Source organism: Eublepharis macularius, chromosome 1 (genome assembly GCF_028583425.1).
Source record: "Eublepharis macularius isolate TG4126 chromosome 1, MPM_Emac_v1.0, whole genome shotgun sequence".
Classification (NCBI taxonomy): domain Eukaryota; kingdom Metazoa; phylum Chordata; class Lepidosauria; order Squamata; family Eublepharidae; genus Eublepharis; species Eublepharis macularius.
The window spans coordinates 51,535,467-51,607,555 of NC_072790.1; the positions used below are offsets into that span (position 1 = coordinate 51,535,467).

The 72,089-nt window shown below is 42.0% G+C and overlaps 1 protein-coding gene across 1 annotated transcript; it reads left to right on the forward strand.

Annotated features, from left to right (window-relative positions):
* Window positions 1-39,271: 39,271 nt before the first annotated feature.
* LOC129324130 (myb/SANT-like DNA-binding domain-containing protein 7) lies at window positions 39,272-41,710 on the forward strand. Its single transcript, XM_054971147.1, has 4 exons — window positions 39,272-39,848; window positions 39,942-40,016; window positions 40,604-40,687; window positions 41,256-41,710. Exons 1-4 carry the CDS (start codon window positions 39,368-39,370, stop codon window positions 41,708-41,710), a joined length of 1,095 nt encoding a protein of 364 aa, XP_054827122.1. The 5' UTR covers window positions 39,272-39,367.
* Window positions 41,711-72,089: the final 30,379 nt, after the last annotated feature.

Below are 72,089 nucleotides of genomic sequence, written 5' to 3' on the forward strand. Positions count from 1 at the left end.
CAGCCCCTTGTCAATTGAGCATGCTCAGTGCAGCCTTCAGCTGCAAAATCTGAAAAATGGCTTTTTGTTTCCAAGATAGCCCATAGTTGTCTATTCTACCATTTAATTAACAGAGAAGATGGGTGGTGGGGCTGGGAAGACAGCATTCTTCCTATGTGGTAGGTTGCTAGTTATATGATACTTTCATACACAGAAAGAGAATGCAGATACTAATGACTTGCTCAAAGCCATTAGGGAGTCTGTGGCCAAATTTGTATTTGCATAACCCTTACAATGCTGTCCTAGGCAAAATTACAACCTTCTTAGTGCATTGACCTCAATGGACTCAGAAGAGTGTAATGGTGCTTAGAATGACATGATTAGGTATTCAGTGGTGCACTTTACTAGCATGAAATACAGGCATAGACAAAAAAAATTGTACTATTTTCCCCCTTAGTAACATGGGTAGTGAAAGTTGTCTTCCAAAAATGGTCCTTGTCTCCCAAACTTCCTCCATGTTTTCTAGTATTATCCCAAGTTTCTGCAAAGGCAGAAAAATGGGCCTTTTAAAAAAGTCCTAAAATGTAAAAATCTGTACTTCCTTTTATTCCACCATAAAGTGTTCCTTTTAAGGAGGGGTAAAAACTGCAAGCAGGCTGTTTATTTGTTAGCATTCCAATCTGCCAATATGTGCAGCAGAAGAAAATCAAGCTTCTGACAGGTGCAGACAAACTCATGATTCTCTTGGGTGTTTCTAAGGTTTTCCTTCTGCCAGATTCAAAATAAATTTCTATCTCAGTGTCCAAGGAAATAAGCAAGGTGCCTTCGTTGCCAGTGCTTGGGGCTAATTTTTTTTATTAAAATGTTTGAAGTTCGCACTATTTTTGAGCAAAGCATCCTGATCAAGCACACACTATTTAGTAAAGATTTATATAGATATTTGCTGTTAGATTTTTTAAATTATACTTCGTTCATATTACCTTGTCCCCCCTGTAGTCTTTTACCTCTTTTCCAGTTTCTCACACACTCTCTATGCTTTTTTCAACTCTATACTGGAAATGTCTTGCGTAAGCTCTGGAAAAAAAATTACACCCCCAAATCCCTTTCCAAATCTTTCTCTGTCCATTTTGATGTTAAATATTTTTTGGATATTTTCAGAATATTTAATATCTGTACATGACTTTACGATTGTATTTCAATATTTGATATTTAGCTTTATATATCTCACAGTATTTTATGGGAGACACATAGCATCCGTATGAAACCACTGGAAGAAGCTATCCAGAGGTTTGGAGTGAGATTTCTTCATCAAGTGGATGACACTCAGCTCTGCTTCTTTGCAGAGCAAAACAATGCAAGTGAATGCCGGAGACAGAGTCTTTTCAGTTGTGGCACCAAAACTTTGGAGTGCCTTCCTCACAGAGGCATCAAATGCTGTACCTTTTAGATGCCAGGCAAAGATTTTTATGAACCTCATTATTGTTACTTGGATGGAATTTTAATAGGTTACTCTTATTCCCTTTCTGTTGAAGAATGTATAGGTTTTATTCTGGGCTGCTGATAGGTTTGTTTTAGAAGACATGATAACACAAACAACAACAACAATTACAGTGTGCTTATATACCACTCCTTGGGACAGATTAGTGCCATATTCAGGGTGGTGAACAAAGTCAGTGTTTTTATTATCCACACAATCCAGCTGGGGAGCTTGACTGAGATGAGTAGCTTAACTAAGGCCACTTGCAGAGTTCATGGTAGTAGTAGGAGTCGATCTCCCATTTTAGAATTAAAATCTAAACTATTTAAATGCAAAATATGACACTAGGCTTTGTTAAATGGCTGATCTGCAGCTACAAAATTCCACTTTAGGTGTGGGTTGCAGCTCATAGGCAACCCACAGGCTACTAGGATTTCTACACAACTCTGCCATGGCTCCAAACTTGGCCAATGTTACCATTGGCTTGGTTTATCCTAGCCTGAACATGAACTGTGCAGAGAGGAACCAAGCCTCTTCTCCTTCCTCCAACTTGCTAGTCAATCAATGAAGGGTTTTGTTGACAGCCCAGTGATGGGCTGTCATGGGCGTGGCCTTAGATGCCTCATGGTGCTCAACAATTTATGTTGTAGCAATGTGCACTATTCTTGCCATCTGTAGCTATGGCTTAACAATAATATTGTCTGGGCCTATTTCTATCACCACAATCCAGGAACAACATAAATCAGGCAAAAAAGATCCAGTTTAAGAGCCAATTTGAAAGCGATTCCAAAAATTCCTGCTTGGCCCCAGTAGCAACCAGTGAATGCCACATTATTTATAACTAGAGGGTAGACTAGGCAACAACAAGCACTAATACCTGTGTCAGGAAGGTGGAGCAATCTAACATACCTAAGGGATAGGGGTTTGCCTAGGTCAGGGTGCAAGGAAAAGAGTGAGAATCTCCTAGAAGTAAGGGGTAAGAGATTTCTGCTGCCTCCAGGTGTCCAATGCTATTTCAAGCAGCTACACCTATCAATTTGTTCAGGACCCTGGACAGAGCTGAGGGGAGGAAAGGGAAAGTATAAGGCAGCTTGAGACCCAAAATTAACCCCTCCCTTGCTTTTCTTCAGTAGCTGTTGAGGCTTCTGCAGGGCATGTGTAGAGATCTCTGAAAGAAAATGTAGCAACAATTTATGGCAAGTGAAAACAAAGATACATATTGATTTCAGAAAGAAAAAAAGATAATATAAGATTTGTGAAGGGAACACTAGAACCAGCTGGATGAGGTTTAGTATCTCCTTCCACTCTTTAGACAGGTAATTTTAACACTGGGCTGGTCCAAAGGTACAAGTCTTTGATGTGAACCAAAAGGCTCCTGGCCTTGACTCTCAGCCTGAGACTCATATCCTGCCATCTTGTATGGCCTGTGCTGACAGAAACACCATCAGCTCAGAACAAGTTTACATCCCACCATCTTCTGGAAGACTGTCTGGAGTACCTATATGTATATCTCTGTTTACAGTCAGGAACAGACCAAAAGGCAATGGATTTGCAGTTCCCTTTCACTGATTAGTTGAACCCCCACTGTTTTAATTCCAGTGGGATCTTTCCCCTCACCTGGACATGTTGGGGGTGGGTGGGTTCAGGGGCCAGTTTAAAGGTGTGGGAGAAACCTTTTGTAGATTCCGAGTTATGTCTCCAAATATTTTACAGGAATGAATAAATTCTCCTAGCTGGGTAGACTGGAAACTGTCTTTCTTGACATCTGCCTCTCCGTGGAACCTTCCTGCCCTGGAGGTTTGGCAACACAGTGTCCTGCCCTCTGCAGGCTAGCCTGATTTGGACTCCTCTGGAGTAGGTCCACCAGCTTGGCTGGTTAGACTCAGAGAGGAGGAGCCACTTGGTGCTGGGCTATGGACTCTTGGAGCTCAGAGCTGGAGCACAGGGCTTGCACCCAGTGGACCAGTTGATCCAGCAATGCAGCCTTCTCAAGCCTCAGCCTAAATAGGCTGGGCAATGATCTGGCTAGCTGCCTCTGCTGGCAAGTGTTGAGGCTCTTGGCTAGGATCCACAGAGGAATTAACATTCTCAGTGTTCTGCTCTGAATCTACAGGGAAGTGGCGTGCTTCCAGTCTAGCACTTTGCCTTCTCTGTGCCACCTCAGCCTGGGTCCTACATCACCACCATTCCTGCAGAGTGCGTCCTGGCTAACGGTTATCTCATGGGCTGCTGGTGGGGGGGGGGTTCACTTGCAGGCTCTGTCTGGTGGTCTTTGCTGTTGCTGGAGGATGGCCAGCTGGTGCTTCTGCAGCACCAGGCTCTCCCTAACCCGCTGATCTTCCTGGTCCGCCAGCCCTGATTCCACAGGCTCTTCTTCTAAACTCAGAGTCACTGGCCTGGTCCCAGGGCTGGTCAGAGGGGTCATAACACACAAGAAGAGAGGAAAAGAGAATGGGGAGTAGTTGGCCTGTCACAATAGCTTTAAACTTCTCTATCATGTTTACACTCAGGAATAGGCCAAAGGGCGATAGATTTGCAGTTCCCTTTCCTTGATTAGTTGAAACCCCACTGTTTTAATTCCAATGAGATCTTGTCCCATGTCACATTTGAAAGAGAGGAGTGAGGACAATGGCATGCCTGGCTCAAGCAGAGGCACGAATGAATTTATCTGGTGCTGCTGGGTTCTCTTATAGTCGCTGTTCTGTGACTTAAACCCTTTTAATGCTTTTATCTGCAGTGCTTTTTATTGTTTAGAGAGTTGTTTTATTGAATTTGGTGTTAAACTGCTTTGTATAAGTTTTGCAAAGAATGGCAAAGTACAAATATTTTAAATGCTAATATCACTGTTTAGCTTTTTAAGTGTATTTGAAAGCGGACATAAAATGGTGTCCCACAGTTCTTGGCCACTGGTATTCAAGGGTAGATCACATGTAATAATGTTTGACGGTATGAAATGGTATTCAGACTTTGCAGTCATTGACAGTTTTGAGATTTCCTGGTTGATTCCTGCCAAAATCAAAAACAGACCAGAGATGTCAACACATCTGAAACACTCCCAATTTCAATTTTTGAGGTAAAATTTCAAAATAGTTTTCATTTCAGCTCTTGATTCTCTAGTTTCTTCTAAGTACAAAGAAGGGAGTTTTTAAAAAAAATAAATTAATTAATATGTCACAAAATATTATCCTAAATGAAAGGACAATGCAGATTTTCTTTCTACAGAGATAGCACCATTAAGCACAGAATTAAAAAGTCAGGTGCTAAGCCAGTAAGAATAAATACTTAATTTGCACGGGAGAACCCTGTAATTGTGCAGCTGTTCCCAAAACAAATTCTAGGTGTGATCCACCCAAAGTTTTCAATCCTATTTGTTTGAAGAGGAGATGAAACAATTGCTTAAAACTCTCTCATTAAAATCACTGAGATGTTTGTTTTAGGGCATTGTTGCAGTTTTTTTGCTGCAAAATTAAATCACAATGACTTTTCAGCGGGAAAGGTTTAAATGCATGCATGTTCTCTTCTTAATATCAATGGGACTGGTTTCTGTATCTATATTAGTCTGCTTGGAGCATCTAATCAATAATATCCCCTTAAGACACTGGCATGTCACCATCTTAACCCCTTGGTGGTGGTGGAAATTCCTACAGCCTATGGAGCCTTCTGTCAACTTAAGTGGCTCCTCCACTGGAGGACAGCAGAACTTGGAGGAACATAGGTTGGAAGGAGGCTCTTCAGGCTAGAGGAAGGCTCAGGCCCTGCTCAGTGGAGTGGGAGAACACAGGCCACTGGATATGGTTAGCCCCCTCCCCAATCTGAAACCAGCTAAGTGCTAATTTTGGCTTGGTCCTGGTCAGAGACTGAAGTAGTGTTTTTCCTCTACTTTAGCAGCTGGATAATGCCTTCGTTGTGTTCTGTCTTCCTTCTCCCATGGAGGAACTAATCAATATGGATCAAATATATTATCTTTTCCTCAGCCATTCTTATGCAGAATGATTCAGGTTGCCTTCTGCTTATCTATAGCTGTGCATCTGCCCTTTGTGGCAAGTCGTGTAGCCCACAATTCCTGTAAAAAGCTGCTTAAAATAGGTATTCCTGATTCCATCACAGTGTCTCATAAATTAAATTGAAATCAGTCACATTTATGACTGGCTGTTAAAAAGCTGTAAGTGTTATGAATTTATGACGCTGGGTTCGCATTCAGCTGTTCCCTGCTTCTGCCTCTCTCTTTCTCTCCTTTTTTCTTCCCTCTCTTATGTGGAATAAAATGCATATTTGTGGGTGAGATCATTATAAATCCTTTTATGTATCACAAGTGCAATTTTAAATGTTTTCAGGCATGGAGTACTGTGCCCATGAGATACCAACTGTATTTTGTGGGTTATTGCTTCTGAGAACTGTGTTTTGCAAATTATGCATACTTGCACACATTTTAAAAAGTTGTTAAATTGTAAGGGTGGCAGTGGGGTTGGTGGGAAAAGGAAGGAAGGTTACACTGATGTCATTCTATGACTTTTTTGCATCAAAAACATCTTTGTAAGAGACATCTCCTGTCCATTTTATACAGGGTGACAGATTAAAATGGAACATACTCCTTTAGAGTACTTTTGGCACTCTCTTCTACCTAGATTGTGATCTCCCCTCTGCCATAGAAGCTCACTGGTTGACCTGGGGCCAGTCACACACACTCGGTCTAACCTACCTCACAGGGTTGTTGTTGTGAGGATAAAGTGAAGGAGGGGAGAATGATGTGATAAGCCACTTTGGGATCTTGATTAGGGAGAAAAGCAGGATACAAGCACTTAAATATTTAGAAAATGAGTAATAAGAAACTGGCATGGTTGTCATCATATTCCTAATTGATTTATCATCATCATCATCATCATCATTCATCATCATCATCATCATCATCATCATTGCTGTTGTTGTTCCACCTTTCTCAATGAGATGCAAGGCAGATTACACAGTGCAAGCTAAATACAACATAATCAACAGCTAGGATTGCAACAGCTATTGTACTGAGCAAAGTACAATAATGAACAACAGTAGTATATTCAGTTAAACAGATACAATAGGGTATGGTCGTAGAGAACTAGCATGAAGCTGAACACAGAGGTGAAAACTTTTTGAACAAAGCTCACTAATTTCCATGGCATATTTAGCAATGTGGAAACCCCCTAGTAGGTGCATTTCTACATTTTCAGACAGTATCCAGTAGTGTAACATATAGTCCTTGTCCCTACCAAGGCATCTCTCTGAGTTATGTCTTATAACACTGGGTAGAAAGCCATCCTGAATAATTCAGCTTTGTATAGTTTGCGGAAAGCAAGGAGAGTGGGAACTTTCCTGACCGCCTCTCAGAGGCCATTCCATAAGGTGTGGACTACCACAGAAAAACGTATGTGGGCAGCTGTTAAATTTACCCAGCTACAGGGTGGAATCTGCAGAAGGTTCTGTTCAGATGAGTGAAGCTACCATGGGGGAACATAGGAGGAGAGCCATTTGCACAGATATAAGGGGCCAAGGCCATGAAGGGCTTTGAATGTGCTAGTCATGGCCTTGAATTGAGCCCAGTAACTGATGGGAAGTCAATGAAGTGACTGCAAAATGGGAGTGATATACATGCTCCATCTCGTTCCTGAGAGTAAATGAGTGACAGCATTCTGCTGGAGAAACAGTGGCTCCATCAGTATGCAGAAGAAAAGAAGAACCAGGTGCAAGGCAAAAAAAAAAAATATCAAGTTTTGTAGATCTCTACACCAGCTTAAGTCACTGGTATTGCAATGTGGATTTTGTGATGAACTTCTTGATGGACATTGGCTGAGCTTCACAGGATGTTCACAGACATTCCAACTACTTACAGTCTATGTGTGTTGGAGTTTCTTACATTTTATTATCTTACTTGCATGTAGAAATTAACCAGGTGATATTTTCAAAAGCATATTACTGCAGTTTTCCTGAAGGAAGTCCTTAAAGATGGTGGGACCCTTGCAGGATCAGGAACAAGAAAACCCGAGGGCAGCAAGAGATATGGAGTGGTAGTGGTGGTAAATCAACTGAATCCATAGTGGGCAGAAGTGAGGGTGTGCCAAACTCTAGAACAGTGTATAGTGGAATACCAATTTATGGGGGAGTCACAGATCTAGTCTTCATACTCACTGGTCGCTTCCACGTGTTCCTTTTTTTCCCGGGCTTTCTCTGTCCCGAACCCATCTTCCCAACCCACGTTCATAACTCACCTTCCATACACAGCGTCCTCATGCATTTCTTGTGTGTGTTCATAGCGGAAGGGGAAAAAGTCCCAAAACAGAAAGCGCATTCTTTCTGCACCTTGTCACAAATTATGTTGGTGTAGTCCTGTGCAACTGTCCTCTTTTTTTTTTCTTGAGCGCATATGTGATTGCTCTATATCTTTGTCCTGTCTTTCCATTTCTGTAGAAACTGGGCATGCATAGTACTCTGTTCTCTACCATTGATTTTCCAAAGTTTTAAATGCAAAAGTGTTTAATATATATGTGAACAGTAGAGTAGTGCAATTGCATGATTTTATATCCTCCCACTATATAAAAGGCAAACCATGTTCCCTAGCACTCACTCCTTATCTCCACGGAGGTGCAGTATGCAGGGATAAGAAGCAAGTGAGGGGCAAAACAATAGCTCAGCACAAGCTACAGGAAGGCTCAGTGCGGTGGCGAGGCCCTCCCAACATCCCACAGCAGTGGGGGTGGTGCTCCCCGCCACTTCCATGGGGTCTTGGGAGGGCCAGGCACAAGCCAAGCAGTGGCTGAGGGATCAGAGGAGGAGGGAGCCCCTGCTTTCTTCCCCATCCCCCTCTTGACTGATGCCACGGGGAGAGGTGTGGGGGTGGGAGGAAGCGCTGCCAGGAGCTGTTATATTTTTCAAAACAACAGGCTTTAATGCAAGTATGAAATAATATCAGAAATGGCATTCTGTTTCCAATGTTGTTCCTAAACTGATAGTCTGACTGCTGAGTAGGGTTGCCAGCCTCCAGGAGCTTTCCGGCGTCGCTTCCGGGTGTTGCCAAAGGTGCAAGAAAAAGTAGAAACTTGGATGGTGAGTTAGGCTGTTGCCCCCGAGGAAGTCTTCTGAGAGCAGAACTACAAGTGACAAAAGGCACAGGTTGGACACTTGTCAGCTTTCCTCAAGTTTTGATGGGAAATGTAGGCATCCTAGTCTTGCAGCTTGGCTCTCTGACTGTTGTCCAATGGACTTTTCAACTGTCACTTGTCCAACATTCTGCCAAGCTGCCTACATTTCCCATCAAAACTTGAGGGAAGCTGACAAGTGTCCAACCTGTGCCTTTTGTCACTTGTAGTTCCACTTTCAGACGAAAAGCTGTGGAGAATTCTGTCGACCTCAGCTCTGGGCACGTTTTGGACCTGTGCCTTCTCTACCTACATCGAAGTTAACAGCGTAAAGCCATCATTATAAACTGGTCACATGATTTACATGAATTGTATGAACATTTTTGGACTTACCTTGCACTCCTGAGGTCTCCTTGTGTGGGACTTGTATGTTACAGCTGTAATTGTGGCACTCAATATTATGTATGAGAAGCAGTTTTCTAGTAACTGAATGTTTTGCATATATGTATTTAGAAGCAATAAGAAAAACAACTGTGTTATTGTATTTACAAGGGTAGTAGTTTATTGTTGAATTTTTGTAGTCCTGGGTGTCTAGCGCCTCTGTTTTGCTTCAGCTTTCGGGACTAGCCATTTGTTGTTAATCTAGCCTCCAGGTAGTGGCTGGAGATCTCCCAGAATTACAACTGGTCGCCAGGCCACAGAGATCAGTTCACCTGGAGAAAATGGCTACTTTTGGTGGTGGATTTTATGGAATTATGCCATGCCAAGGTCCTTTTCCATCCCAAATCCCTCTTTCTCCAGGTTTCACCCTCCAGATCTCCAGGAATTTCCCAACTTGGAGCTGGTAACCCTACTGCTGAATGATCCAGTGTAGCAAGCACTGCATCATAATACCGCAAGGACTGTTTTGAAAAGTTTTTTAAAAAAAGGAAGGAGGACTTATACAATCGTGCATGTGAGCCAGACACTTGTGTGGAAAGGGTAATGGCAAGAGGAGGGGTTGGAAATTTGTGGGAGGGCACTTCAAAAGCATAAAAAAGCCTCCAGATGCATTGATACATTAGATAATTGCGCGAAAAAAGCGGCATCAAAAATGAAAACGGAACAAAACAAGTTTCACAAAAAGCGCCCAAAACCTGGGATCATGATGATCTGCTTGCACATGAGAAACAATGATGTATGTAATGAGTGAGATAACCCGCCAAAGTTCTGTTAGCAGGCTGTCTCATTAAGGACGTGTGGAAGCGACGACTGTTCTACAGTGGAAGGAATTTTGCCTTCTGAAGGACTCTTTCATATTGGTGTTTTAGAAGGTTTCATAACAAGCGTAATATATCTGGACTGTGTGATGAAAGAGAAAGAGTCTCTTTTTTGTGAGCTTTCTTGAGAAATCTTGACCAAAACAGGAACCTTGATGTAATCATAATTTACTGCTACCTGCTTCCCGCCTGCTTCATCCATTGCTTTGCTTTCCTTCTCTCTCTGGCTGAGAACATATGGCATTGGGTATCTGCTCATGGAACCCCTGATGTGGTTTCGTTTAAAAAAACATCCACCAAAGAGACATGGGTCAGAGTCCTGGTGCTGCAGAAAGAATGGGGAAAGGGGTTAACTTGCATCATTTTCCTGATTGAAACAAGTATCTTCCTTAGTTATTTTAATTCCCTGTAGGGAAAAGAAAGACAAGCACAATACTGGTGTATATGTCTTTCCCTACTGGGGCTTAAAGCAGCCTTCTAGGTGGCAGGGGTGGCAGTCTGGAATTGATTGAGGAAATGCCACAGAGTTTTTTTCCTAGCATTGATCCATGTTTCTCCCAGCTCCTTTTTGAACATAAACTAAGCGTTGGGGGATCCCCACTGTCATGCATAGGTTGGCCCTGAGTCTAATCTCGTTGGTTTTATCATTCCTCGCTGCATCAAAAGGCATAATTCTAACCTTGCCTTCAAAATATCTAATTAAAGGTTACTTGCACAATAGCAGGTAAAAAGAGAAAGAAGTCTCTGCAGAATATTTATTTGGGTTTTTTTTTTGTCCTCCCAAGATAGTGATCTACTGCAGAAAATCAAGATATTGACAAGGGAAATATTGAGCTCTTGTTCTTAAAAAGCCTCATGAGTATTTCAAAGGTTTCTCACTTCACAGATGTCACATCAACTACAACACTGAGGAAAAACAAGACAAGCGATGTGTGTGAAGTACATCGCAAGCTGTAAGCTCAGAAGAAAGCGAGCGTGTCTGTCTGAGGGAAAGATGGAGAGATAAAAAAGCATGTTCTCTGTGTTTTGGACATCTGGGGGAATTTATTCCTAATCTCTGTGTTCGAGATGACCTTCAACGGTCACCAGATGTCTCTCCTACTGTAAGCAGCCATGTCAAAAATACTTACTTAAAATAGCCACTGCCTTCCTTCTAATGCATAATCTAAGCATTTGTGTGAGTGGCTTTTGTGAGCATGTCATTCTGTTCTTGCTTTATCTTAGCAATACAGTCGCGTTTATAAACCGAGTGTTTTGTGTCACTGCTGACTGTTCCTAAAAATACTTCATTGTTAAAATATTGAAAGCCCAGCAAAGGAAATGTGTCTGAAATTGAAAGATAGATTTGACTGTATATATGTGGTTATATCAATTGAGATGTGGGCATATTTAACCAGGAAATAAAAAAATTTCCACATAATTTTAGATGGGTAGTCAGGTTGGTTTGCAGTAGACAGCAGGATTTCTGAAGAAGGGTATCTGAAGAAGGGAGCTCTGACTCTTGAAAGCTCATACCTTGAAAATCTTGTTGGTCTCTAAGGTGCCACTGGATTCAAATCCTACTAATTTCATACATAACTCTGACAGGTATGCTGGGATTCAGCCTGTCTCTTGGTATCTTTTGCTAACCATTCCTTTGATTACCTTTAAGTTGCAATCATCGTCCTAAAATAGTTTTTCTTTTCAGCTGCCCTTCATTTTGAAACATCAGGTTATAGTGAGAGTACCACAGAGGCAGAAAAGGGAGTACAGAAGCAATGCTCTTGTCTTAAACATTGTTTTCTCCGTTTCTGGTCCCAGCTGCCCTCCACCTGCAAAAAAAAAAGTCTGAAATTACCAAAGATAATGTAGCTCCTTGAAGTCTGCTGTTCCTGAGGATTACAGCAATTGCTAACAAAAATGAATTTTAAATCTAAAGCCAAACATAGAAAAATACAGATCTAGGTAAACATGCATATAAAATTGTAAATATCTGTCTCCTGTAACCTTAAAAATGATTTCAAGGCATGTTTGACCTAACAAGAAACAATGAGATCAGCATAGAATGATAGTCACATAGAATTTTTGTCTGTTTCAAGTGGAATAAATTAGCTGAGAGCTTTGGTTAATGTTTACTCTGAATTGGGGCCAGTACAGCAGGGATTCTCAGAACTGTTTGAGCTGCACTTTCAAGTTCTGATGATCCTTCTAAATTGCATTTAATGGACGGAAGATAGAAGTACCATAAATTTCAAGGGCTTGTTATAAAACTGCATATACAATTTAATCCACACTTTCACCTGTTCTTTGCTGTTCATGAAAGCTTCTGGACTTTGAATTTGAAGGGTGGGAAGACCCAGGGAATGGAAATATATTTTAGGGGGATCACCATAAACAGTTTTTGGGCTGAAGTTTGAACCACGTCCATTACTGTGGCTATTATTACTTCTTGAGGTTTCTAAACATGCTTCAGCTCATGTTGGTGGACATCACAATGATTTCAAGAAGCCACGTGGCACAGTAACTCCCTTCCCCTTTAACCATTATTGACCTAGCTTAGGTCAGTGATAATTGTGCAATGCATAGTTCCTTGACAATGCACTGTCTTCTAGTTCTAGCTATGGAGGAGGAAACCATTATGGTTAGAGAATGGATGAAGCTTGGATGGAGAGACCCAGATTCAGATCCCCGAGTGACCTTGAGCAGGTTCACCTGTCTCACCTTGGACAGGTTCCTTGAGTGACCTTGGGCAGGTTCACCTGTCTCACAGGTGAACCTGCCCAATGGAGGAGGGGAGAACCATGCACAGTGTCCTGAGCTCTTTGTAGGAAGGGAGGAGTATACATTTTATAAACAGATAAATAAATAAACTTTTCTCCCTTTTCTGTCTTAACTAGCGCACATTTTGCTGCTGGGAACATTTCAAAAGCCCTTAGCGAATTAATAAAACACCCCACACCTTCACTAATGCTTCCTGCTGCTGTTATGGTAGAGGAAATGTCATTCTTCCTTAGCTATAGCTGCCTTGTTTCTCACCCTTTCCCATTTTGGGGCTTCTATATGATTTGCTGATTTGGGAGGGAGAAGTAGTTTGGGTTTTTCCATCCAAAATAGATTGTATAGATTATAGTTGTCATAGCACACTCCATATTTCAGTTTTTTAAATCTTGAAACTGGCAAGCCTTTACCCTTTCACCTCTTCAGCATCTCACTACAGTCTCAAGGCAACCTCCTTTCAGAGTATTTTGCCCTCAAACTATGATGAGACCCACCAGATGTTCATCTCCAGGTATTCCACAGCGGAGGGAAGGCATTGCACAACAGGTAGATTCTTTAATAAGTTTAGTAATGATGGAGTAGAGATTTGGTGGTATACTATCATTATATCTCCAAACCAACTGTGGTAACAGACTATGCCAGTTCACATGGGAAAGGATCATAATAGAAATGTGATAGCAATTCCAAAACAAATCACAACTAACCATGACTTGAAAAAGAAGTGGGAATGTACATGGGCAAAAATGAGAATGTAGCTTTTGGGGGAGAAATAATGACCTGAAGTTCTTCCAATCTAAAGAAAGAGCCACTTGAGGAAGGCTCCTTAAGCTGGAGGAAGACTTCAAACTCATTAGTGGATGACAATAGTGGTGCATCTGTGCATAAGAATCTGTAAAAGGCTTCCAGATATCTAAAAATAAGTCCACATTGTTGTCTATAGGCCATATATTCAAATATTGATAAAATTATAAGGTCCTCTGTCCACTGAATTACAGAAAGTGGGCATTTTTAGTGTTTTAGTATAGGTCTTTTGGCTACAGTAAGGTCACAGAGTGTCCATTTTCATTAACCATTAGCTAGAAACAGACAAGAAACAGGCAATTAGTTTAAAAGTGCAGAAGCATCCTCAAAAAATCAGTGAAGATTCTAGCATAAAGTATGAATTATGACTTCCTCCCTATCAGGTTTCTCAAGAACATGTTTTCTCTTGTCATCACTTATAGAAAAAGGATAGTATAAAGATTTCAAGATTAACTATCTTTGGGGTCTTTAACTAGGATCCATTAAGAATAAAGCCTTTTGAATTGTTACCAGAGCCAGTATTTCCAAAGGACCTGAGTGCAGTAAGTATATCCTGGGATATGCAAGATGCTCATATCATATCTAGTTATTTAATTTTTCAGATATTTAGTTGAGGTCAATGATCTTGCTGTCTTTTTAAAAATAGTTTGTGCCTGTGTACTATATAGATCACTAATGATATAAGTGTCCTTGCACCATTCCATTTAAAAATAGCCAGGGCTGGCTCATGAACTTGAAACTTCATTATCATATCAATAGATTAAATGTGAGGAACTGGAAATAGCAAGAGATGAATTCACACCCATTTAAGATGAAAGAACTAACATGAAATGTATGGTTTGAATGCCTCTCTCCTCCCTTGATATGTCACGTTCTGCTTTTACCTGATTGGGTTCCAAAGGACTAACTTGATGTAGGCTGGTAGTCAGATGGAAGATTTGGCAATAGTAAAAGAGCTGGTAGACTGCATATCTTGAAGGAAAGCAAAAGAAGATTTTGCATTTATTGAATAGTATGAGACAAAGGATATAAGGAACAATGCTCTCTAGCTCTGAATTGCAAAGCCTTACAACTCACTTGGGAACTGATCCAAGGTCTGTCTTCGTCTATTACAAGGTTACAGCACATTGCCCTGAATGGGAGAACGCATCTTCTGGGAATTTGATGCAAAGTATCATTAGAAGTAAGTGACAAAGGTGAAGCAGGAAAGTAGAACTGTAGGGTAAGGGAAATTAGCAAGGAGATAATTTAATTAGGTGATTCAGAGAAGAGTAATTTAATTTTAAAAGACTCTGTGCATTAGTGCTTGACATGAAAAGAGGGTTATTAAAACAGCAGAATTGAGGTTACCCTAAAGACAGCAAACAGGGCATCCTTGCTTCACAAGCACTACTTCTAGGGCATGCTGTAAACAGCATGCTTAATATGCGTGTTTTGGTTGCTGAATGGAATTAAAACAGACTCTAAAAATCCAGATTTCATGTCGTTCTTCCTTCCTCATGTAGCTAAGCTCATTGTGAAGGCCTGGAATCAGGCTATAACAACATCCCAGTCTCTTTCTTTGTTTTATAACCTTTAATATAACTTTCTTTGTGACATCTCAGTATTAGGTATTTCCCATCTCCCATGCTACATCATCATTTACTGCCACAGACAAAAAAAGGGACAATATGCGATGTTGTATGACATAAGTTGTACTTAGGGATAGAGAGGAGAGGAGGAAAATCTACTCATTAGTGGTGTTAATGAGTTTGACATCGTTCCAGCCAACCCAGCCTCTGGGTTTCCTTCAATCCTTGTTATATTTATTCCCCAAATCAGTGCATATGTATTTACATACAAAGCTAGGGAGATACAACAATATAATCATTCTTTCCCAATAGTTCATTCACCCTCTTGTCTAAATGAAGACAATTCATTTTATGATATGATTCTCAAGCTCTTTCCTTGCTTGCATCACTTCCCCTGTTGTTCAACTACAGCCAAACTCTTATGTATTTAATTGAATTTATAGCTCGCCCTCCTTGCAAGCAGACTCAAGGAAACTCACAACAATAATAAATAGGAGGTTAAAAACACTTGAAAATAAAAAGTAAGGCATAAGTCCCATAAAAAAGCAATTAAAAGGCGTTAACTAAGAGGTACTACTAATGAGGTTGTACCCAGTTCAGCCAGTGATGCAGACGTACCGATCACATCCAGGGCAGCATGGGGTGGAGCACAGGCAGTCAGGAGGGACAGATTGCTGACACCTCAACCATAGCCCCAGCGGAACATCTCTGGGCCAAGCTACAAGTGACAAGTGACACAGGTTGGACCCTTGTCAGCTTCCCTCAAGTTTTGATGGGAAATGTAGGCATCCTGGTCTTGCAGCTTGGCTCTCCAACTGCTGTCCAATGGACTTTTCAACTGTCACTTGTCCAACATTCCGCCAAGCTGCCTACATTTCCCATCGAAACTTGAGGGAAGCTGACAAGTGTCCAACCTGGGTCATTCATCACTTGTAGTTTGGCCCTTAGTCTTACAGGCCCTGTGGAATTGTAACAAATCCTGCAGGGCCTGGATCTCCATTGGGAGAGCATTCCGCCAGGTCGGTGACAGAGCTGAAAAAGCTCTGGCCCTGGTCAAGGCTAGGCGGATGTCCCTCTTTTTATTCATATTCATGGTGTGCATTCTTCTAGGGCACTTTTGTTATGGATTATGATAAGTGTGATGTAAAAACTGCAGCAATGGATTTGTTTATTGTCTACAAGAAAAGACCCATATGCTTCCAGAAAGCATAACAGAAACATTGGTCTCCTTCTCTCTCTGTCTCTCTCTCTCTCCCCGCCCCCTTAAGATGTTGTCTGCCCCAATCCTGTCATTGTCTCTCTGTGTGTGCAGAGAGGAGTGAAGTTGCTGGGAAGCCACTACATTATCCTCTGCAGCATTCCCTGTCACGTTCCTCCAATCTCTTTATTTCCCCTTTGTTGCACATTGACTTTGGAAGGCTGATGGAGATAACCGTGACCATCTTAGTTCTACAATAGAAATGTTTGATGGTCATTATTGTTGTATTTCTAAAGGTTGTGGTACTGAACTTTAAACAAAACGGCAGAGAAGAGATAAAATATAGAATCTGTAATTACTATCACCACCACTTCTTCCCCCAAGTAGTTTATTTTGCTTGATAGCTCATCTGATTGCTTAATTTATTATTGGATCACACTTTTTGTTTTGCACTAAATAATCATTCACTAAATAGATCACTGGGTTTTAAACAATGGAGTAAGATTAACCTATTACTGAGTGGAACAATGAATGTAAAATGAGGTACTATGACCCTCAAATAAACAAATACATATTAAACAAATACCCTAGAGACACATTTACTCAGGTGGTATGAGGAAATCCATAATAGTCACACAGTCGACAGGCAAAATGATATAACAGAATAATCATTGGTTCTTATGGTGTATATTATCCTGGTCAAACAGATTTTGCAGGGTTTGTAGTACTTCAGAAACCCACAGAAATAATTGCCCTGAGATCTAGTCTCTTAGGACAAAAGAAATGTGTTTGTTCCTTATAAGAAATGATACCTTTTTTATACCTCTGTTGGCTCTCTCTCTCAAAAAACCCCACTATTTGTCTCTAGTCTTAGCTGCTCGGATGTTCAGATATATGGAATGGCTGTCTTGGAGCTATGTGAAAAACAGCCCTTGAAATCAGATAATCTGAATATAGCTCCTATAGCTTCTATATCTGGCATGATTGTAATGACATACCTGAACTCTGAGTATAATGAAGAGAAACCTAAGCATGTGGTTATAATAAATCAGTCCTTTGCTTAATCTGTAATTTGAAAAAATAGACTTTGTATCAGAATGCTGAATAGTAAAGATGAAAGTATTAATTTGGGCTGTCCAAGGAGTGCCCTGATGTAATGTGGAGATCTGGAATGTGTGGTATTCCCCATTCACTTCAATGGAGGGAGCTGTTCTGCATGTAGAATTTCTCTCTCTATTGAAACACATGAGATAAACTTTTGCTGGTGCTTCTGCAAATGTTCTTATTGTAAGGTTAGGGTCAATAGTAAAATATTTCCAATTCTATAAACCTTAACTGGGAAACCAGGGTATCTAGGATTTTCCTACCATATATTAAAAAGGTGTGAAAAACCTGCTTTTAGCATGAACACCAGCAGTGGTGTAACTTTGCTGTACTTTCCTTTTCAACCAATATTGCCTGCAAAACTTTAGCTTACTGTGATTGGCTTATCTTTGTTCTGCATCTTTCCTTGAAGTCCCTACAAAGTTGGGAACACTTTTACAGTATGCCAACAGTCGCTTTCCTTTCAGCTCTGTCCATGTGTACAGAAAAATGAAGAAATCTGGCATACCGTGGAACCTGAATGCAGGATGTCATCTTTTGTCATATTGTTCCAGCACAGAGACAAAGATCATACCCCTTTCCCTACCTCATCAGATGGCTATCAAGCTTTTGTATTTGAAGTTCTGTCAGGAAACTGTCAGTCATTTTAAATCATCAGACATGCAGCACAGAGCATTTTTTTAAAAAAAGAAAAAAATAATGATTAAACAAACGTTTACGATGGGATCTAAAGATGCTGCATGCGACAGAAGAGTAGAACATTCAGCAGCAGCAGCAGCAGCAGCTTCAGTCCTTAATCATGCTTGCTTTTTTGCAAAATACTAACATATGGATGTGCACATGGCAGTTGAGCTGGAGAACCATGCACACCCCATAATTAGAAGGACACATAATTTTAAAACCATTTGCTTGGTATTTACTAGCCTCTCCAAAATGTCTGCTAGATGGAAATGTGCGACGAGTTGAAGGGATGGTGGGGGGGGGGAAGGAGGGGGAGAGAGAAAAAGGAATGGAGAGAAAGAAATACAGCAAGAATAAAGCTTAGAAGCAGTAAAGAGCTGGTACCATTTGTCGAGGGAAGAGCGAGTTGTTATTTCTTGAGATCTTGTGATCAGAAAGTTGTTGGGGAATGCTGTAATGGGGACTGGACTCAGTGGCAGAGCGTCTGCTTTGCACACAGAAGGTCCCTGATTCCATCCTTGGCATCTCCAGGTAGAAGAATTAGTTAGTGCGATGTAAAAAACCTCCCTACCTGAGACCCTGGAGCAACTCTGCCGCTCAGAATAGACAGCACTGACCTTGATAGATCAATGTGTCCATGTGTGTTAATTGCATGAGGAGCACAGAGAGGATAAATAACAGGAACAGCAAGGATATGAGTCCAGGGGCACCTTAGAGACCAACAAAATTTTCAGAGTGTCAGCTTTTGGGAGTCGGAGCTCTCTTCTTTTGCGCCTTGTTCAAGTCTGAAGAAGGGAGCTTTGATTCCCTTCTTCTTTCAGAGCTGATACTCTGAAAATCTTGTTGGTGTCTGAGGTGCCACTGGGCTTGTACCCTGCCCTTCTACTGCAGACCAAGACGGCTACCCACCTAAACTAGCAGGAATCAGTGACTGTAAACAGATATCCAACCCCAGCCCAGAAATTAGATCACTGCTAGTGTAACACATGTGAACTCTCCACTTGAGGCACAAGGGTCCAGTTCTTTCAGAATGGGATGATGAAGATGAAGATGTTACATCTATATAATCTCTTCATGTACCATTGACATGTGACATTAATTAACCTAAATAATCAGTTTCCCAGTTTCATGGGACTTTGAGATTTTTTTGGTTATTGTCACCTCATACAGTATGCTTACATAAGTAACACAGAATTGAGGAGTCCAGTATCAAAGCACAAAATATGTTACTGAATAGAAGATATATTGAAAGAGCAATAGCAAGCAGTGACGACAGGTCTGTAGGGGAGGGGCGAAACTAGGATTCCCATTGGCTCATGTGTGAAATACTGCCGATTGCACTGCATTGTTCTGTTTAAATACATGCAAAGCAATCTGACAAACAGGCTTAAACTGTTCACAAATAAAACTGCTGGGTGAAAAATTGGCTCCTCATGACTGGCAAAGAGAACATGAGCCAAACTGGCAGGTGTTGGAGCATCCTTGCTTATGAATGATGCAATAATCTTGTTAATCTTTATGGCGTCATAGGACTCAATTTAGCAGAGTAAATTTTAAAATTTATTTCATTTAATTTGATTTCTATTCCGCTCTCCCCGCAAGCAGGCTCAGAGCGTATCACAACATTTTAAAATATACAATAAATAGAGTAACGTGGCTACCCACTTGAATTTGAACAAGTTGCAGTCATCTACATGGACATATTTTACATTGCTGCTGTTGCGCTTCCTGATTGCAAATGCATCTGAAACACGGATCGTCTGGAACAGCTAGAAAACAAAGATGCTACCCATTATGTGCCATAGCCACAAGGCTTTCAGACTTGTAAAGAAGAACTGCAGCTGTAGTTCTTCAATTTTCATAAATGCATGTGTGTGTATTATGTAGTTTGGTCTTTATTATGCTACAAACTAATGCTGACATGTGAGTATTGCTCTAATTTATTATTTACATCTGTCTTTAATATTGAGCTGGATTTATGCAGCATTCTAAATTAGCTGACAGTATCCTTTAGCTTCAGTGCAAGAATGCTATCTTCAGAAGCAGATATCTGCTCCTGGAGCCAGTATCTCCTGGGAAGTTTTTTTATTATTATTATCCATAGCCCTTTTTTCACAGATACAAGCATCTTTGTATGGGTTGAGCATATCCAGGAAAAAGCTTTTAAGCCAGAACAAGGATGGAATATGCTGAAAATATCAGGACATTGCTACATGATGTTGTCTTTATTTTATCATCTATAGTGTGCAGATACACACATCACATAACTTAATTCTGAACTCGGCTCCTAGAATGCAGATGTATAAAATTCCCTCCGATGGAGGGAATGTCTGTACTTGTGTTGCCAATGAGAAGGGGAAAAAAAGGATGCCACAAAGGTTGTTATGGGCAGTGGGCAGGTATGAAAGCAGCCACATATGGCAGTTGAATGATGGGCAAAGTGGAAAGGCATTGAGAGAGAGCAGGTAAGCAGTGATGGTTGTGTGGGATGGTACTATCACCAGCATTGGAGAAAATAAAGAAGCCATGATTTGTCATTATGTGTTGGATCCAGCCAGCTTTTTTGCTCAATCCTGTCCAGTTCTTCTCCATAGCCCCTGTTCTACACGGTTTTTGTATGTGCAGCTCCCATGATGTCCCAGCATAGAATTTTTCATGGTTAAAGAGAACATTTTTATTTTTTCTTGAAAGGTTGGTTGGATCCAACCCTATATCTGGACAACAAACTATAATTTTCACACTTTTCTACATGATTCCATACATGGGATTTAGCTATTGTTCCAATTCAGAAGGAAGAAGGTAAACTATTGTTTGTGGTTCTCAGACATGGGGCTACCACAAAACTGGAAGTATTTTATTAATTATCCTCATGTGAGGAGAGCAGAAATCTGGGTGTGTGATCCCAAGGATTTCTAGGCTTCTTCCTGCTGAACTATAATCACAAGGGTGGGGTAGCTACATGTCCTAAATGGGTCTCCTGCCCAAATATGTAGTGGTATGAAATATTACTATAGTAAAATAGTTGTTTGCTGTCTATGTGGCATTGCCATCTTCATGTCACATTGGTGTGGATCCTATACTACCCTACCCCTCCACTCAGCAAAGTTTGAAGTTTTTCCAGTCTAAGGAGACTTTCTCCCATGTAAAAGCCACTTAAATTGGAGGAATGCTCCTTAGCCAAGAATAACTTTCTCGAGTCTAAAGCTGGACCTGTGCCATTGTTTCTGTCCTTCACTAAGAATTATCTGTTGCTCTTGATCCAAAATTCAATTGAACAAAAGTTCATGGATGTATGCTGCCTCCATCTTAGCGTCTAAATCCAAGTGCTTCATCATCGTTACTATCTGTCAAATTTTCAGAATTTTAAAAAACTTTGCAAAGAAGTTTCGTAAAGCGTAGCAACTTATTTCAAAATATACTGTCATAAAATTCATATTTAACTTGTTTTTCTGCCTTCTGGTGCAGGTCAGTTGCAAGGTATTTTGATGAGCCTAGAAGTCATAGCCGAAATGTGCTTTATCTAAATTGGTCTGGCTGGACAGAGAGCCAAAGGAGTCAGACATAATTGCCTTTATAAAAATCCTCTGCATGTTTGTAGAGTGTCAAGATGATACTTATTCCTGCTGTAAGCTAGAAGCAATTTGCAGGATGGTACAAATGACATTGCAGCTGTTCCTCTTGGGCATTAAAGGGACAGCTTTTCCTTTCATGATAATAATTTCTTTCTCTAAAAAAGAAGAAAGAAAGTTGTCATGTGGGAATCCTCAGCTCTTGATCCACAGCCTATTGAAGCCAGTGATTATATTTCCATTGATATAAATGGGTCTCAGATCAGTCCTTAGAGTTACAGTAATTCCAAGTGCTGCGATATTTCTTCTTGAAATAAGTCTCATGGGACCCTAATTAGTTAAAGTTTGTATGGCGCTCTGATCATGGCAAATGTGGTGTAATGCAAAATCCCCTTTTTTGTTCAGTGATGTATATTTATAGAGATCTTATTTATAAAGGTTTTATATTTACAGCACTTTTTCTCTCCAAGTAAACATAATTTCCTCCTTTGCAGTCTTTCTCTACAATGACACTGTCTAAGTTGACAGTAATATGAAACACTGAATCAAAAATCTTAGACATGATTCACTTAGTCAAGAATCCTTTAACATTTTAATGGCCAATGGTCCACCATGCTTTGCTTACCTTAATGATATTTTTTTAAGGTACTCTATCCTAGATGATCTTATAGGATCACCAGCTACCTATCCCCAACTTAGGGACTGGGTTTTTAACTCCAATGTGTTGATTGATCACTCCTTAATTCTAAACTCAAAAGCAGTTTATTTAATTTGACCACCTTCGAACTCTGCCATCTTGCAGAGCAGTTTATTTAACTGGACCACTTTCGAACTCCATATCTTGTTAACATCTCTAATCATAAATCTTAGAGTGGCCTTTACTTTATTGTGATTCCAATCCATGCCCTCGGCAATATTGTCTGGTCACTATTCTAAAACTCCTATAGCATAAAGACTGTATTTGTGGATCTCGCGCATTAAAGGATTTACCTCATTATATCCTCTTTTGCTCCTTATATTCTGATCCTAGGTCTAAGTTTTTGGTGAGAATTTTATCTGGTCTAACCTCATATACAGATGCCAAGAAAATTATATTTTTGCTTTCTGATATTGATGCACATGTTATGTACAGTGTTTCACTTTTCGCCATTGCTGCTATGAAGATAAGGTCTAATGCTGCAAAGAAAGATGTTACTTGAACCCGTAGTCAACATGTTGAATTTTGGTTCTAATGAACTTTTGTTTTAGTCAATCTCTTTCTGTGTATTGGTAAATATGTACTGTATATAACAACAACAACAACAACAACAACAACAAAAAACATTAGATTTATATACTGCCCTTCAGGACAACTTAACACCCACTCAGAGTGGTTTTACGAAGTATGTTATAATTATCCCCACAACAAAGACCCTGTGAGATGGATGGGGCTGAGAAAGCTCCTAGAAGCTGTGTCTGACCCAAGGTCACCCAGCTGGCTTTGAGAAGTGGGGAATCAAATCCAGTTCTCCAGATTAGTCTTGCGCTCTTAACCACTACACCAAACTGGCTCTCCCAGTTTGTATATATAATATTAATATATTAATTAATATATTAAAGAGCCCCGTGGCACAGAGTGGTAAGCTGCAGTACTGCAGTCCAAGCTCTGCTCCGAACCTGAGTTCGATCCCGGCAGAAGCTGGGTTCAGGTAGCTGGCTCAAGGTTGACTCAGCCTTCCATCCTTCCTAGGTTGGTAAAATGAGTACCCAGTTTCCTGGGGGTAAAGTGTAGATGACTGGGCAAGGCAATGGCAAACCACCCCGTAAAAAGTCTGCCAAGAAAATGTCATGATGCGACAGCCCCCCATGGGTCAGTAATGACTTGGTGCTTGCACTGTGGACTACCTTTACACTATAATATATATAATATATAATTGTATTTTTATTTAGCAGGATTTCTGTAATTTTGTGATGGCCTATGTCCAAACATAATAAATTGATTCAGCTTTTTTAATATATAAAAAACTGAAGTTACAACAACAGCAGGGTCAACTGCAGCTTTGAATTTTGAAAGAGTGAGAAGCATTGCTTGATGAAAATGGAATCTGGTCAGAAAATGTACATGTTACATTAAGCTGCTTTACTCTCAGTTAGACCATTGGTCTATCAGTGTGGGTGTTGTCTTCTCTGTCTGGCAGCAGCTCCGCAGGGCCTTGGGCAAAGGTCTTTCCCATCACCTGCTACCTCATCCTTCTAGCTGCATATGACATTGCCCGAGTGCATCCAGTCAGAAACAGCACAGAAGTGAAATAGGAATTCTTGTGGTAGGAAGAACAATTCTGGGCTTTGGTTATATATCATCCCCAAGAGTAAAAATGTAGTACAGAGACACAAATAATACACAGTCATAATTCAAACGTAACAGCCAAACCATGGTTTTAGTCGAACACAATTGAGCCAAAGGGAGGATGGGGTTTGTAGGGTCCCCACACTTTCCTTTTTCTCCTCACGCTGCAAGCTCTCCTGATTTGTAGCAAGCCATAGATTGTCATAAGTAAAATAAACTAGAAAGAAAGAGCTTCCAATAACTTCTAAAAGTAATTCACTCTTTAAACATTCAATGACTTAGGGGACTCTGAAGGGTCAGAGTTTCAATGACACAAGTGACTGTGAGGAATTCATGCCCATACTTTTCATAGATGTAACTAAAATAGAAAAACGTTCCAAACTGGTGTGCACAGAAAGGGACATCATCATGCTTTGAATGTGGCTGGGTCAGTATCCATGAGTTTTATGGCAACAATTCCAAGTTTGCTGAGTTTGTTTTTACCTATATCAGAACGAGTGTAAAGAGTAAGCTTAAGGGGGCCAATAAATGGCTTGCCCAGCCCAGTATCACAGCTGGTTCAAGATATTTACAAGAAAATATATAGCATTTCAGGTCAAACCTATCATGACCTTGTTCATCCAAACTCCCAGAAGTCTAATCCTCTGGGTTCCCTAACCACACCTACTTACATTGACTTTCACAATAAGTCTTTGACCGACTTACGGATCTTGATAAATGCTATTGTATTGTTATAGCGTATTGCTAACACATTTCTGCTTAGAGCAGAGGTACTCCATCTCTAGACACACTCATCCAACTGAGGATGAAAGGGCCCCACACAGAAAACCACTGTAGGGTGATCCCCTGCCTCAAACTGCATCAGCACTTTGACTATTTCAGATGACTCTGCCTTGCCAACTTCTACCTATTCTGTATTGGCTCAGTCCATTGGCATGCTAGATCCAGAGGAGTTAGCCGTGTTAGTCTGTAGTTGCAAAATAGTAAAGAGTACAGTAGCACCTTTAAGACTAACCAACTTTATCTTCCCGGAAGTGACGTTATCACTCAGGCCAGGAGCGCGTGCATGAACTTTTTGCACATGCAACCACAGGATAGCAGGTAGGTGCAGGGCCTCCCACCTCCCACCCGGGGATGGGGGGACTTGGCAACCCTAGAGACTGCTGTTCTGCTCCTTGGCCTCTGACCTACAAGGTGCCCCAAGTTTCCCTCTTATTCCCCATGGTTTTCTACATCTATGTAAAACCACTGGGAGAGGTTATCCAAAGTTTGAGGTTGAGCTGTCATCAAATGCAGATGACACCAGCTCTATCTCACACTTCCAGCAGACCCCAGGAAGGCTGTGGAAACTGACAACAGGTGCTGGAAGGCAGTTTTGGAGGAGTAGATGAGGGCTAACATGCTGAAACTTATTCCTGACCAAATGCAGGAGCTACTGGTAGTGGGAAAAGTCTGACTCAGGAAATAGGTCATCTCCTGTTCTAGATGCACTCCCCCTAAAGGAGCAGGTTTGTATCTTGGGGGTGCTGCTGGTCCTCTTGTTGGATAAACAAGTGGCAGTGGTTACCAGGGGTGCTTTTCACTAGCTTTGGCTGCTAAGTCAGCTGCAGCTCTTCCTGGACAGGAAAGATCTTGCCACTGTAGTACAGCCTCTGGTAACATCTATATTAGATTATTGCAATGTGCTCTGTATGGGGCTGCCCTTGAAGACTTTCTGGATGCTGCAGCTGATACAGAATGCTGTGACCAGAAGCTGACAGGAGTGGTTCTTAGTAACCATATTACTCCAATCTTATTGCATCTTTGCTGGCTTCCAATTTGCTTCATGGCCCCATTCAGGTGCTGTATTGACCTTCAAAGTCATATATGGCACGGGGCCAGCATATCTTAAGGAACAACTTCTCCCATATGAACTGACTTATTTATTTATTTGATTTTTATACCGCGTCTCTTCAGTTAAGATCTCAGTTAAGCAGTTCACAGCAATTACAATGGTTATAAACAATACAAAAATATAATATTCAATAAAATCAAAATAGAACATCCTAATAAAATTATTAAAAACTACTCTAGCCCCAACCCCAGCCTATAAAATCTGGTAAATATCATAAAAATTGCAGGCAGATAAAATGCACAGCAATTTGCTCTGCCTCACAAAGAATATTAGATAGTAAAGGGCACTCCGGTATGGTTCTGCCTTACGGAGTTTCCAAAACATCAACGGGTCCTGCTGAACACAAGTGCCTTCTGACAGTGCATTCCAAAGGGAAGACGCCACAATCTACCTGTTCACTCTGGTCATCTTCAGAGGCCCTGCTTTGGGTGCCACTGCCACCTGAGGCTAGACAGGTGGCACTGGCAACCCAAAAAAGGAGCTTCTGGGTCATGGTGCCAGAACTTTGGAACTTCCTCCCCAGGAAAATTCATCTGTGTCCCTCAATTGCTGTCTTTTGCCAGCAGGTGAAGACCTTTTTTTGTTTCATTTAGCACACTGCCAATAATTGTTATTGGTCTTCCTTCCTATTCTTAGTGGTGTGTTTGTGCAGGGGTTTTATTCAGCTGGGATGCGGTGGAACGGAGTTCCGGAACCTCTTGAAAATGGTCACATGGCTGGTGGCCCCGCCCCCTGATCTCCAGACAGAGGGGAGTTTAGATTACCCTCCGTGCTGTGGCGTGGAGGGCAATCTAAACTTTCCTCTGTCTGGAGATCAGGGAGCGGGGCTACCAGCCATGTGACCATTTTCTCCGAGGGCAACCCACTGAGTTCCACCACCTCTTTTCCCAGAAAAAAAGCCCTGTGTGTATGTATTTATTGAATTGTTTTTTACTATTTAAATGTTTTAAATTTAACTTGGTGTTAAAATGTTTTAATTTTTCTAATGTTCACCACATTGGGGACCCTGTGGGGTGGAAAGGCAGCATACAAATGCAATAAGTAAGTAAGTAAATTAAATAAATAAATACTTCTGGTCTCTGGATCTGAAGAATGGAATGACCCATTCCATTCTTGGTGGAGTCAGCTCTTTAAGTAAGGACCACAGCTAGCTTTTAAAGATCTAATTACTTTAAAACAAATTCAAGCCATGCTAGTTTCTTAAAAAAAAATAAGAGGATGATTAACATCAGAAATAAAGCCTTCAGAACATGAGGTTGCAGAAACAATTAATGACATGAGCTGTTGTTTACTGTTGTTCTGGCACAATAGCAAAAGGTTGCTACTGCTACAGCTGTGGTTCCATTTAATCTCCAGCTGCAAATGTATAATCAATCATTCTGCAGGCCACAAAAGCCTGTCCTTTATAACCGTAAATGATTTCCATGTGCAAATATTAGCTTACTTAAACCACACCCACATGGCAGTAAGCATCTATGGAACCCTTTTTATTTCATCTGTCCTCTTTCAAACAATGAAAAATCACTGTTTCTTATGGGTCTGTGTTTATCCAAAGAAGACAAGGCATTTTCTTTTGTTTGAAGAGCAAAGATATGTACCACAAACCACATAATTCTACTAGCATGGCTTCTGCCTTACAGCCTCATTTTTTCTTTTAACTGTGATAATTATGGATCTTCCTTGAATATATGATGAAAACTTACATGTGCCATAAGGATACATTTATGTGCTCCACACTTTGCGAAGAATTAAAGCCCATCCCTCCACAATTAATTTGACATGAATTACCACAAAACATTTGTAAATCACATGATGTGTGGCTCAGTTGCTTTAAAGTCAATTCCTAGAGGATCTCAGTTTAAAGGTTCAGTGCTACCTAGGGATGCCATTCCCCCACCCGAGGCGGGGGATCCCCTGCTCCCACCTTCCCATCCCCACCTCCACTTGCCTGGCCAGTGGGGAGGCACGCTTCCCAGGGTGCCCCCTCGGGCAGCATGGTGTGCCCTCGTTTGAGGCTGCAGCAGGCCCGTTTGAGGCTGAATCATACCCATGGTAGGGCAATTCAGTCGCTTGGGGCGATTACAGAGCGGGCAAAGGGCACCCAGGCCGCTGCACATGCACGTGAGGAGGAAACACCATGGATGAGCTAGATAGGACCTAGCGTCCCGGTCTCCTGCTGGCGGGAGCAAAGGAACCTGGCAAGCCTAGTGCTACCTAAGGGCCAAAATACATGATACATGTGACACAAGTTGGGTCATGGGGCTCTGACTAGACTTGTAGTCACATGTATGATTGGGAGAACTTCACAATCAAAGTGCTTTGTTGCTCTGTTGGGCTCTGGAGCGCTGTGAGGTGGGAGGAGGAGCTTCAGATTTCCCTCCCATACCGTTTTTGCCCTCAGAAACAGCAGTGTATGAGGGATGTTTGCTTGTTTCTCAGAGTCCACATGTGCATTCCATGCGCAAAGAAGGAACATAGAGCTGGAAGGGACCCCACCGTGGTTGTTTCTGTTGGTGAAAATGGTGTTGAAAAGAAGCCTGTAGTCCCTCACAGTGTCCCTAAGCCAAACGGAGTAAGAGAATGCTTGGAAGATGAGTTCTCCAATCATATATAAGACTACAAGTTGGGTCGGGTACCTGTGATCTTGACTTGTGTCACATGTATCACGTATTTTGGCCCTATGCAATGTTGAGGCCTGTTATTTATTAGTTGTCTTCTATAGAATACACACAATTATTTGCAGTTATTCTAGTTCCTGACAAGAAAATATGAAACACTGATAGCACATTTCTATCCTCAGATTGTGCTCACTGGTTAGATAGAATTGCTACTACATTTTACCAATAAATGGATTTCTGTCGCAGTTGGGATTCATTCTCCCTTTACTACTTTTGCTCCAATCATTTTTTCATTAAATTTTGTGTAACTTTGAGGAATCAGAACCAAAGAATAAAAGAGAAAAAGCTATTCCCTGTTTTCCAGATTAGTTCTACCTGGGGACTATTATCTGTGATCAAGTCATTGTTGTTCCACCATTAGCTGCTTCTGGAATTAGACCAGAGGATGCACACAGGACACTACATAGGGACACTATGTGGACACTACATAGGGTTGCCAACCTCCAGGTGGTGGTTGGAAAGAAGAAGGGAAAATTCCCTGCAGGAAGCAACGGCACTCAATGTGCAAAATCTCTCTTATAATAATAAATATTTGATTTACAAAGTGCACGTGCCTCTTACTTCTTCAAACAGTGTTACAAATCCATTCATAACTACAATTCCTAAACATACAATTATCCAAAGACGGCGCAGTATACAAATGGACTTAGGTTTGGTAGAAACTCAGTCCAGCTCCAGTCCTTCAAATACTTCCTTTAGTTAGTTTGTTCATTCTTCTCATGTTGTTATTTCAATCCCAGGTTCTTCCAGGTAGGTGATACCGTTCTCAATGTTAAGGGGAAAGAAGGACCGCCACGCTCAATCTGGGGCCGGCTACGAACACAGATTTCGTGCCACCTTCTTCAGGAGCGTGTCACACTCCCCCTCCGAGGAACCATCACCACTTCATATCTCTCCCGTCCTGGACAATGGCTAGACCTGCGCTCTCTTTGTATACTGCGCCGTCTTTGGATTATTGTATGTTTAGGAATTGTAGTTATGAATGGATTTGTAACACTGTTTGAAGAAGTAAGAGGCACGTGCACTTTGTAAATCAAATATTTATTATTATAAGAGAGATTTTGCACATTGAGTGCCGTTGCTTCCTGCAGGGAATTTTCCCTTCTTCTTTCCAACCGGTATTGTTGCAGGAACAGCCATTTTTGGGTTGCAGCCTCCAGGTGGTGGCTGGAGATCTTCTGGAATTACAGTTGATCTCCAGGCCACAGAGATCAGTTCCCTTGGAGAAAATAGCTGTTTTGGAGAGTGGACTCCATGGCATTATTACCAGATGAGGCCCCTCTCCTTCCCAAATGCTACCCTGTCCAGGATCCCCCCCCCCCCCAAATCTGGAATTTCCCAACCTGGAACTGGCGACCCTTACACCACACCGCTGAAATTATTCACCTTCCATATTTTCCTGTCTACACAGGGGTGTGGAAACATGGGCAGAGGAAGTCCAAGTCATCCACTCTTCTCTTCTCTGGCTGTTCCTCTAGTCTGAAGCCTCCTTTATTTGTCGCATTTGTGGACCTGTGTCAATATTACTAGTAGTGGTGTGTGATGATGGGCAACCTCAGCTCTTTAAATCGGAGCAACTTTAGGGCACAAGAGGCAGATCCCCCAGTCCCACCACTGTCAAGCCTACAGTAATCACCCCCTTGTTTCTCTTTTTTTGTTCTAATGCTTGTGATTGTGTATTTACCATGGATACAATGAGGAGAGAGGTGGGTTTTGGCTTTTACAATTTTGCAAGCACATACTTTCTTTGAATGGTGGCTGTCAGTGATGGTTGAAGTGGGTTGGTAGAAAGATGAGGATCCCGTGCTCCCATAGCAAAGATCATGAGCAGAGCAGACTCTGATATTTTGGGCTTTCACTCATCTCCAGTTTATCAGCCTCTGGCTGCCACCATCATTTCCATCTGGATGAGGCTTGGTGGCTTGCTGAGAAAGCTTACATGCAGAGCTTTCATGCAGAGAAGCAGGGCTAAATCAGTCTTCTCTGTCTTCTCACGCCTTACTTGAGGAAAGATAGATGAGGAAGTCTGCACTGCAGTGGGGAATCTCTCATTCCTTCCCGATGTCTGTTGTCAACTGGTCAGGGGAAAAAAATGTCCTAACCCTTTAATGGGGGATTAGTGAGTGGAAATGGGCAATGTTAAATAACATAACTCACTGACTGAGTTGCACTTGGACATCAAAGTTGGACTGGTTTAATGCCAAGATGTTGTTGGAGTGCAGTCTGGATGACTTTCAGTTGTTGAAGCCTGATGAAGTGGAGAAGAAGCTTCGAAGAGTGCAGCCTACCACGTCCAGCCTTGCCTCCTGCCTCTCTTGGCTCTTAATATCATGCTGGGCTAGGTGGGTCGAGGTAATAGATGCTTCTCCAGGAGGTAATAAATGCTTATGTGCAGGAGGGTGTAGTTTCAACTGCTTTGAAAGTTATGAGACTGCCTCCTGAAGAAGGCATCTGTGGACCCAAATGATCTCAGCAACTACAGCCCTGTGGCTAACATTCCATTCTTGGGCAAGGGTGCTTGAGCAGGAGTAGACAGCTTCAGGCAGTCTGGGAGGAGATGGATTATCTGGACTGATTTCAATCTGGATTCAGGCCTGGCTTTGGGATGCCTTGGTCATCCTGACTGAAGACCTTCACTGGGAGAGGGAGTGCATCCCTGTTGATTATCCTGGACCCCTCAGCAATCGACCATGGTATCCCTCTGGAGATGGTGGCTGGGCTGGGAGTGAAGGACACCGTGCTTAGGTGATTTTGCTCTTACCTTGACCAACTGATTCCAGAAGGTGGTGCTGGAGGACTGCTGCTTATCCCTGTGGCATTAATGCTAGGAGGTTACTCAGGGTGCCATCTTGGCCCCCATGCTACTTAGCATCTACATGAAACTACTAGGAGAGGTCATCCAGGAATTTGGAGTGAGGTGCCAATAATATGTGGATGACACCCAGCTCTCTTTCTCCTTAACATCTAAGCCAGGTGGATGAGTGGAAGTTCTGACCCACTGCTTGGAGAAGGTAATGGTATGGATGAAGGCCAATAAACTGAAGCTCAATCTAGTCAAGACTGAGGCGTTGTTGGTCAATGGTGAAGCTGTTTGGGGACTGTGGAGTCAGCCTGTCCTGGAGAAAGTTGCACTCCCCCTGAACGAGCAGGCTTGTATCTTGGGGGTGCTACTGGATCAGGGCCTATAGTTGGAGGCTCAGGTCTCCTCTGTGGCATGTAGCAGCTTTTATTAGTTCTAGCTGGTTTGCCAGCTACGGACATTTCTCATAAAAGTATGATCTCGCCACAGTGATCCATGCGCTGAGCACATCCAAGTTCGATTATGTTAATGCACTCTATATGGTTCAGAAGCTTAAACGGTTCCTTTGGAAAGTAAGGCTTGCCTGGTACCACCACCTTCAATTTATCTTAGGTGTCAGACTAAAACACATCTTTTTAATTAGGGAGTTTATCTTATTTATTGTTATTGTTATTGTTTACTTTCAACTTTTATTCCACCCTCCCCACACAAGCAGGCCCAGGGCGGATTACATCAGGTAAAAAAACATTTATAATAAAAACTTATATCTTAAAACAGACAGCATAGCAATACAATACAAATTTTAAAATATACAAGATAGCAGCAATCAGCTAATCAGAGGCAATCAATCTACCGCTTTAAGAAGCTGGATGGTGGACACCTCTGATAGGGAGGGATCCGATCTTCCCTTCTTTTACCAGCTTTTTAATGGTCTGTTTCTGTTTTATGGATAATTTTTATCCAGCCTATGCCCAATGGTATGTTTTTAATGGTTTGTTTTTAATCTAGTGACACGGTTTTAATTGTAAGCTACCTCAAGCAGGACTATGAAGAGGTGGCATAGAAATATCTTATAAATAAATTGCTGCATGTCAAACTGATATTAAAGGACAGCTAGAGAGACCTTTTTTGAAAGGTGGAAATCCTACCAATAGGAAAATCACTTGTACGTGTTTGGGGCAGTTTTTTATTTTATTGCATCATGTATTACAAATTTGCTGACTGGCAGATGAGAGGAGGAAGACAAGTTATCAAAAAAGGGTTTGTTTGGTTTTTTGCTGAAAAAATCTGAGAGAGTGAGGTAATAAATTTAGAGGGGACTTTTAAGGCAGGGAATGGGCTATGTTCCATCTAAATGGGTGCTGCTAACAAAACAAAAAGAACTGTGCAAAACTGTGTTTTTTACACAGTTAATAAGACTATTCTGTAAGGAAATGGTTCAGAAGGGTGAAGAGATGCAGACTTTGCTACTGTGTACTGTCTGTTACTGTAAGTATATTTCTACTAGGTAATTTCTGCATCATTTAATGTGTCATATTAAATTGCTTATGCTTGTTCTGCATTGTTTTAGCTCTGTATCAGATTTCTGCATGTTTTCAAAGTTTATGCTATCCAAAATTTATTGAATTGTTTATTGGATGTCCCAGCCGTAGATCATTTTGACTTATACTATAAGTCTTTGAGTCTCAGTGAGGAAGGACTATAAATAACATTAAAAAATGCAATCAAACTTGCATAAGAGCCATGCTATATGCTCTGCAACTATCCTACCACTTTTTATTTATTTATATTATTTATATCCTTATTTATATTATTTATATCCTTTCTTGCTCGGTCAATTGTTCAGGGAAAGGCACTCAGCACATAAACTGCTCGTAGACAGTGTATGCCATCAAATGAATACACACTGACATTTTACATGCAGTGCCTTGAAAAATGGAATATGGTTTAAGAATGGGTTTAAAAGCCCTCCCTCCCTCAGTCCCATTTAATCCAGCACACTTGAGCCCTCCTCTAGCCTTTCTCATGGATCAGCACAGCTGCACGATAGACAATCATTTCAATTTCTAAAATCAGAAAGTGCTGAGGCACCAAACCTTCCTGAACTTATACTGCCTGTCATGGAAGCTTGCGATCTATCCCTTATATACTGTACCAACAGATAACTATATCCAGTTCTCACTTGCCAAGAAAGGCATTCTGCTTTCTGAGGGCTGCCATGTTGTCCAGTTGGGTAGGTTTAAACCAGAATATGGGCATGCCACCCAGTTAGGGATGACAGGGCTTCTGCTATAGTGGGAAATCTCCCAGTGTCCTGGTGCATTGCCCACTGGTGCCTTAGGTGCCAGCAGAAGGTGGAAACGAAGCACAAACTGGCATCATGCTTGTGTGCTGATATAGCTTCTGGTAAAAACCAGAAACATAGACTGCTTTCTTCATCAGCACAAAACTACTTCCTTATCCTTCTGATGGACCCCCTTTGCTCCTTCACTCCAAGGCAGATTTTCCCACCAAAATCCAAGTTCGCCTGCTTTGGCTGAGCAGCCCCAAGTAGCGTGTCTCTTTTTGCGGTTTTGAACGTTCGTTTTGTCCCACCCCGATAAGTCGTTATAAATTTTGATTTTTAGCTGAGCCCAGAAACTTGATGGGGGAAAAGCAGGAGCCCTCTTCCTCTGTGTTAGAAATAGCACTGGAGACGGTATAATGTTCAAAAAAGATAACTTTATTGAACAGGCAGGGATAGAATCAGGGCAATCAATGAATGAAAGAGCTGAGGTATACTTTTTAAGTCATAGGCACAATAGTTTTCTTGAAGCTTAGTTTCTATGTTCTTGATCCTTAACAGTGAGAAGTGTTTTGTTTAATATTGTTTAATATTTTGGTTACAGCAATAATATTTCTTCATGGAGTTCCCAGTTATAACTCAGGTTTCCTGACATTAGTTCAAAACTGTTTTCCTTTTAAAACAGCCCTTGGGTCCTCCTTTTAGACACTGGTAGGAATTAATCTTCTCCTAAGAAGAATTAACTCTTCTTCACTTGGCTTGAATGGGAGTCTCTACTTACTACCCAATCACTCTTTGCCAAAAAATGCGCCCCCCCCCCACCAGTTCTATCATGGTTGTGTAAATGGGTTTCAGCTTGTGCTGGCTTTTATACTTGGAATTCTTTACTAGAATTCATCCTCAAGACAATAATGTCACAGTTAGGGCAAAAGATTACTTCTTCCTCATGCCAGAGGGGAACTTGTCTGACCTTCCCTGTCAGAATCTCTCACACAATGTCTACTGAAAATCCTGTCAGCAACCAACTGTCATCCTGAAGACTGGTTCCGACTGGCCAATCAGAGAAAGGAGGGAGCAGCCTGTCAATCAAGTTATCTAAGTGCTGCAGTTAGGAAACCTTCATTAAAGTGCATTCTGTCACAGTCCTCCAGCTATTCTAACAAATCTCACTTGACAGCTTGGCCTCAACATTCCATCAGCTCCCACTGGCTGCCTCTGGGAGAGATGGAACTGAAGTTGTTCATCATACCATTTTTTAAAATGGAAATGATGTCAGTGCACTGGTGTGATTATTATTATTTATTATTTTATTAGATTTATAGTCTGATCACCCTGTGAACAGGCTCAGAGTGGATTCCTACCACATCTCACAGATAAAAATATAATAGTATGAAATATAAAAGCATTGATATACGATTAGTTAAGACAGCAGCGTACATATTGCACAACCCTCCAACATCTGGCAAGTGAGGCCCTACCCCCAACTTCTCTGAATGTTGTCGGCTGTAGCCTGACATCCTACAGCCATTGCCTATTTGGCCAATTAGTGGGCGCAAATCCCTGCAAAAAGCAACTCTCTTGGCCTTCTGGATCAGGAGATAAAAGGCAAAACAAACAGACCATTTTGTGCAGCGGAAACAGGCCAAAATTCCTGCCTTCCATTCTAAAAACAAACAGACGAGTTGAATTTGAATTGTTTTCTGTGAATTTAAAATATTTGTGTATGTACCTTTAAATTCTCTGTCTGTAAGGGAGCTGTAAGATATATAGACACAATTACAACTAAGAACTTTGCGCACGGCCAGAATAGAGGGTGCGCCGAATACTGACACGTGGGACATTTCATGTGTGCCAGTGGGTGAATTTCTATCATATAATGAAGAGATTCTTGGTTGTTGATAAAGATATTTATTATAATAGTTTTTTTATTCTAGATGCATGGTGGACTATTTAATATCCCCTGATGAAGTTTTTCATATGAAACGAGGTATCTATTAGTCGGCCTCTTGTTGGCATCGTGGAACTTAATTTTTAAATGTGTTGTTTTTAATGAACATGAATTTTTAATTGTATTTTTAATTGTATTTTTAATATGTTGTTATCTGCCCTGAGCCCGCTTGCGGGGAGGGCAGAATACAAATTTGAAATAAGTAAAATAAATAAATATTGGTTCCAGCTCCACCTGCAGCGGGAGAGAAAAAAGAAATAGTAAATATGGTATATGAATGAATTATAACACTTTTATGAACACTTACCTGCTGGAGTATTTGCCTTCTTTGGGAACTACATATTATCCTACAGAGAGAAAGAAAGGAAGAATCAACTACAAGCTCTCTATCAGATGTCTGTTTAATGTTACTCTTTAGGGACTCAGTTGGCCGTTTACATATTTATTTGGGATTATGGATACTTTGTAGGTCTTTTAGATATTATTATGAATGAATTTATTGTATTTATATAATTACATGTAGCACCTTGCACTATCACTTATTAAATCATATACTCTTGATATTTGTTCTTCATATATACTCCTGGTTGTGGGTTTACCACTCTTGTTTGGGTTCCCTTCATTCTAGGCAATGAGGGAAGTAACGGCTATGACTGACAGGGAAAAAGAAGGAATAGTTTGTTTTCCTATTGCCACTAGCCTCTTCCTCAGACCTGTTTCACAGTTGATCTCATGGGCTTGGTTGGGTTTTTGGCTATGTAGTGGGAGCCTCAAATGAAACCTAGGCAGATCATCAGCTTTGTGGCAGGTTTTTTTCCCCCCTGTTTTGGTTTTTCAATGTGAAAAATTTGCATTTGGGGTTTTGGACTTGAATTGTCCATGTAGTCACTGTGTGTGAATTCATTTAGGCATAATGTTGTGTTTGCTGAAAAATGTACCAGTTTGAGTACTGTAAATACTGAATTAAACCCATGTGGAATTTTTTGGCATCCATAGTCACAAACCACAGGAACTGATTCCATCCCACTGAAATTGGTGGAATTGTTCTGAAATGGATTTGCTTACAAAAAAGAGGCATTAATTTCATTGGTACTTGCTTTAAGTGTAGAGGAGTTAGCCGTGTTAGTCTGTGGTAGCAAAATCAAAAAGAGTCCAGTAGCACCTTTAAGACTAACCAATTTTATTGTAGCATAAGCTTTCGAGAATCAAGTTCTCTTCGTCAGATGCCTGATACAGAGACTGGTCAAATACAGAAGAGGAGGAGAGAGAAGAGGCAATTAGGGGGAGGAAGGGGGAGGGTGCAATCAAAACATTCCTTTGCTAGTATATGTAAACATCTCCTTTTAGTGTGTGTATCAATCAGGCATCTGACGAAGAGAACTTGATTCTCGAAAGCTTATGCTACAATAAAATTGGTTAGTCTTAAAGGTGCTACTGGACTCTTTTTGATTTTGCTTTAAGTGTGTAGTTAGAGCCAACTGAAGCGGAAGGAAACAGATTTCAGTGGTTTTTGGGGCTAAGGTGTTGTTCCTTGAGATTATGAATTATTTTTCAGCAAGTCACAATTGTTTCTTGATGACAACCTCAACTTTTATCTTTGAATTGCTTTACAAACAGCAGTTTCCTGTTACTCGACACACCTTAAAAAGAAACTATGCTGTGGTGTTCTTAGATATAGTGATGGCTATAAACAGCAGAGCTGGTAATACTGGTTGCTGGGAGATCTATGACAAGAAATGGGAAGTAGAATGGTGGAGATTGAGTCTGAGCCATTTTACTGTGTGATAGAAGAGTTGTTATGCCTGTTTTAATATCTACAGTAAACCTAGCTAGGAATCAAAAGTGTATTCAGTTGCTTGATACAACACATGCTGAATTGGAACACAAGGCTGTGTAGTATAGCTAGAGTTGCCAGTCTTCAGGTGGTGGCTGGAGATCTCCTGGAATTAATCTCCAGGTGACAGAGATCAGTTCCCCTGGAGAAAATGGCTGCTTTGGAGGGTGGACTGTATGGCATTATACCATTCTGAGGACCCTCCCCAAACCCCACCCTCTCCAGGCTCCACCACCCAAATCTCCAGGAATCAACCAACCTGGACCTGGCAAGCATTCTGTTTTTACTAACATCAGCTAGATTATTCTGGGTGGCTTGTAAATAGAGCATGAAGACAGTATCCCTTCCCTGTGGTTATTCCTGGTATCTGGTATTAAGAGGTATACCAGCACTGAACACGGAAGTCCCATTTAGCTACCTTGACTAATGGTTCACTCTGTAGGTTTTGAATTATGGTGTATCAGTCCTAATAGTTAATGGAACATCCATGTTTAGAATCAGTGTACCTGTTGAAAACAGATGCTGCAGATAAGTAACAAGGAAAGTCTGTTGGCTCCATGCCAACCTCCAACAGTGAGTGCCACTGAGGGGGAGGGGAAGTGGCTGCTTTTGCTGATTGTTGTCAGGGTGTACAACAATCAGGTGTACAACAACTGAGTGGCTCTTGGAACTTGATAAAAGGGTGGAGTGAAGATGACCCTTACTGGTACCATATTCCACTATCTGCTCAGTAGACGTGTGGCTTTACTGTGCTGAGTTTGTGGCAATGGCTGTATTGAGGCTGCACTGAGACCCAGCTCTATATCTTGTTATCCAAATCCGTGGGTGATGCTGGTGATGCAGTAGAGGTATTGAGTTAGTTCTTGACCGCTGCTGTCAATTGGTTGAAAGCAAACAAGTTTAAATTTAACCCAGACAAGATGGAAGTGATGCTGGTTGGAAAAGCAGAGATCGTGAAGGACATTGTGCTTCCAACCTTTGATGGGGTTCAGTTGACCCTGGCTGACTCAGTTAAGAGCCTAGGGGTTATACTAGATCCAACACTGCTGCTAGAAAAGCAAATAAATGCAGCTGCAAAAAAGGTCTTCTCCCAACTCAGACTAGCCTTGAAAATGGCCCCCTACCTTGACACGACCAATCTGGGCCGATTAATGGCACAGCAACAACAAGACTAGACTCCTGTAATGCATTCTACATAGGTCTTCCCGAAAGTCGACTCAGAAACTCCAGCTGCTTCAGAAACTCCAGCTGCAGGTCATTTACTCTCAGGAGCTAGATGGGCCGAATCCACACTACCGTTCTTCTTGCGGCAGTTTTTCACTTCTGCAGCGCCATACTTTAATCGGTTCACACACTCATCTCCCATGACGTCATTAAATCGGCACCGCGTCGCAACAGCCCATTGCACTTTCATTCCGGTTTATCTTGTTATGAATAAACGGCCCCATTTGGTTTCCCACCCTCTCTTGATCCGCCCCCAAATTCCCTGCCCTGCCTTTTTTCCAACCCCTTTTTTAAAAAATAAAAGACTACCGTGTCGATATGTCGACATCTCATCATATTGTTCTCATATCAATTTAACGGACAGACCTCCGATATCAGAGGAACAATGAGCTCTGTTTATTAGACATCCTCGTGACACCTCATTCATGGCTTTTGATACGCTTGAAATGGCCTGTGCCACTGGACTTGGCACCGCGGTCAAGTTTCAAAAGAGAAAATCAAGCTCTGCCTTTGGATGATGTGGCCGGTCATCATCACCGATCACCCATCCCATGTTGATTTCATTCACTGGCGTTCATCGTTGACGTGCACTTGGAATGCCTTTAACATTAACACTAATGTCGTCGTTGTTCCATTGAACCGCTGTTTCGGATTGGCGTTAATTCAATCCTTGCTGTCCAAACTTGCGCATGCGGCATGCCATTTCTTGACCGTTACTTCCCGCGGAAACTTTCCCATCCTTTCCCATGATCCAATGCATGTGGTAGCATTTTATTGACAGACATTCTGCAGCGGAGCACGGAGCCTCAGCTATAAATCTGTTCTAGCACTTAGAACGAGATCTCAGGAGTTCAGGTCAGGTATTTTCAAAATTGTCGAGATGAGCGAACATAGGCATGCCGCCTCCCGTGGAATTGCTTGGAGGGAGAGGGAAATATTGGATCTCCTCTCCTTCTGGGGGGAGGAAAAAATACAGGAAGCACTGAAGAGTTCCTATAGAAATATCGATTATTTCGAGCGCATTGCAGCCCAGATGGCCCTTCGGGGACATAAAAGGACAGCTATGGAGTGCAGGTCAAAAACAAAAACGATGAGACTGGATTACAAGAAGGTAGTGGCGCACAATTCAACCTCTGGAAATGCTCCCATTACCTGCCCGTATTTCAGGGAGCTTGACAGCATTCTCCGGGGGGATGCAAGCGTGAAACCAAAACGAGTGTCAAGAAGTCTTGGCGTTGTGTCCCTGGGGCGGCAATTGAGAGACCCGTGTCCAGTGTCTGATGGCTCGGAGGAGCTTTTTTCGCACGACCTCTTCACCATAGATCATGGACAGATTAGAAGCTCCACTCCATGCCAAGTGGGTGAGTGAAAACCGCTTTTACTGTGGAGGTTTGAAAAGTGCTCATTATAGAGACGCATGAAGTAATATCATGACATTCTTTCAATTGACACAGGTGTGAGAGAGAATGTACCTGAGGTTGAGGCAGAGATTGACACTGATGCCACTGTGGATGGCCTTGAAGACAAAGGTGAGTTTGATGAGTTTCATAGGAAAACATCCATATATTGCAGTGATTAACCCTTTAACCTTGATTAGTTATATCTAGTTGCAGGTGTTCTTTGATCTATCGTGGTGAAAAGACAGCTGGAGTCTAGAATCGTGAGGATATGGGACACCACTTCAACACAATTGGATCCATGTTTGGACCACGTGTTCAGGAAAACACGTTATGTTTTCAATGTTTGAGAAACTGTGCTTTGTTTCATTTGTGAAAATTGCAGAGCCTGAGACCCAAGCTACAAGTGATGCCTGACAGGTTGCAAACTTGTTAGCCTTGCTAAACTTTTGATGGGAGAAGTGGGCTTCCTTGATTTAGCGCTTGTCTCTCCAATGCAGCTGCAAGACCAGGATACCTACAGTTCCCATCAGAAATTGAGGGAAGCGGACAAGTGTCCGCCCTGTGTCAGGCGTCGCTTGCAGCTTCACCCTAAGCCACTTCCTTCCTGTGTTTGTGTGAACTTCTGTATCCTGCCAGGAATTGGTTTTATGCCAGGACATCAAATCCACCCACTTAACTCACAATTAAATCTGTGAAAACCTCTCCTTTATTTCTAGAGTCTGATGATCCGTGTCCTGACGGTCAAGAGGAAACAATTAGCAACAACAGCTCCAGCACATCAGGTCTTGGCAGCAGCAAAGGTATGTTTTCTCGGTAACGAAATAAAGGGCTAGCAATCGCATAGCATCTCTATGGTTTACCATCAGTAAGAGTTTGTTCACCAAATTTTCAAATTTGTTTCTGCAGATAAAGCAAAATTAAACTTGGCGACGTGATATGTAACCCCGGCAGCAGTGTCATGTTAACGTCATTGTGTGTTTTGGGGGGTGGTGGGTCCCCTTGGTACCAATTTTGGCTTGAGTCAAAAGGGAAGTCACCAAAGTTTCTTGGCCGGAACTATGGACCAAATGAACAGCACCCTCACATCAGCTTCACATTGATTGAATCCTTGGGTAACATCAGGCAAAAAACGTCAACTGTCCAGGTTTTTTCTCCCCCCAGGGCATAGATGTAAAAACCATGTCTGTTAAACATGGCAAGGAGTGTTGATTCTCAGCAGGAGACCAAAAAAAAATCCTCAGCATGGGACTGCACACGAGATTCTGTTGATTGATCACTCAAGGGACAACAACTGTGCAGAAAAGTCAATGTCATGCTCTGGATTATGTTTGTTTTTTGATGTTTTTTTGGCTTTTTATCAATTCACAGAATCACCTTTGAAATCAGTGGCGGAGCTATCACCTGGCACACGCCTATCAGCCATTAGATCCAGAAGAAGAAGAAATGCTGGCCTGTTTTCTGTGGCGGACAAGATGATGAGTCAGTCAGGGGAAGAGCACAAGGCACAGATCAATGAATGGCGCATAGACCGCAAGGATAGCAACAAATGGCATGAAGAAGAAAGGAGGTTGCAAGTCGAGTTCCTAGAGGAGACCAGGAAGGAAAGAAATGATTTTAGGGATGTGTGGATGCAGAATCTGCATGTAATGGAATCTGCAGTAACCACTCTCCAAACACTTGGGGAAATGTTGGTGAGTCAGCACCGGGGAAGGTCAGCAAATGCTTGTGAAAAGGGTGACAGCAACTCAGAAAACATCCCACCTAGGTCTGCCACGGCAAAACGTGCATGCGTTGGAAGGGCTCGTGAAAGGCTGACTCTTTAGCATTACTGGACTAAGATGTTTCCGTTTGAATTAACGGTCCCGTTTCCCTATTTTCACTGTTACACTGTTGTTTGTATTACATTGGAGTGTTTTTCAATTTCACTACTTGTTTTACTCCTGACGGCCAAGACATCAATAAACAAGGGGACAAATGGTAACGTTAACAGTTCTTGATTTATTGAAACTAAAGAGAAACTCAAGGGGTGGGAAAGATTGATGCCTCATGCCAGGGCAACAATTACTGATTTTGTTGGCCATGAGCTTCCCTGGCTGACAAGCTGGATTCTTCCATCTCCCGTTGCCTCCTTTCGATGTTGTCCAGCCTCCGGCCAAAGCGCATCATACGACCCTCGTATGTGGCCATACGTCTCTGGATGCTGTTGACTAAACAGAACAAGAATTTTTTAGGCGGTTGCATTGTTTACTGTGGCTGCTCTCCAAAGCACATTTATAGAGATGAACCCACGTGATGCAGAGGTGCGCCCATCCATGCTCTCCACCAAGGCAAATAGGTCATCAAGAGTTCTTCCCTGGCGGCGGGGGGCGGTCTCTGGCGCTGTACTGGTGGATGGAGCCGCTTGAGTTGAATCCGATGTACCCGGACGATCCCCAACCTCCTCTGTCACAATAGAAAAACATATCATTTTTAAGGGTGTTATCTAACCATCATCTTGATGGCCAATCAGAAATGAAACATTGTTTTCCAAATTTAAAAGAAAATTCTGTATTAAGGTTCAAGTGAGTCAAGATATGAGAACACAGTTTGAGACACGCACTCCAGTGTTGCCATGCATGTTTCTAACGCAGAGGGTCTGAAACCAGTTTAAGATTTTGAGATAATCCATGTATGGATAGGTGACCATATAGGTCTGGAGAGGCTCCTTTGTGGTTAGAGAAAAAAATTTAAACAGGAGTGATTAATTTGAAGGTGATCTACATAGAGCAAGATATCATCAGTGTGTGTGTGCCAGGAAGGGGCGCCCAGGGGAAAAAAACCTGTGAATTCAAATGCCAGCGTTTGGATTCCTGTGAAGAGATCCAATGCTGCCGTTCAAATTGCGTTTACAGTTGCATTTGGATGGACAAACAGTCAATTTCCATTATCACAGCAATGACAAAAGTTTCCTGATTCACAAATCGGTGAAATCCACATGATTTTGCGGTGTTTAACCCTGGGAGCAATAAACATTTATCCTGGAAGCGCCCTTGGGTTCAAAGTGATAAAATTGTGGCGTGCACATTCGAGAATCACAATTCTCTTAGTTTGTTGCATGGTGGTAAAAAGAGAAAAAACTCTGATATTGAGCTGGAGAGGTTATGGCAGAGTAGATTAACACCTCTGTAAACTACAATATCATGCCCTTATCTTTTTGGCACACCATGCATCTAACTATGAGAAGTACGATTTGAGAAAACTTGGGCCATCCTTAAAAATTCTCGGTCTTGACGGTGCAGGAAAATGTGGTCACACCAATGTTTACTGTAAGAAACAGTCTTTTGAATCTATGAATGGTGGACGGTAAGCACTTGTTTGGACCACGGTGCTGTGATGCTTTGGATGAGGTTGCTTCACAGGGCCAAGCTACACATGACGAATGACACTTGAATGGCAAGTGGTTTGAGTGGAGGGCAAGTGAACAGGGAGAAATACACTTGCCATTCAAGTGTCATTCGTCATGTGTAGCTTGGCCCTCAGACCACTAAGATGTCACCTTTTCCATAACTCATGTCTGCTCTAAACTTTCCTTTAAATTGGAAAATGGTCACGTTGCAGGTGATGTTGGTCTGTGGAGAATGCAAAACTGAAAGAATCTGCCACCTGACATCATGCCAGGGCAGCCTTTGGCGCAGAATGTTCTTGACACTTGGATGGCATCACCCAAAGTGGGTGGAGGGGAATGGCTATTTAGATGCTGCATAATGCAATGATACTCCTCATGACACCCACCTGCATGTGCCAACTCCTGGTGCACCACGTTGCTCACAGGGGAGGAGCCTGCCGCACTGGCGTGCTCCATCTCATCGGAGGCTTCCCCCTCTGGCTCCTCAGGTTGACTCATCGGCTCATCTCTCCTCCTAAGAGCAGCTGTGGAAATCAGGAAAATATCTTTTTTTATAAAATGGCCTCTATGAAAACCTTGTAATCATACTGTCAAAACTTTACTGACACCCCAGCAAATGCTTTTCCCCAATCCACGCATGCATGAGGTTATGTGGAGTGGTCTGCAAATGTGAATTCTATTGTCCTACAGTATCGATGTTTTGAGAAACAAATTTGGCTTGAACATCCTGTCCATGGGGAGCTATCATGGGGCGGTTTGGCCATTCAAACAGGGTTCGGTATTGTTAAAAAAGCACAAGCATACACCCGCTTCTAGGGTGGTCAGGCACAGCAGTGAACAATGTCCAAGATCTGCGGTTTTTGGACCACCACTCACCAATTCCTCAGCTCAATGTCCTTGAAAAAAATTCAAAATCAAAACACAAGCATAATTGTCATAGGCATAATTTTATCATCGAGACCTCAACTCACCACCATGATATCGGTTCCTCCAGCTGGGTTTCCCTGCTGCCTCCCAGAGCCTCATCATTTCGGCAAAAAAGGGGGGCTTCCCACTCTGCCTTGGAATCCCTTGCCAGGACTCCAAGGCATCGTAGAAAGCCCCCTTGACGCGCTTAAACTTGGACCGGCATTGTTCGGTGTTCCTCTCAAAGCCGGCCTCACGCATACGAGTGGCTACCCGACTGAAGTGCTGCCTGTTGGGAAGGTGGGTGCTCTTCATGAGGATTCCTGCCTTTCCCGAGCTGAGCACCAGGTTAAGCAGGGCACGGACCTCGTCGTCCCTCCAAAAGACACCTTTCCCGCCTGAAGCCATGATTTCAATGAGACGGTATGTCGACACAGTAATGAATCTTCAACGCGCATGTTCGGCGGCTACACGCGCCCGTTATTTGCGCGGGAGATTCTTAACGACGGAGGCTTAGAGGCGTTTTTTTTATTAAATGGACCCGTGTCCACCCCGCGCTCTTTGCTTCCCGGCTGCACCCACGAAAGCATTAAGTGGACAATGGGAATGACAGTGTCAAGTGATAAGAATTTTTTTTTTAACATATTAATGAGTGATGTGAGGGTTGGGTGATAACCCTTGTAAGGTTCCCTGAGAAATGACCACACAATAGCCTGTAGACCATCACTGGGAAGGACTTAAACCAACGCGGGGTGAACAGATTAGCTGTGTATGAGTCCACTCTGCACATTCCGGAGCAGAATTGGTTGTTCAGAGACAGGGCCATCTGTGTGCCGGTGAGTGTGATTTTGAGTGTCCATGATCTCCAGGATGCACCTCCACGAACAACAACATCGACTGGGCAAGATTGCAATATTTTTTTTAAAAATGGAAAGGGCAATGTGTGGAGCACTAAATTGTTTGCAAGAGGAATATAATGGTTTTCTGATTTGTTTTATTTATTGATTGTTCACTGGTCTTGTGATGATGTGTATTTTTTTATTTTAGATCAGGAGAAAGAAAACAGTTCAATAATGAGATCCAAAAACATATTTTTGGTTTATTTTTGAGCCAACACAGCAAGGGCTCGTGACAGGATAATAATAAAAAATCGTTTAAAGGACCACCACAATCGGATTTCTGAAACATCCATTGGTGGCATGGTAAGCTCTACTCTCTTGATCCTGCGGCGGCCATGAACCTTGCCAAGGCCTCCCGCACTACCTTTCCTGCTGCGAGATTCTCACCATTTGTGGCCATGTCATCATCCTCATCAGCCTGTATGCGAATGGGTTCTGGTGATTCCAGGTCACCCAACACCGGATGACCCCTTTCCTCACACAAGTTATGTAGGACAGCACAAGCAGTGACAACAGAGACCACATTTTGTTCTCTGACCTGCAGACGCCTGGACAAACAACGCCATCTCCCCTTATAACGACCAAAACAACATTCCACCTTGTTGCGAGCCCTGCAAAGTCTCCTATCAAAGTCTCGGTGATGTCCCGCTTCTGCTGTCCGGCCGTATGGCTTCATCAGCCAGGGACGCAAGGGGTAGGCACCATCCGCAATGATGATCGGTGGAACCACCACACCATCCAAATCCAGGCAAGGGTTCCCAGGAACCAGGGAGCCGGCATCCATGGCAATACAGAGGGCGGAGTGGGTAAAGACAAAGGCATCATGATTTTTCCCACTCCACCCTACCTCCACGTCGATGAAGCGTCCTGATGAGTCTACAGTTCCTTGAAGAAGAATGGATGAATAGTTCTTCCGATTCCCATATTGATCTGGCCTTTCCCCCGGAGCGCAAATGGGAATGTGGGTGCCATCTATAGCGCCTATGCAGTGCGGAAATCCAAGGCGATCGAAGCCATCCATTATCTGTTTCGAAAAAGAAAATAAATTAATCAGACATGTTTTGGGGTTACTCAAACAGCACTCACAGAAGTTTAGGTGATTGTTATTCAAGATTATATCCACGCTCACGGGCATCTGTCAGCGTAAGGCACATCAATGCGCAAGTGTGAGATTCCTAGTTGTCCAGTCAGAACCTAGACATTTTTTGGATGGTCAAATAAAAGCAACTGATATGATTTTGGCACAATGATAAGTCGGAAGGACGACATCACATTCCAAAAAAAAAAAATTTTCCACAGTGCAACCCACCTTTCCAACGTCGGGACCAATGCATATTGTTTTCGAGAGAAGTTCTAGTTCCACAGCAAAGCAGAACTCTATTACCGAGGATGCGACCGTGGACCGTCCGATGCCAAACAAGTCACTCGCCACCTGATAGCTTGACCCGTTGGCGAGGTACCACACCGCTACGGCGACTCTCCTCTCCACGGATAATGGCACACGCATGGTGGTGGTTTGACGTTCGAGACGTGGCCGTAGAGCCTCCACCAACTCAAGAAATGTTTGCTTGGACATTCGGAAACGCTCCATCCAACAATGATCATCCCAGTAGCCCAAAACGATGGCATCCCACCAGTGGAGGCTTCGTGGGTAAACCCAGTGCTCCCGTGGCTCTTCAAGTTCTGCCAAGGCAAACCATCGCCGAAACCTGTTTCTAGGTGGTGCACGAAGGTAGCGGCGGTAAGCGGAGTGCCGGTTTCTGAAAAATAGCAATCTGGCAGCCGCACGTCTCCTCCTGCAGATGTACCTTTTATAGGAAAGGCACATGAATGTCGAGCAGCGGAGCATAATCAGAAGGACATGAGCCATCAGAAAAATGATCGTTTCCCGGGGTGCCATCCTACCCTCTCCAAGTCACCTGTAACTCCCACAGAGACAGGAATGACTATCAGTCCAATTTTAAAGCTGTTCAAATTTTGGCGCCTCCACGGGGATCCAATAACCTTTTAAGAGGCTGGTCCGAAAACTGACCAATGACAGGGAAGGAAGGGAACGCGGATTCGTTGTTTCAAGATAATTACACGTCGATATAGCGTCAAATTTGCCTTTTTTAAAAAAAAAAAAATAACCCGGGCCTTTTGGTTTTGTCCCGCCCCTTTACCCGTATTTTTGAAAGGGGATGTGATCAACGGATTGCGCAGGATAAGCGCTATTCTAAAGGTGATGTGAACAAACAAGCAAAGAACGCGCAATAGCAGATGGAGCAATCAGTGCACAAGAAAAGCGGGAGCTAAGGTAGTGTGGAATGGAGTATGCATAAATCACTCCTATTCTGCAGTCATTCCATTAGCTTCTCATCAGTCACCAGGCTCAATTTGAGGTCATATCATATTAAAAGCTCTTCATGGTGTTGGTCCCTCTGTGCACCTGCCTCTCCTCCTATGTTCCACAACAGCAGCTTCACTCAACTGAACAGGGCCTTCTGCAGATATGAACCTGCAGCTGGGCTAAATCAACAGCTGCCAGCATTTGTGGTTTCTCTGTGGTAGCTCACACCTTATGGAATGGCATGCCTGAGGAGGTCAGGAAAGCTCCCAATCTCTTGGCTTTCCACAAACTACACAAAACTGAATTATTCAGGATGGCTTTCTACCTAGATTATAGGGTTGTGTCATAAGAAATTAATACCCAAATAGGAGGTCTCCTTAATTAGTTGGGGGGAATTAGCATTAAAGGAGACAAGTGAGAGGGGGTAAGTAAGAATCTCCACCAATGTTTAGGAGGATTGTTCCCTTAGAAAAGTTTCAGTTATAGTTATAGTTATAGTTATAGTTATAGTTATAGTTATAGTTATAGATATAGTTATATTATGTATTATGGATTATATGTGTCAACCTACCCAATAAAAATCTTTATTAAAAAAAAGACAAAAAGAAAAAAAAGAAAAGTTTCAAATAAATAGGCAGATGTTCATTCAACAGGAAAGTTTTTTTTAATTAAAGAGAAATAAGTCACACGAGTCACAAATGAAAGTAAAGCAGCAGAGCAGAATGAATTGAAGTAGCTTACATTCCTTTGGAGCCCAGCCCCACTCGGCTTGCACTCATTCACTCATTCTCTCTCTCTCTCCCCCCCCTCTCACGAGTCACAAATGAAAGTAAAGCAGCAGAGCAGAATGAATCTAAGCAGCTTACGTTCCTTTGGAGCCCAGCCCCACTCGGCTTGCACTCATTCACTCTTTCTCTCTCTCTCTCCCCCCCCTCTCACGAGTCACAAATGAAAGTAAAGCAGCAGAGCAGAATGAATCCAAGCGGCTTATGTTCCTTTGCAGCCCAGCCCCACTCGGCTTGCACTCATTCACTCTTTCTCTCTCTCCCCCCCCCCACGAGTCACAAATGAAAGTAAAGCAGCAGAGCAGAATGAATCCAAGCGGCTTATGTTCCTTTGCAGCCCAGCCCCACTCAGCTTGCACTCATTCACTCATTCTCTCTCTCTCTCTCTCTCTCTCTCTCCCCCCCTCACGAGTCACAAATGAAAGTAAAGCAGCAGAGCAGAATGAATTGAAGAAGCTTACGTTCCTTTGGAGCCCAGCCCCACTCGGCTTGCACTCGGAGGAAAAGGAGTCACATGGGCGGGGCCAAAACCCACGTGACCTTGTTTCAGATCTACCGGAACACCGATCCGGTGCTTTCCGCCTCCAAATGAGCCCTGTCTATAAACTGTCCTTGCAGTGTGGGGAGGGGGTCTGACTGCTAACAAAGTAACTCAGACAGTTGCCTTGGTAGGGACTGGGACTATATACTACTCTGTTGGATGCTGTCTGCTGATGTAGATGACATGCATCTACTAGGGAGTTTTCATGTTGCTAAACATGTTGTGAAAATTAGTTATGCTTTCTTTCTGAAAGATTAATTTCTGGGTTCAGCTTCATGTTTACTTTCAAATTTTCTGCTACCATACCCTTTTGTATCTTTTCCACTGACTGTCCTAACTGTTGTTCATTATGGTACTTTGCTCACTGAATGCCCTTTATGGTCAAGATTACAGAGACCAAAGATATACTTAGGCAAATAAAAATGCATGCCAGGAATTTGGACATTACTAGTACGTCTGTTAGGGCACGGAGGGTATGTTCGACTCTTTACGTAGGTATAGCCCTCCCAATGTAACTGCTGAGGTATTTTTATCATCCGACAGTACCAAAGCTCAGAAGAGCTTTTCCACTGGCAAGAATGAATACCCTTCCCTCGGAAGTTTTAGAGGGTAGATACAAGAAAGTACCATATGCCAACAGAACATGCAGATGCCAAGATGATAAAACTGAAACCATTGAACATACAATTATGGGGTGTCCCATCTTTGATGAGCTGAGGGCTAGCTTGATCTTCCCTCTGCTTGAAAATGTGGAACTACCTAGTGTGAGAGCCCAGATGATATGGTGGTTATCAGACACAGATAATTCCGTTTCCCTTTCTGTGGCAAAATATATAGGGGCAATAATTAAACATCAGAGACATGATACCAAGTAAGGTTCTTTCCATTTTAATTTCTACTTAAGGCAATAGCCATAGAAGCAGTACTAGATAGATAGAATGCCCTAGCTGTTGATTATATTGCATTTTCACTAGCACTGTGTAATCCGCCTTGGTTCTCATTGGGGAAAGTGGACTGATGATGATGATGATGATGGTGGTGGTGGTGGTGGTGGTGGTGGTGATGATGATGATGATGATGATGATGATAGTGCCTCTATCTGATGCTTGAAGGTTACATGAATTTGCCTTACTGTCAGACCATTGGTCAGTCGAGGCTAGTATTGTCAGTTCTGCCATGATGTCACTTGTGCTGGCTGTAGAAGTGTTCCTGCACTTCATGGGGGCCAATTTTGGTCCCAAACAGAATTGGCCCCATGTGAGGCACAGAAGCATTCCTACAGTCAGCATAATGACATCACTCCCAGAAGTGATGTTACCACACCGAGGCTGGGAGTGCATCTACAGTAAATACCTCCCCCTGCCCCTGCCGAGAACTTATGGGGACCTAACAAGCCTACTTACTACCCAGTCTTTTTAACCGGAGACGCCAGGAACTGGACCTGAAAACTTCTGCATGCAAAGCAGATGCTCTGTCCCTAAATCCTGGTCCATCTACCTACCCCTCCCTCATGGCTGTTGCTCAGTGATGAAGGTTGGTATACTTCCTTAGCCCACAAACTGTAGCTGCGAGATGGCCCCTTAAGTCTGGTCTATCAGGCCTCTTCTTCCATTTATGCCAAGACTGGTTTTGATGTGAGCAAATGGGCATTTTGCTGTTGTCATCACAAAAGGTAAAAGAAGAGAAAGGAAATGCTCATAAACCTGCTTGCCAATTAGCCCCACTCAGTTTGCTGTTGCTGCTACCTTTTAAAAGATAAACGGGTCACAAATGGTTTTTTTAAAAGAGCTGAGTTGGAAAAATAAGCATAGCTTTCTCACCAAGTGTGGCTTTTATATGTTTAATTTTTCCATTTTTTTTTGGCTTGGTTGTGATAATAGGCACGATTTTTTTTGCATTATTGCTAATTTAAACCTAGGAAGTCTCATTAAAGCACTTTAGGAGAAAATGCTGCATATGCAGGATGGGACACAGAGCAGAAATATATACTCCTAAAAGTGAATATTAAAAAACTGTTTTGAATATGACCTTTTATTTCTTGTGCTTTGAATATGAAATATAGCTTACATGAATATGGAACATAGTTTGAAACCTCAGCAAAAAGCATTTTAATATTTTTTTGGAAACAGGTTTCCAAAAAAAATTGTTGCTGTTTTCTGAAGTGGATATTATATGTGAGTAGGAGCATAAATTGTCAGTACACACTGCATAGTATTCTTTTTTTAAAAAATCGAGGGTTTAGCTATGGTTTGAGTATCACTAGCAATGTTTTAACCAGTAGTATAGTTTTTAAAATAAACTCTTACCCCAAGCATATTGCTAAAGATGCTCAAGATGACCCCTGAATAGAGATAGGTACGAACCGAAATACGAACCAAAATTCATGACAAACCAGGTCGGTTTGTGGTTTGTAAACCAGCGATTTGTCAGATCCCATTTCTGATGAACCACCACAAACTTTAGGCTAGTTCATTTGGTTTGTTTTTCAGTTCATCATTGCAGATGGCCTGGCACCGATCAATCAGTTTCCTATGTAACGGGGGATGGACTTCCTGCAGACCTTCTGCTGACCCGGAAGTGGTGGTTTGCTGGCTCAGAAGTGACATTTTCACAAAACAAAACAAACCAATTCAAGAACCGGGACAGATTCGTGAAAGTTCATGGTTTATGAAACATGATGAACCATGAACCGCATTGTTTTTTTTTTCTGGTTCATGCTCATCTCTACCCCTGAACACTTTTCTACATATAAAAAGGTTCTGCATTGTTTATTCATGCTCAGATTCTGTTTGTGATTATTTGGGAAGGGGTTCTAAAGCTTGCAGAGCAACCACTACGAACCATAAAATTAATAGTGCAATCCTAAAAACACTTTCTTGGGAGTAAGCCAAAGTGAATATATTTGAGTAGGATTCTGAGTAGATCTGATTAGAATTGCTCTCAAAAACTCTTTGTATGTGTGTGTGCATGCATGCTTGTCTGTTTAACTGCATGAATGTAAAGTGTACTACTGAGCTCATCTTCCATAGAAATCTATGTCTTCAGTTTTGTATTTATAATAAATTGGACTAGCATAAAAGTTAGGAGAATAAGCTTTTATTCAGATCTCCTTTCTTCCACAACTGTTCCATTGGCTTTAGACCGATTAACCCTCTGCCCCTTTGTATGGTGTGTGGGAATAATTATACTGGCTAGCATATAGGCTTGCCTTTCTGAGACAATGTTATGTGCAGTATTTTGAATTGGGGGGCACATTCTATAGGAAGTGTTAGTACAGCTACCAAAACATTAGATCAGTTATGTAGGCTGCATTTTGTTGCTGTGTAGAACTTGTCAGTTTCTTGAAAGTACTTCTTGGGAGCTAAAATGAAGAGAGTTTTAGTATGTGGTACTAAATGTATTTCTTCAATCCCTGCATATTTTGCATTTGTTTCATCGGAGGATCTGATAATACTATAATCTCTTGTGCTTTCCTCTAAGTCTAAGAAAACTGAGGTCCCCTGATTGGCTTACGACATCTCTTGCTGTGGTGGGAGGCCTCTTGCCCTCTGCCTGCTGTCCCTGCAGCTATTAAGCAACAACATTTGATTTATAAACCGCCCTTCAAGACAAACTTAACACCCACTCAGAGCAATTTACAAAGTGTTATTATTATCCTCACAACAATCACCCTATGAGGTGGGTGGGGCTGAGAGAACTCCGAGAAGATGTGACTGACCCAAGGTCATCCAGCTGGCTTCAAGCAGAGGAGTGGGGAATCAAACCAGGTTCTCCAGATTAGACTCCGGCTGCTCTTAACCATTATACCACATTGGTGTGATGTTCACCACATTGGTGTGATGTTTTAGAATCCCGCCCCAATAGATTTTGGGGAGATACTAGAGCATGACATGGTGCCATCATTTCCAGGTTTACACTGAAAGTGATATTGCACTATTAGCATAACACAGCACCTCTATCCCTGCCCTACAGTCTCTTTCTCCCACTCGTTGTCAGCCAATGCAGAGGGTGGGGATAGGGCAGGGATGGAGGAAATGACCTTATCCCTTGAAGAAGCTAATATGAAATGCATACAGATTGAATAAATAATTTTTTCAATCAATACTCTCTTGTTTGCACCCCTGGCTTTTTGCCCTTTTAGGGAGTGATTGGTACAGCCCTATGTTTCTTTTTTCCTACTAAATGGGAATGCAATGTGCTAAAATTGACAGGTAGTTTCATTAAAGGCACTCAACTCACTTTTTTCCTGAGAACACATGCTCCTGAGCCCTGGTGATGATATCACATCTCCTAGTGACATCATCGCTGGTGCTGGCGCCTGGGCATGCCATCTGAGCACTTCCCTGGCTGGGAGAACAGGCTGGACTGGTGCTTTCCTGATGTGGAAAGTAGGTGCTTCCCTGGATGAGAATGGGTCAACAGGGCCAGCCGCTTACCTTCTTTGGTGCTGGGAGGGCAGGCCATCCAGCCACTTCCTTTCCCCAGTGCAGAGGAGTAGGCTTGGCAGGCAAGGCTGTTGGCTGATTCCCTTCTCTGGCTCAGGGCAGGCAAGCCAACCAGCTGCTTCCTTTCCTCAGTGCAGAGGAGGAGGGTGGGTGGGTGAGCTGGCCAGTTACTTCTCTTCTCTGGTGCAAGCAAGAGGAGTGTGAGCTGGTCACTCTCCCAGCATGCAGGATTTTAGGCTGCCTGGAAGGAGGGGGAATGGAAAAGGGAGGAGGTGGAGGCAGCACAGGAAGGTTTGCTGGTGCTGCCTTCAGCTCCTGCACACCAGCTGCTCCTCGTCCCCTCCCCCAAATACCAGACATTTATATGTCCAGTATTTTGACTCAGCTTCCCCCAAACAGTCCAGGGAAAAAAACAGGCTGTCCAGGGGAAAAACCAGACACCTGGCAACCCTAGTTGAGGGCCAAAAGACATTCATATGTATGTGAAACTTTTAATCACTAATAGGTAGCAAGAATAAACTAACAATTTTTAAATACTTTAAGGAGATGTTTCCTACTTAGATAACCTTGTCTGATGTTTGAAGTTATAAGATGATTAGTTTTCCAAGAATGTGAGCCCTTTTGAAGCTGGACAGTTAGTTATCATTAGGAGATGATTTATTTAAACCCTATAAATATGAGAAGCTGAACTGATCAGTTGCTTCTTCTTGGAAGGGGCTCCTTACCTGTGACCTGCTCTACCTTTGGGTTTGATACCTTCTTAGACTCATGTGATCTCTCTCCTTTTATGATCTATGTAGCTGTACACAAAACCAAATTATTCCAATCCAAATTATTTTAAAAGGCTTTTTACTCAGATAGGTGGGCTGTATTGTAGGGAGGGGGTGTAGATTCTTCAGTAATGAGTTAGGGACCACAGAATTCACCACTATGTTGCCTTACATATTATCTGTTGCTTTAAATATGTACTCCTATATACTACCTGTGCTTCATGTTGCCTAATGCCAGTCCTAGAATTATGTTCAATTTCAGCATTTCTTCAACTCTGTATTGGATCCTTGATAATGCTATGTGCTTGCAAACTTGTATTTATTTACCGTATGACATTGTTTATGGAAATATCCTTGACACTGTATGGAAATGTCCTTGATACTGATTGTACTAATCTCACACTATGTAATCCACCTTGAATCTCCCTGAGAATGGTGGATTATAAATGACATAAATAAAATATATTAAAATAAAATAAAATAAAATAAAATAAAATAAAGAATTGTATGATTTTCTGTTGATTGAGCTAATAAAATAGAAGCAGAGATTCTGCAATCGTATTACTTGTGTACAAAGCCTAGTAATGAGCCTAGAATGTTTTTTTGTGTTGTACCTCTTGCCAGGAGTTAAATGATTTGATATAGGAAAGCTAATTGAATATATAGGGCTTCTGAAGTGCACTCCTATATCTGAATCAGACCTGATCAGAGTAATCCAGAACAGTGTGACTGGCCCGTGATCACCCACAGAGCTTCCATGGCAGAGTGGGGACTTAAACCTGGATCTTCCTAGAGCCTAGTCTGACACTTTAGCCACTACACAATGCTGGTTCTCTGTTAAGTTTTCTATCAAATGTATGCAAATCTGGAGTGGAGTAGACATTGGCACAAACCACAAAACCCCCAAACCATGGGGTTCGTGGTTCATGGCGTTTTCATAAACCAGGAACCACAAACCCCCACAAACTGGGGCAAGTTCATGAACCAGTTCGTGGTTTGTGGGGTTTAAATGCCCCTTTCTGGTTACTTAGCAGTGGCAGGGAAAGGGGCATTTGATAGTTTAAAGGGCCCTTTCCTGCTGCTTGCAAGTGGCAGGGCCCTTTAAACGGCCCAAAGCCCACAAACCACAAAAGCCCACAAGCTTCCACGAACCACTGGTTTGCAAACTATGAACTGGGCTGGTTCGTGTTTTTTTTTTGTCGTATTCAGGTTCGTGCCCATCTCTAGAGTGGAACCAGCTTAGTCCTCTTGTCTGACTGGGGCTAATGTTAAAGAATAAGGTGAATAAGTAAGCATTATATTCAGGCTCTGTTGATGACTCTTAATAATGAATACTGTAAATGGGTTATACTGGGTTTATTTCCTATAAGGGACACATTCAAAGTCAGGTCATTCCACTGTCAGCTGAATAACAGGTTTTTTTGAACTGAGAGATGGATGATCAGCATCTCATATATGTTAGTTTCCAAAGGAGTATTTGATAGTTCTGTGGATTTTCAAGGGTAAAGGCTTTATAGGGAAGAATAAAGAGAAGGCCAAGTGGTCTGGACAACCAGTCTTACAAAAAAACAAAAACAAAACCGATTTCACACTACATAAAGTGTGGTTTGCGAGTCAACTTGCGCGACCTTCACTGGGCTATTAGCATAGTGCTGAATTTGACTTCTAATGTAATGAAGCAAAATTCTCCTAACAAGTAAGACAGCATCTATTTTTTATCAGTCCTTTCTTGTTGAATGCTTCCCTTTTAGAAAGTAAACTTTGTAAATTGCCAAGCTCTCAACAAGGTACGTGTTGAACTTGAATCTGGCCTTAATGGTTTTAATGGTACAGAATGCATGGGGGGAGGCTAACCTTTATTAATCACAAATGTACACTTTGATGAATTATTATTAATTTGTTACAGAATGTTTTAATAGGTTGTTTAAAATCCTCTGCCCTTTTAATGGCATCATTCTGTTACTCAAACATAGCATTCCTCCTCTGGAATGTGCATTCATTTGCCCCTTTATAAAATAGTCACATCATCCCTGTTGTTTTAGCAATCATTTGGATCACCAGTTTCGGATTTTTTTTTACTAACCTGGTTAACTAAAATAACACCTGTTTCTCAGTCAAATATAATAATTTCTCATCTCTAGGGTTCCCAGCAGAGGAATTTATTTTTTATTTTTAGTATAAACTGTAAAAATTTATGACATGTATCTTTGAAAAAAGTCATTTTGCATTGGTAAAGAAGCAGCAATTTTTTAAAGCCACCAGCAGCTTATTTATAAATTTTAAAAGAAGTCTAATCTGACTGATTGCTGAAGAGCTGCAGTGTTTCTTGATATATTGTAAAGAAAAAAAATCCACTTTCCAAACAGCCCTTTTCATTAATTGTTTTTGTCCTAACCCTCTAATGCTGTAATAATTTAAGACCTCAGTGATAAGATAACTTCTTATACATAACTTGTTGTGTAAATGCAATACAGAAAATGGACACAGGGATATATTTTTTGCTTTGGTGGAATATGTGGCTGATGGATGCCAGTCAAGATTGATGTTAAGCCCAGTGGTGGAACATGGCATGGCATTAAGCGGAATATCTTAATTTCTACCTTTCAGTAGATTTTTTGTTTTGTTTTGCACACTGCAGAAAAAGCAGAGCAAGAACAAAATTAGGGAGATGACAAAGGAGCTGCGTGCCAGCTACTTGGGAAAGACATGGTTTGCCTGCGTTTGAGAAGAAAAGGACACCATTTGGCAGCGCGGGGTGCCACTGTGTTGGATCCAGCTAACGATCATTGTGTGAATTGAGCTGTAAAGGGAGCTGCCCATTGACCAGCATTGATTGCTTCTCCCGACAGGTGCTAATGTGCAGAGGGCAGGACACAGCTGCTGGAACAAGGTTCCCATTATCCTTTGCTGCAGTATTGATGTACCCCGTGGGATGTTTCTTCTCTGGCTGTGTTAATGTTCGGAAGGTATCTTTGCATTGCTCTGCCCTGAGAGCAATAGTGAGAGGAGCTGCAGTTTCTGTGTAACGGTCTCCACCCCCTCAACTCCTTCCCCTCCACATGCCTCATTCTGTAGATATTGTGTCTGCTGGGTTGCAGGCTTTTTCTAATTATAGTGCGTGCTAAAGGACAGGTTCTACGAAGGCTGCTGCCACACACATAATTGCTTTAGGGGCTGCCAGTAATTAGACAAATAACATATTTAGTGGTTTCTTTAAAATTTTTGAGACGGTAAATTTGGTCTCACTCTTACAGTATTGACACATTTCCCACAAAGGGCAATCAAAAAGGGGTTTCCTTGGGGCAGGGTCTGTGTAGTGCCCATTTATTATTGTCAGCATTGTCTGTGTGAACAATAGAAAATTAGAGTACAGTTTTGCATTCTGTTGTGTTTTGTTATATGGGCACCAGAATGGGATGGAGGTTCTTTTATGCACTTGACAGGATTTCACTTCAATTTCCATTGGCTCTTTGGTCAGTCCTTGTGGACTGAACAGTTTTTTGACAATATTGCTCTAAGATGATGTCCATACATAGATATAGAGTGTCATACAGACATTCATACTCTGTTCATACATAGATACTCCTATCTTGCTTTTACAACTTCATGGACAACTTTCTGAGGTGTGTGACCTCTTTTATGTAAATAATAATAACAAAACAATTGCTTTAAAAATCACAAAAAAGTCAAACTCTCTCTCTCTCTCATTGAGACTTAAGGTGGATTACATCGCTTAAGTCAATGCGAACATTAGCTGGGACATTCAAGTACAACACAATATGATTGGGTAAGGATAGCAGAAATTTGAAAACAAGAAGAAATCCAATACAGAGCTGTAGGAAAACAACAACAACAATTCTGAAACAAAACATAAAACAACACAGAGCATACTTACAGCAACAGACACTATACAGTAGTCTATAGTTCAGTAGTCTGAAAGCCCTCCTGAATAATTCAGTTTTGTACAGTTTGTGGAAAGCTAGAAGAGAGGGAGCTTTCCTGTCCTCTTTGGGTAAATTGTTTCATAAGATGGGGGCTACTACAGAGAATGTGAGTGTATGGGCAGCTATTGATTTTGTCTATTTGTGGGCTGGCATGTGCAGAAGGCCCTGTCCAGATGAACGAAGCTGCCATGGTGGAGCATAAGGAGAGAGGCGATCTGGCAGATATGATGGACCAGGGCCACGAAGGGCTCAGTATGTTATAGCCAATACCTTGAACTGAGTCCTGTTCAATGGAGTGACTGCAAAATAGGAGTAATATGTATGCTCCACATAGCTTCTGATAATAACTGTGCTGCGGTATTCTGCACCAACTGACTCTCTGAGTTGATTTTAATTGGAGACCTATGTGGTGTGCATTACAGTAGTCAAGTCCTGATGTTACCATGGTTTGGATCCAAGTGGCCAGATTGGCCGTGTCAAGGTAGAGGGCCATCTTCTGAACTAGATTGAGTTTATTGTTGAAGGCATTTTTTACACCTACCTTGACTTGCTTTTCTAGCAGTAGTGCTGGATGCAGTATAACCCCTAGGGTCTTAACTAAGTCTACAAGGGTCAGATGAACTCAACTGAAAGTGGGGGCTACAATGTTCTTCAAGAACTCTGCCTTCCCTAGCAGTATCACTCCTGTTTTGTTTGGGTTCAGTTTCAACTTGTTTGCTTTCAGCCATTTGGCCAAATCTGTCAGGCAGTGACCCAAGATCTACTGCATCATGCACTGATTAGGATAGCTAGATATATAGCTGGGTGTCACCCACAGAGGACATCCAGTTCCATAGCTGTGAATGGTTAGGTGGGCATCCATGTGGGTCTGCAACAGAACAGCAGGATTTAAGTTCAGTGACACTTTTAAAGACCAACAAGATTTTCAGCGTGTAAGCTTTCGCAAGTCAGAAGTCCCTTCTTCAGGTATCTTAAGAAGAGAGCTCTGACTCTTGAAAGCTTATACTCTGCAAATCTTGTTGATCTCTAAGGTGTTACTGGATTCCTTAAAGAACTGAAATGGTCTTGAATTAGCTGATACAATGATTGCAGAGAAATAACTGCTCTTTCTAATGGGCTCTGTAGTATGCTCTGTCAGCTTTAGCATGAATTTTCCTTCAGCATCTTTCTAGACATCTTCCAGCCCTCTTTAGGTCACCTAGCTCCATGGTTAACCATGGGGCTGGCTTCCATCCCAAGGGTGGGAGAGGTTGACAGTGAGCAATCATAACAATAGCTTCAAAAGCTTTTCATCCCAAGCTCCCACCATAGGTTTTCTGTGACCAAAGAGTTACTAAATAGCAGGACTCTCAGGCATTTTCAGAAATGTAGAATATGGAACAGTAATTTCATAACTAACAGTGAAATCCTAAGATCATGGGCTTAGATTGGAGTAACTCTGCTTAGGATTTCACTGTAAAACAAGCTTTTTGAAATGGTTCATTAGATTTTATGTATGAGATGTAGGATTGTGGGATGAGTGTCTGTGTGTGCATTTTACAAGGTTGTACTGAGCAATGGGCATATATGCTCCAATTAATCTTCGTGATGCCATGATACACACACACACACATGCACGTGCACACACACTCACACACAGGCAGGATAAGGATCGCTTAGGAGCAAACTAAACATAATCTTATCATAACTATTCCTTCGACATAAAATTTTCCATGGTATAGAGTATGATCTACGACTCTACAGCGGAAAGGTTAACAATCACCTATCTTCTTCTATGAGTGGAAGTGAGTTTTTAAGCCACTACTAACGAAATCATACCCTTAGTGTGTTACAAATAGAAATTGGCACTGTTTATAGTGGCTATTGTACTGAGGATTAGTGCAACATCTGCCATGCTTATATTTTATTTATTTAATATATTCCATGTTTCCTACCTTTAATATATATATTAAATAATAATATAATATAATATAATATAATATAATATAATATAATATAATATAATATAATATAATATAATATAATATAATATAATATATTCCATGTTTCCTACTTTGGAATTCCTAGATCACCCCAACTGGGTACCAAGGGCCAAGAATATAGTGATATCGTTTAACAAGGAAGACTCCAGTTCAATTTCCTACTCAGCCTTGAAGCTCAGTGAGTGACCTTGTGCTCTTCGTTTGTCCTAAGCCTGACACAGTTGTTGGGAAGATAACATGGGAGGAAAGAATCCTCTGTATGTTATCGTAGAGGCATGGCAGGATATGAATGTGATTGGCAGTGGCCTGATCCAGCCCTGCATGGCTTCAGAAGAGTTGCTCGACTGTGTGCTTCCAGGCAGCCAGCAGGCTTGTTATTCCTATTGACTTCACCACAGCTCATGTCAGTGCCAGTGGATAATGAATATTTTAATGCACCTAAAATTAGAAAATGGGTTAACAGGGCAATGTGGAAGTCAACGATTTCCCTGTGCACCTCAAAATAATCATCTTTAGAGTACACGAGAGAGAATGAAATTCTAAACTGCTTTCTCTCCTATTGGCTGGACTCATAACTATCTTGTGGCAGTTCCTATGTAAAACTGGTGGCACTCACGGTTGAGTTTACAACATGACAGGTGTGTCCTCTACTGTAGAATGATTCAGAAAAAATAAATGCCTGCTCCGTCTCATGGATGTCTTGTTTCCATCACAAAAACATTATTCATAGACTTTCACAGTGCCCTCCTATGCAATTATCTCACTCTATGTCCATTGACTTTAATGGATTTAGATTAGAATAACTCTTGCTCTCTTCGACTGCGAGAGAGAGACTAACACGGCTACCCGTCTTTTTATTCTATCTGCAGGGGATGACACTGTTCAGCACCGAAGTGTTAGTCTGATTTCTTGAATAAAACAGGTTTTCATTGAATCTTATGAGATGACCTATGTTGTTTTTTACTACATATATCACTAGGACATCATTAGATTTTGCTACTTCCAGTTTTAAAACTGTATTCCTAAGAACCCAGGGGTACCTTGACTGCTTAACAACAGACTAGAGTTCCTTGTAGATAAGTCTGCTAAACAGATGACTCAGCAAGACAGCTTCTCCATTCTTGCCAACTGTCCCCTGCAATGCACAGCCATGGGAATGCTGGACACACTTTCATTGTGCACTAGATGGTCCAACACAACTAGCACAACATGGTCCAAGACAACATGGTCCAACACAACTAGCTGGAATCTCACATGAAACTTTCTGCAATGCTCACTGGTTTTGTAACAGATGGAGTTCTTCAGTAGATAAATCAGAGTGGAGAACATCCTCTTAGGAGCTTGATTTTTTAAAGAAGGTGACATTATATATAAGTTCTCTCTAGAGAATGTTCTGTAGAGGTGCTGGGATGGATGAAGGCCAATAAACTGAAACTCAATCCAGACAAGGTGCTGTTGGTCAATGGAGAAACTGTTCAGGGATTGAAGAGTCAGCCTGTCCTGCAGTGGGCTACATTCCCTCTGAAGAACAGGTTCATAGCTTGGGGGTACTACTGGACCCTGGCTTATATTTGAAGGATCAGGTCTCCTTCATGGCATGTAGTGCCTTTTATCAGCTCTGTCTGGTTTGCTGGATCCTCAAAAAGCATAATCTGGGCATAATCCAATGCTGTGTTCACATCCAAGTTAGATAACTGTAAAGTGCTGTATATGGGACTGCTATTGAATATGGTTCAGAAACATCAGTGGGTCCAAAATGCGATGACCAACCCATTGTCAGGGGTTAGTTAGAGGGATCATATCACCCCTGTGCTGAGAGATCTGTACTGGTTCCCCATCTGTTTCCATGCACAACTCAAAGTGCTGGTTCTTACTTTAAAAGCCTTAATCGGAAGACCTGTCTCCTCTCATACTCTCCAGCCCACCAATTAAGATCTGCCTCAAGCCTTGCTCTTCAGAAGTGAGTCTGGTGGCAACTAGAGACAGGGCATTTCTGCAGTGGCACCTTGCCTCTGGAACACGCCCCCCCCCCAGGCTTGTCTTATACCTACTTTACTTTCTTTGAGGTAGTTGGCTAAAACACATCTTTTAGCACTGGCTTTTAATTAGTGGGTTTTATTTTACGGGCTTTTTAGTGGTCTGCCTCTATTTTTTGGATATTTTAAGCTGTCTGCTGGAGTGTTTTTAATGGCATGTTTTTAATATTGTGACATTGTTTTAATTGTCAGCTACCTTGAGCAGGACTTTGAACAGGCAGGATAGAAAGATCGTAAATACATAAATACAGAACGGGTGCATCCCTGACTGCGTATTCCTGCCTGGTATTTTTTCCTTGCTGTGTTTTAATTGGGGTAAGAATCAACCACTTTCAATCATGTTCATATGGTGTATAGTGGTCTTTGTAAATTTTGTAGGCGTTTGCTTCTCTTAGCCCCTTTTTCCATGCATGTTATGATTTCCACCTCTTTTTCCTTTTGACATAGCTTTCTTTAGGTCTTGGATGACATTAATTAAATCCTGTTGTTCTATCTTGGCTAAGGTTAGGGAGATTCAATCTAATGAAGTCTGAGATTCACAAACATTTCATTTAGCAGACTGTGACATTAGTGAAGTATATGGACTCTTCAGTCTTCCTTTTGCTTATGCCAAACAATAGTTTTCCACATATTGACTTAGTAAAGGTAAGATTGATTCTTATGATATGAGAGTAGCACAGGACAGCTGTGCAAATGGATCAAAATTAAAAAAGACCATTCCAGTAAACACATATATCTAAATCCATCAAAGCACTGGACAATGTTCTCCTTTTAAGAGTAAGCAAGTACCATTGTGATCAATGTTCACAGAGGAAGTGAAAAAATCATGTTGGCAACTAATTTTAGAACCATTAACCCTTTGCAGGCCAGCGTCAAGGGGTGGGGGAGGAGAGCTAGGGGGCAAGGCGACAAAATACATAGACAACTATGATGGAGTTAAAAGAGGCCACAACTTTATTGATTTACAGCTCAAGGAGCATTGGCGCTGCATAGGGCACAGATCTGAGCATCAGCTGACCCACCTGCCAGCCAATGAACCGCCGTGCCCCCTAAGACCCAGGCTGGGGGGGGGACCATGGGATGACAGTCGGTGGGAAGGTACGTGGGTGTACACCCCTGTGTGGATTGGCCAAGTGCTGAAGGGCAGGGACTGCCTCTCTTACAAGGGCCAGCAGTGGACTATCAAGTTTTGATGGGAAATGTAGGCAGCTTGGCGGAATGTTGGACAAGTGACAGTTGAAAAGTCCATTGGACAGCAGTCAGAGAGCCAAGCTGCAAGACTAGGATGCCTACATTTCCCATCAAAACTTGAGGGAAGCTGACAAGTGTCCAACCTGTGCCTTTTGTCACTTGTGGTTCCTCTCAGAGGGCCAAGCTACACATGACGAATGACACTTGAATGGCAAGCGTATTTCTCCCTGTTCACTTGCCCTCCACTCAATCCACTTGCCGTTCAAGTGTCTTTCATCATGTGTAGCTTGGCCCTGAGCCTCCCAGGTCCACAGTCCTCTCCCCACCCCAGCTGGCCTGCTCTGATTGGCTGACTGTAGTTTGAATCTGGGCAGCGAGGGCTGCCCTGCTACCTCAGGGAGCCCACACCACCTTCCAATATGGTGGCCGCCCTGCCATCCTGCCTTCCACACCCCTGCGGCCTGCAACTGAGCCCCCCAGTTAAGTCTGAGGAGCTGGCATTTCCCTCAGTTCTAAAAATGTTACTGGGAAATAAATATTAACATTATGAATTTACCCTATTTATATGCAGTTAATTAAAAAATGTGTAGGTCTAAAGGGAAATATTGAGAGCAAGGGCATGGCATGGAAAAATTGATATTCACATGAAAGAAGCAAAAATGAAACCAGGATTTTGAGTCGAAACGTGGAGGCTGAGAAATTCTGTAGCATCTTTTGGTTTTATATAATTCTTAAGAATGGGCTACCAACTTCTCTTAGAGAAGGATAGGTTAGTCATGTTACTGTCCAAATCTGCGCACAGGTGTAAGAACAAAGAGGGTGTGAATTATTTACCCTGAAAATTATGCCTTAAATTATGTCTCCTTTATTTATCCAAGGCTGTCTTTCCTAACTCACATCTGGTTTCTATGCTGTTTACAGACTGCTGTAGGAAAGCTGACCTGAGACTATTTTGCAGCAAGTTCACCATGTCAAACAGAGGAGCAGAATTTAGCTCTGTTTTTAACCCATGGTTATTTATGTAACAGGCATGTTGCCCAACAAAAAGAATGAAAACTGAAGGGCATGAAACAAGCCAGCCTGGTTGTGTTTGAGTTTCGCTTGCTGTAATCCCAGCAGGGGGTTGCAGTGGAGCTGTGTAAACTGTGAAACAAAGTCTACCGTTAACACTCACCAGGGATGACCAGGGACGAGTGCTTAACATCTCACTTTTCTGTGTGGTGATGAATGGCAAACTCTTGCTTTTTGGAAAGCTATGCGTTTGAAAACACTTTAGGCCAGTATGGTGTAGTAGAAAGAGTTGCATTTGATGTGCGGAACAACATGTTATGTGTAAGTTTTATGATTATTTTTTTCTAATTTTCTTTTGGTGGGGGGAGTGAAGAACGTAGATATTTGGTATGTAATTTAAAGTGGAAGGCTGGTGTGTGGGAAGAGGGGCTATTCCTACCATTTTCATGTTGAAAATCATAATCTCAAAAATACTTGGTAGGGGGATGCAGGTTACTTAACACTGAAGACATTCAGTGTTTGGTAATGGAGCTCACTGGATGACTGTAGGTCAGTCCCTATATTTTAACCTAATTTCCTTCACAGGTAGGCTTCTTAGAAGCAAATCAAATATATCCCAGGAATTGGTCTCATACCGCATTTTGTTGATAGATGAGGGCCACTGCAGACCTCTCTGCATCAAGTTTTTGCATATAAACAACTGTTCGTATGTGTGGTTTGCTTGTGGGAACTGTAACATGTGACAAGGGGGAATTTTCTAGAAAAATTATACCCGTTTCTGCTCTGAGATTAAAACAATCACAGTACGGCTAGTGGGGGCTGGTTCACATGCTTTGGGCATGTAGGATTTAAACACATTGGAAATTTCCCTTTCTGCTGTAAAGCATTCCACACGCTCCTGATGAAGGATTCCGATATCTGCCACAGATAGCCGGCCCCAGATTGAGCGTGGGTTGCAGCTTTGCTTCACGGCTGGGCTTCACCATTCACCTGCCGAGGGGAGCCCTGGAAAGAATTGTTATAACTATTCCAAAAAGACTGTGGGAATTGTGTGTGTCTACTGCAACTTGCCCTGTATGATTATGTAAAAGATTATTGTATTGTTGATGTGTGTGCCTGAAAATTGCATCAAGAGATTGTTATTTATTTATTTGAATACAATGATGAAATTTTGTAGCCTTTGCACTCTGAATACAGTTTTGTAATTTTGTAAATTAGTATTGTATTCCCTGTGGATTTTTTCCTCTTCTATTTGCTGTTTCGCAAGGGAATAGCCATTTTGTTCTCCACTGCTCCTAATACCAACTGGGTTAAGGTGAAGGGTGGGCATTGCCACCTTCTCCGCTCCTAATACCAGCTGGTTGAAGACAGGGGTGGGCATTGCCACCTGCTCAACTCCTAATATCACCTGGGTTAATTTGGGTGGTGGGCATTGCCACTTGCTTCCCTCCTAATACCAGCTGGGTGAAGGCAGGTGGTGGGCATTGCTACCTGCTCTGCTCCTAATACCAACTGGGTTAAGGCAGGGGTGGGCATTGCCGACTGCTCTGCTCCTAATACCAACTGGGTGAAGGCAGGGGGTGGGCATTGCCCCCTGCTCCACTCCTAATATCAGCTGGGTTAAGTTGGGTGGTGGGCATTGCCACCTGCCTCACTCCTAATACCATCTGGGTTAAGGCAGGAGGAGGGCATTGACACCTGCTCCCATCCTGCTTCCAGCCGGGGCTTCCCACCATGGCATTTTTTCTGTTGGGACATGGTGCCTTGCCTAGGCTTCCCTTCATGGCAGCGCCCTCTGGTGGTGCACCAGGGTATAAAGTGAGTTGTCTGAAACACGCTTACTCAATTATATAAGAAGATTTGTGACTTGCCTTTTGTCTTGCTTCCTTCTGCCACTTCTGGCTCTTTGGAGCCCAGTTTTTTATTCCACCCCCCCCACATTTGCTTCATTAGTTCTTTATTAAGTATTTCAGTGTGTGACTTGCTGCGATTGTGTGTTGCCGAAGTGTGTCCTTCTACTACTAAACCCTTTTGATTTTAAACTAAGCCCCCCACTTCTGAAGCTGCTGTGGTGCTTTGGGAATTACAATCAATTTGGGATTTGTCTGTCTTATGTAACTCAGTCTGTGTTGTATGAGTGGATGTCCAAGTGTAACTCAAGCACAACACTAAAAATAAATAAATAAATAAAATTAATCCCAGCAATGAAATTGCACATATCTCATACACATGTTAGAGTATCTTACCTGACATCTGTGCATAAACACAGCACATCATGACCAGCAGGGATCTTCTTGCTCTGGTGGGAAGAATGTGCAGTGTGGTGAGGGCAGATCAGGGAGAAGAAGAGGTGATTTTGAAAAAGCAGCAGCAGCCAACAGTAGTAGCAGTCCTTGAGCAAACTCAACCTACTATTCTTAAAGTTACGTGACAGCAGAACTGATTCCTCAAGCTGCTTTATGTGTTACTGTTTCCTATCAATTTCCCCATAGACTTTAATTTTAAACATGGCTTCCTTTTATCACCTCCAAAAGGAGGACCCCGTTATTCTATCTGTCTGATATTTGACAGTGTAGATGTCCTAGTGGAGTATTGCAATCCCCCTGAGCTTTGTCCAGTTCAGATAGAAAACCAGGAAGGTACAGACCCAAGAAGAGGTGTGTGTGTGTCTTCCATTGAAACCAATAGGAAATAATAATGAAATAGAATTATGAAAGTGAAACAACAATAACGACAGAAACAGTAACAAACCAAAACCATACAAAACAATCCAATAAGGAAACAGTCCCTTTGGGAATTAATAATAAAAACGAAAGAAACGAAGCAAACTCCCATGCACAAGTCTAATAGTTGTTGTTTTTGTTATTTTCATTTATAGGTAGCCTTTCTCACTGGGAGTCAAGGTCAATTACAAGTATGATTTTAAAAAGTTTCAGTCAATCAGTAAGCAATTTTTTTAAAAAATCCCTTCAGGCAATGTGTGTGCCCATGCTTGTGCATATACCACCTGAAAAAAAAATTATAATTAGGGTTGACAAGAGCTGAAAAGACAATTTAAAAAAAATCTCTATAGTTCACCCCTCCATTAATTAAAGTAATAAATTAGGTACCCTTCACAATTAGTTAGAACTGTATTTTAGAAATTTATCAAAACAAATTTACTGGTATCACCAGGGCTTGTTTTCTGGGAAAAGAGGTGGCAGAACTCAGTTGCCCTCGGAGAAAATGGTCACATGGCTGGTGGTCCCACCCCCTGATCTCCAGACAGAGGGGAGCCATGGCGTGAAGGGCAATCTCAACTCCCCTTTGCCATGTGACCATTTTCAAGGGGTTCCGGAACTCCGTTCCACTGCATTCCAGCTGAAAAAAAGCCCTGGGTATCACTGATCTCCACATAACATGATAGGGCGAACGACAAAAAAGAAGACGAGATCATACTAAGCAGTTATTGAAAATAGGGGGAAATGTGGTTTTCATAGCATGTTCACACAGTCATAGGAAGCACAATGCTTACTGTTCTAACATTGCAAGATCAGTGCTTATGCAGAAGACTTCACAATCAACCATTTAATTGCAGATGCAAAACTGCACTTCTGTGGCACTTCTGTTGCCTGTTTGCATCCATTCTTCTCTCTGCGGACAGAAATAAAATAGTGTGGTTTAAAGCAATAGCCTACCATACAATAGGGGCTAATGAAGAGAGCTTGCTGTGCTCAAGCGTTTGCACTTCAATTATGAGTGATGCCAATCAAGACAAAAATATTAGTAGTGGTGGCAACAGCAAACCCCTGGTGTCTCTGGATGTGGTAGTCATCTCTTGAGTGGTTGATATCCCATAAGGCAAAGTGTTCAGAGACAGTGGTTCGGGGAAATGACAGAGTTTTATAGCAGAGGCAGATTAGTAATTATACTTTGCAAAGAAATTTTTGATGGTTGTTGTGGGTTTTCCGGGCTGTATTGCTGTGGTCTTGGCATTGTAGTTCCTGACATTTCGCCAGCAGCTGTGGCTGGCATCTTCAGAGGTGTAGCACCAAAAGACAGAGATCTCTCAGTGTCACAGTGTGGAAAAGAGATGTTGGCAGGTCATTTATATCTACTCAGGAGGGGTGGGGTTGAGCTGAGTCATCCTGTAAGAGTTTCCCAGGGTGTGGAATGCTAATGGCGGGAGGCTTCACTGTATCCTGAGGAGGTTCTTTTGCATATGGATTGGTGCTTGATGTGCTAATCTTCTCTGCAGGGCTATTGTCGGGTATAGAGTGTTTTGTTAGCCCGGTGTTTTTCAGAACTGGAAACCATGTTCTGTTCATTCTTAAGGTTTCTTCTTTCCTGTTGAAGTTTTGCTTGTGAATTTCAATGGCTTCCCAATGCAGTCTGACAAAGTAGTTGGAAGTGTTGTCCAGTATTTTGGTGTCCTGGAATAAGATACTGTGCCCTGTTTGAGTTAGGCTGTGTTCAGCCACTGCTGATTTTTCAGGTTGTCCAAGTCTGCAGTGTCTTTCATGTTCTTTTATTCTTGTCGGGATGCTACGCTTTGTGGTCCCGATGTAAACTTGTCCACAGCTGCAGGGTATACGGTATACTCCTGCAGAGGTGAGGGGGTCTCTACTGTCTTTTGCTGATCGTAGCATCTGTTGTATTTTTCGGGTGGGTCTGAATACTGCTTGAAGGTTATGCTTTTTCAATGTCTTTTTTTGAAAGACATTGCAGACTTGGACAACCTGAAAAATCAGCAATGGCTGAACATAGCCTAACTCAAACAGGGCACAGTATCTTATTCCAGGACACCAAAATACTGGACAACACTTCCAACTACTTTGTCAGACTGCACAGGGAAGCCATTGAAATTCACAAGCATAAGCAAAACTTCAACAGGAAAGAAGAAACCTTAAGAATGAACAGAGCATGGTTTCCAGTTCTGAAAAACACCAGGCTAACAAAACACTCTATCCCCGACAATAGCTCTGCAGAGAAGATTAGCACATCAAGCACCAATCCATATGCAAAAGAACCTCCTCAGGATACAGTGAAGCCTCTCGCCATTAGCATTCCACACCCTGGGAAACTCTTACAGGATGACTCAGCTCAACCCCACCCCTCCTGAGTAGATATAAATGACCTGCCAACATCTTTTCCACACTGTGACACTGAGAGATCTCTGTCTTTTGGTGCTACACCTCTGAAGATGCCAGCCACAGCTGCAGGCGAAACGTCAGAAACTACAATGCCAAGACCACGGCAATACAGCCCGGAAAACCCACAACAACCATCGTTCTCCAGCCGTGAAAGCCTTCGACAATACAAAGAAATGTTTCTTGCTAACTTCTAGGAGAATATGGCATCGAATATAGGCAGAACAACCCACTATTGCTACAATTGTTTCATTAATCTTCATCAAATCCATCTGATTACTTCGTTGATTTTTCAGATGGAAAATTGAATCTGATAAATGATACTTTGGCCAACACCATCCAGTAGGCCCATGTGCTTGAACATGGTGTAGTAGTATATAGAATCGTTGACAGCCCATTGGGTTATCTTGGGCATGTCGGCCTGAGTTTGATAATGTTATTCCTTCATGTGTACCATACTAAAGTGTTTAGAGGAAAAGTGGGATACCAAAGGGGAAAATATATACAAATAGCTAATACTTCTCTATGCTGGACTGTAAGCCCGCTTTCCTTTGCTATAATCAATGAGTGTTGTCTATTTACTGTCATTTGATTAAAGAAATCATTCGTCAATTAACTATTAATTAATTTAATATTAATTAATGTTTAAATCTGCCTTCATTTGCATAGGAAACATACACAACAGTTCTGAATATAGGTCAGAGGTATGGAAAATAGTACAGAGTTTTTGTTCATGCCCATTCTCTAAAAGTTGCTTCCGGTGGTATTTTCATTATACCTCTACTTTGAGCTACTCTGCAAACTAGAGGGGAAGTATTTTATGCCATTGTTCTGGTAAAATCTTCACAAGGTATAGAGCCATAGAGATTTGATTTATAAATCTTGATCAATGCCTTTGTTATGCAGAGCAAGATTCGAGTCCAGTAGCACATCTTAAAGACCAACAAGATTTCCAGGGTATTTATTAATTTTTGAGAGTCAAGCTCCCTAGTAACTGTGGGAGAGCTATATTCTTTTCATAACTGGGCAAAAAGATAACTTACATAAGGAAATGGGTGGTCTTCCTGAAAAGATCTTTAAAATGATTTTAACAGTGTCTTTAACAAAATAATGCATATACGGAACAACCATATATTGCCCTTCCAATGAACAAATTGCCTGTTGAGTGGATACTGAGAGTCGGACCACATGATACGAATTACACGAGACCAAGCAAGTGTCAGGAGTCCTGTCTTACTCCAAATGCCCATGTCCAGCATTCTATCTATGAGCACGTGTCCTGGTCCAGGCACGCATTCAAAATGTTCTGCTCCAGTGTAGCTGCGACGGCGCATGTACACAGTCATGATCAGTAAGTCGGCAATGCAGAGCGTCCTTATTTCCTATATCTTCCACTTCCTATCTGTGCAAAGTGGAGATGGATGATAGGATATCTTGGAGGTACGTGGAGAAAACCCATGCCACCGCGAACACAGGTTCGGTGGCAGTCCTGCAGTCCTGGCGTGTGTAGTTGAAAACAACGTTGGAACATATGTAAGTAAGTTTGCGTGTCATTCGCGTGTCATTCGCGTATCATTCGTATCGTGTGGTCCGGCTCTGAGAAAAGACACCAAGTTCTATGACTATACTTGGATCTCTAGTCCTCCCCCACCCACATTCAGGTTATTTTATTAAAACATATGGAAACAGAGGACTATGAAGCAAATGTTTATAATAAGATCATGGAGCCCTCTGATTTGATATTAAATGTATTCCACAACTATGATTTTGAATGCAACCTTGATGTTGATTTATTGCAATTTGCAGGTGGAATTTTGAATCTGAACTTCACTGTTTGCCCTGTAAACATTTATGTAACTTTTTTAAAAATACAAGTTTTGATGAACAATAGGATCTACATAGGTTACTTTAAAAGGAAGTTGTGGATTTCAGTTCTAGGGATAAAAACAAAGTGTAGACACTACATTGTAAATTAAATGTCTCTTGAAGCTGCTGTTTTCTGTTATTTTGAAGAATTGCAGATCAAACAAAAGTTAACCTTGTTCAGTGTCTGTAATTCATAAAGCTAAAAGTAGACAACCATATATCAGGAGTCACAGCATCGCGAAGACCAAATCAATTAATCTCCTGCAATGTTAGCTGGTGAGACTTGGATTACATTTGAACATGATACCAGTAAACTGGTGTAGGAGGAAACATCTGAACTATTACCAAGGACTTCAAATGCTGAAACACTTGCCCTTATTCACTGGTTGCCAACTTGGGAGTAACTATGAAATTGAAGTCTCCAGGGTGGCAAGAAAGTAAAATAAAAAAAGCTGTAATCCATATTTAAACTCTTTTGCCCAAATCCCTTCCTTTTTATTGATTTCAATGGAGATAACTGGTACATTCTAGGGATCGGATAAGATGTCCTGGTCTCACTGTTGATTATGTTAGAGGATACTGCTGCAGCAGGTGAGAAGGGGATGCTGAACTGGCACCTGCCCACATTTTTCTCTGAAATTACATCAGTCCAGTTGCTTTTTTTCCAGTACAAGCCAAGCCATCCCCACTGCCTTGAACACAAGAACCAAAGAATGAAACAAGTGATGAAAGTACAGGGCTCATATTTATGGAGAATTGCTGCTGCTAGTCAAGAAGTCTTCTTTAGACAAAATAGGATGGCAAATTAAGAATGTGAGCTCTCATGTCCAACTGTTTTTGGCTTACCCTGGTTTTGTACAGGAGACTCCTATCAGTGGTAACATCTAATTTCTACTGACTTCCTTGCCTCCCACCACATTTCCCACTGTAGCCAGAAATGCTCCTCAAGATGCTGCTCCTGGGAGACAGAGGGCTGTAAGGAG

Coding starts and splice junctions, on each gene's coding strand:
- LOC129324130 (XM_054971147.1), top strand. CDS start 39,368: ATGAGCGAACATAGGCATGCCGCCTCCCGTGGAATTGCTTGGAGGGAG. Junction 40,017..40,603: donor GGATGGCCTTGAAGACAAAG/GTGAGTTTGATG, acceptor CTTTATTTCTAG/AGTCTGATGATCCGTGTCCT. Junction 40,688..41,255: donor AGGTCTTGGCAGCAGCAAAG/GTATGTTTTCTC, acceptor ATCAATTCACAG/AATCACCTTTGAAATCAGTG.